Source organism: Leptodactylus fuscus, chromosome 2 (genome assembly GCF_031893055.1).
Source record: "Leptodactylus fuscus isolate aLepFus1 chromosome 2, aLepFus1.hap2, whole genome shotgun sequence".
Taxonomy (NCBI): Eukaryota; Metazoa; Chordata; class Amphibia; order Anura; family Leptodactylidae; genus Leptodactylus; species Leptodactylus fuscus.
The window spans coordinates 116,317,104-116,389,192 of record NC_134266.1 but is presented as its reverse complement, the minus strand read 5'-3'; the positions used below and the strand labels follow the sequence as shown (position 1 = coordinate 116,389,192).

General features: G+C 42.2%; 1 protein-coding gene across 1 annotated transcript; it reads right to left on the bottom strand.

Annotated features, from left to right (window-relative positions):
* Window positions 1-37,044: 37,044 nt before the first annotated feature.
* NKAIN1 (sodium/potassium transporting ATPase interacting 1) lies at window positions 37,045-70,794 on the bottom strand. Its single transcript, XM_075264582.1, has 7 exons — window positions 70,413-70,794; window positions 44,533-44,670; window positions 43,938-44,018; window positions 43,515-43,712; window positions 41,404-41,464; window positions 40,890-40,971; window positions 37,045-37,859 (listed from the first exon to the last, which is right to left on the bottom strand). The coding sequence occupies exons 1-7, from the start codon at window positions 70,464-70,466 to the stop codon at window positions 37,850-37,852; spliced, it is 624 nt and encodes a 207-aa protein (XP_075120683.1). The 5' UTR covers window positions 70,467-70,794; the 3' UTR covers window positions 37,045-37,849.
* Between the last annotated feature and the right edge of the window lie 1,295 nt (window positions 70,795-72,089).

The window sequence follows — 72,089 nt, the reverse complement described above, 5'->3', positions numbered from 1 at the left end:
GGAAAGTTGATCACATTCTTTTTTAGGGTATTATTTTAAAACTGGGGGGTAGTTTCATATAACTTTAGTGGTGCTTCAATAGCCTTTTTAAAGGCTATTCATGCATATGTGGGGCTCTATCAGCATGATTTTGCTGATAGAGCCCCTTTAATCCTTTGTGAATGTGTTACAGTAATTTTAGATCTAAATGAATGTGTTAGTGAAAAAAAATGAAATGTCTAAATTTCACCTCGATATTATTTTTATTCTTATGAAGTGCTTAAAGGGTTAACAAACATCCCAAACGCTGTTTTGAATGATTTGAGGGGTGCAGTTTTGAAAATGGGGAGATTTATGGCGGTTTCTATTATATAGGCCTTTATAATTCCTTCCAGAACTAAAGTGGTCCCTAAAATATTTGTTTGGGAAATTTTCTTGTAAATCTGGAAAATCGCCTTCACACGATTCTGAATGAGTTTTATTGATTTCTATGGGTGCCGGCATACGCGCGTATCACATTGAAAGCAATAGGTAAAAAAGCCTCCCATTGATTTCAATGGGTAGCGGGCGTATGCTGGCACCCATAGAAATCAATGGGATCTGGTTTTTACGCGCTCATTCTGAGCAAGTTTTACGTTCAGTATGAGCGGAGCGTAACTCCGTGTGAAGGCTTCCTCACACTTGTAAGCCTTGTAACGTCCAAAATAAATTAAAAGACAATCAAAAAATTATGCCAATATAAAGCAGAGATATGGGGGATAATATTTAGTCATGGATGGTATGACTATCTGCCTGAATAGCAGAGAATTTCTCATTTTGAAAATTGCAGTTTTTTTCCAAATTTCCATCAAATTTCCTATTTTTTTTTTATAAATAAATACTAAAATATTGATTCATGTTTACCACTAAGGATTAGTTCACACGGAGTTAACGCGTACGCATTCTGACACGTGTCAGAATGCGTGCGTGTTTACTCCGTGTGAACTAAGCCTCGCATGAAGTATAATGTGTTACGAAAAAACAATCTCAAAATCACTTGTGTAAGTTAAAGCGTCTCAAAGTTATTGCCATTTAAAGTGACATGTGTCAGCTTTGAAAAAAGAGGCCTGGTACTTAACGCACTTTTGGGCTGTGTCCTTAAGGGTTTAAAGCACCCACCACTGAAAAGTATCACAATACGTAACGCTCAGTGTTTCTCTATTTCTTTATCTTGAGCGTACAAACCAACAGGAGGTCATCCATGTATCGACCATACCATATTATATGGTGAAATCATTGAGCACTGTATACACAGCTATGAGCACTGCCATGATACGGCTCCTCGCTGACCTTAGTGGTCATGTGATCTACCAGGTTTTAAGTCTGTTAGAGCTGCTGACTCCAACAGGACCCAGATCAGCTCTTTATTAATGTGTAGGAGGCTGTATTCCTCCTGCAACTGGGGCAAATTGTACCAGTCTGTGGGGCAACACGGTGGCTCAGTGGTTAGCACTAGTTTGTATGTTCTCTCCATGTTGGCGTGGATTTACAAAGACATACTGATAGGGGAAAAAGGTATATTGTGATCCCTATATGGGGCTCACAATCTACATTAAGGCTGCATTCACACTACGTAACGCCAGCGTGTATCACAGCCGTACACGCCGGCGTTACAGCAGGGCTGCCGTACACTTCACATTCATTTCTATGGGAGCCGGCATGCGAGTGCTCCCCATAGAAATGAATGGGCTGCTTCTTTCACTGCGAGCAGTCCCATTGAAGTGAATGGGAAGTGCCCGCGTGTACGGCAAGCTCTGCTCATGCCGTGCCGTACACGCCAGCACTTCCCATTCACTTCAATGGGACTGCTCGCAGTGAAAGAAGCAGCCCATTCATTTCTATGGGGAGCGCTCGTATGCCGGCTCCCATAGAAATGAATGGAGCTGCTTTATACGCCGCTTATTCTGAACGTGTTTTACGTTCAGAATAAGCTTCAGGAAACGTAAAAAAAGTACCAGCCCCAGGGAAAATCAGCCTCCCTAACCAAAAAAAAAAAAAGTTATCAGATGTCCCCAAAAGTCTATTATGACCTTATGAGGACATAATGTAAAAAAGATAAATAAATAAAGTTAATAGAAAAGTTAAAAAAAATTAAAAATACATAAAGTAATATGTCAATAAATCACCCTTATTACAGGTTCTAGCCCCGCTCTCAACAACACTATAAAAAATATAAATTACCATAACGGAAAGGAAAAACTATTTTAAAATTTTTTTAGTCTATCTTTAAAAAAAAAAAAGTGAAAAGCAGACACGTTTTCCCTCCTCTTTTGTTTATATTGTCCTGGATATTAAAAAAAAAAAATTTTTTTTTTACATATATGCAAAAATAAAAACAATATAAAAATAAAAACACAGAAATTAGTTGGGTAACGCAAATGATAAAAATGTTATAGCCTTCAAAACCACACATACAAAAACCCCAAAAAGTGTTTGGTACTGGACCAGAAATTGGCTTGATACATAAGTGATTAAAGTTGCTCTCAGATGCACTGACTGCTGCAACTGATTCCTCTGGTTGCAAATGTGGGATTCTGAAAAAAAAAAAAAAAGGTTGGTGCTCATTCTAGCCGTAGATTGAGTATTCCAGGGGGACTTGCACCTGAGATTCCTCTCATTTGGCGGCCCTGAGCTTTCTGCATTGCCTTTTACTCACTGATTAGCCTTAGATCAGGGCTCGTTCACATTTGCGCCCGGTTTCCGTTCTGCAGGTTTCCATTTCCTGCACAAAACAGAGGCAGGAGATGGAAACCTGCAGGGCTCTTTCAAACCCATTCATTTGAATGGGTTTGAAAGATGTTCGGCAGTGAGCGGAGGTGAGCGTTTTATGCTCTTCGCCGCAAAACCGTTTTTTTTCGCATCGGACACAGAGTCGGACATGCAGTACTCTGTGTCCGGTTTAAAAAAAACGGGGTTTCGCGTTGGAGAGCATAAAACGCTCACCGCCGCTCACGGCCGGATCCGCAGAAGACGGAAACCACAGAACGGACTGCCGAACGCTAGTGTCAACCTAGCAGCAATGGGACTTTTTGTAAATTTTCTGGGACTGAGAGTTCTGTGGCTAAATTCACACCAAAAAGCTTCTGCTTTTTTCAGTTTCTTGCAACAGTTACTGTCTCACATTACAAATAATTAGAAACCTACCTGTTTATCCTACCTCCCAACACCTTGGTAAAAAGACCTCTAGACTCTCCCTGTATCTTTGTACAGCTGCTAAAACAGTTGTGGCCCTCATCTGTTAGGGAGCATTCACACTACTGTCGGTGTCCGACAGCTTGTGTCCACTGCTAATGTCCGTGCAAAATCTTGTGCGGACATTAGCAGTGGACACTAGCTGTGTCTGTAACATTTTGCATTAATTTAAATGGACATCGGGTGTGTCCTTAATGGAGTTGAGCGATTGTGTTCGGAAAAGATTGGATTCTGATCGGCGATCGAGAAAATTTTGATCTTTTCCCACAATGCTTTGCTTAGCCTTCACACTGAGTATACACTGTATACTCAGTGTGAAGGCTCCACTGCAGCTCCATAGGAATGAATGGAAGCAGCCGACACACAGCCTTAACCCCCTGCATGCCGGCTGCCTCCATTCATTCTAATGGGAGACTAAACTAAACATCTGTAATAGCTACTTACCTCCAGAGATGGCTGGTCCAGTGCCCGGTGTGTTCTCCTTCTGCCTCTTGCTGCCGCTCCACGCTGGTCTTCTCGCTGCCCCGCCTCCTTAGTGTTTAAAGAGCTAGGAAGGCGGGGCTTGTGGCTTAGGAGAGTGTGGGCGGGTATGGGGCGGAGAGATGTGACGTCTCCCCTCCCAGTACCCGCCCACACTCTCCTAACCCGCCCACACTCTCCTAACCTGGCAGGGAGGGGGCAGCGAAGCGAGAAGAACACCGTGGAGCAGCAGCGAGGTGAAGAAGAACACCGGAGCAGCCATCTCTGCAGGTAAGTGGACACCAGGGGAGACTAAGTAGCCAGAGGATTAAATAAAAAATCCTCTGGCTACTTTAGTGATTCACTACACAGCGTGGATTCTAACAATTGTTAAATTCCATGCTGTATAGTGAATAGGATTGCTTTTAAAATCCGATCTCCGATTAATAAAAAAATCCCATTGACTTGCATTGGGATCGGAATTGGGATCGAGATCGGATTCAAATGAAAAATGATCGGAAATCGGATTTTAAAATCGATCCTGAAAAGTCAAGATCGGCTCAACCCTAGTCCTTAACTGTCCAAAGATGTCCGACTTTTCAAGCGGACAGAAAAAACCTACATGTCGGGTTTTGCTGTCTGCTTGAAAAGTTGGACATCTTTGGGAACGGACAGTTAAGGACAGGCACGGACAGTAAAAGAGCGCACCCGATGTCCATTTAAATCAATGCAAAATGTCACGGACACAGCTAGTGTCCGATGCTAATGTCCACACAAGATTTTGCACGGACATTAGCAGTGGACACTAGCTGTCGGACACCGGCGGTAGTGTGAACGCTCCCTTAGAGTGTACATCCTCCTACTGGCCCTGCCCTTGTGGCACAAGTCAAGGACGTGCACAGTCTTGAGTATCTTACTGCTACGCTCAACATCACAACTGATGTTTTCCAGTCCATTTGGCCTCTGTGGGATACTTATTACATACTTGATGGTCTCTGATTCCCCACCACCACCACCTCCTTCTTTAATTCCCTCCTTGTCTCCCCATCCTGTATATGTCACGTCCTGGGTTCTGTTTGTCCCCATTTGGATTGTTCTTCTTTGTTTTGGTTGCATATTTTATGAGTTGTTTATACTCCAAACTATTGTGTTTGGTTTGCAAAGCCTTTCTGTTTGTACTTTTAAATTGATGTACAATTCAATAAAAATTACAGTTTAAAAAAATAAATAATTGGAGGATGATTAATGACGCAATTTGGAGCTGATCTGACTGAATCCATAAGGAGGTGCAAGACTCAAGCTGACTAACCCCATTATGTCGGGCTACTCAGTGAGCAAATCCACAGCATGAACTTTATGACTTAAAGAGGACCTTTCATGTCCTCCTGCTGTTAGTTTCGGTACAGATCTATGCCCACCTCCTGAGTGTACTCATCCAAAGATGGGGGAAATGTTCCTCACACCTAAGCGTCATCACTGGGTGGTAAGGAACACCACCTCTGACAGTACAAGGCTACGGACAAGTACTGTCAGGAGGGGCGTTCCTCACAGCTCAGCTAGACTGTCAGGAACGTCCTTCCAACGGTGGGCAGAGATCGCTGCCAAAACAAACGGCACCAATATCTCTAGCCCCAGGGCACATAACGGAAAAGCCAATTGTGCGCTAAATTCAGCACACTGTTGGTTTTCTAGCATATAAAACTGCATGTGTAGGAGGTCGTGAAAGGTCCTCTTTAAGGGATAGAATATAGGGACATTGGTTACAAGTATAAATTATGTCTCCTTCCCTGTCATGGTGAATTTTACTTTGGCCTTGTGTTAAATAAAGCTATTGAGAAGGCCTCTGAGAGAAAAAAAGGTTTTCCTACTTTTCCACAGGAGAAATCTTTTCAGTGAAAGGACTTTAATAAGTCTACCAAGAGATTTTCTGGCTCCTTCAGGTGCACGGCTAGCAAGGATACAAGGGACGACTCTGCCAGAAAAAAAAAGAGAGGTTAAGTCATACTGGGGGGCCTTCTTGCCAGTTTATATATGCAATCGTAGAATTGCTTTTCTATTCTTATTACTGGCCTGAACCTGCCTTCAATTCACTGAAATTTTAAGATGAAATTCAACAACTGAAATTTTCAGTCGTTGTTTACTGGGAAAAATTTAGAGTTTTTGCCATCAAACATCTTGTCATGAATAGAATAGGGTTTTTAAATTGCTTAGTAGAGCAAAACTGTATATTTATCAGTATTACAGGGTGGCTGCCCCTGGTGCATTTTCTGATTATGTGGTGACATTCTGTTTCCCTGTTTACAGAAACAAAACGTCATCGATACTAGTCTCCCATGCCTGCACAATAGACATGGATTGCTGGCCACAACACAATGCCAAAATTCCGACTCTATTGCACACATGTGCTGGCAGACATAAAAGAAGAGGAGACGAAGAGAGCTGTCCCTACAAAAGGAAGTCCTCTCCGGTGCCCAGAAGATCTGGACAGGAATATGATGGGGTGGGAGGGTGGCCTGAGTTAGTTAGTTGGTAAGAGCTAGTAGTGGGCGGGATAGCTAGGGAGACAGGGAGGATGTGTGGGAGTGAGAAAGGGAGGGGGAGGGAGTAAGAGAGAGACAGTGTGAGTCAGCTCATGCAATGCATCATGGTAGTAGTAGGATAAAAGCACAGGAAGGTATGCCATGTAAATAAATGCAGAAGATACCAGAGGCTCCCAGAAAATTCAGAAATCAATCAAAACACTGCTAAAGGTATTTTGGTGCATTAATTAACCCATTAATAGCACTAACATACCTTTTTTTTTTTTTTTTACAAAAACTGAGATGGTTCAGTTCGCTGCCAGAACTGCCACCCTTTCCAACGCAACCACAAGAATGCTATGGCTCAAAATGTAGACAACTGGGAGTCATGGCTTGATGCCAAATGGGATGACCGCAGCTTGAGAGAGTTCTGTGGCCTCACCTAGCAAATGTGGCTCTCAGCGGCACTCTGCATCACATACCTCCGGCACCCTGCTCCACGAGGTCCCTGCCATAACTTGGACGGCAGGAAGATGGCGAAGAGGGGAAAAAAAGGCCCCCTGAAACAGCTAAAAGATTATTTTCATGTCGCCAGCCGCTTCCTAAGATGGTGCCATCATCTCTCCTCTCCTGCTCCAGCATGCTGTGGATAACTCACATAGGGAGCTTTCCATGTGCTTCAGGTGAGCTGTCAAGGTGGTCCACTTCTCCACCAATGGGCACATCTGGGAATGGTAATGACTCCTAGTGGAGTCAAAGGAATAGTACTGAAGGCCAGCAGCAGGCTTATGAAAGAGGACTTCAACCCCCCTTAGCAGCTATCTTGGATGCTAGCTGACAACCTGTTATTTCTCCTGCCTCAGCAACATCTCAAAAAAGTAACAGTACTCCTACACAAAGCCCAGTTAAGCAGAGGATGAGATGGGACACTACTTTCTGTTTTGAGTCCAGCCCGTATTCTTTCTAAAATGACCAATGCAAAAGTATTCCACTCACAGCATGTTCCTGATGAATTTAGCAAATTCTATCAGGACCTTTATAATATGTAGGACGACCTGGACACCACGCAACCTCCTAATCCAGATATTAATCACTTCCTAAATTCTCTGCAACTGCTTTCTGTTATCCAAAGATAGCTCCAGTCTGGAAATGCTTCTATATCCACTCAGAAGGTGGCTAAGGGGATTGATGGATTGAAGCTTAACAAATCCCCTGGCCCAGATGGGTTTTCTGGGGAATATCACTTATCCTTACTCATCTTACAGAGGTGTTTAATTTAGCTCTGTCAATAGGTAACTTTCTCCTAGAAATGTTATTGTCAATAGTGACGATACCTAAACCAGGGAAAGATCCTTCTCTCCCTTCTAACTACCGATCCATATCATTATTGAAGGCTAATGTCAAGTTGTTTGCCAAGGTACTTGCAAATAGACTCATTGACATTATGTCTACACTGATAAGCCGTGACCTGTTGGGATTCACCAAAGGGAGACAGGCCCCAGACAGTACAAGATGTGTGATCGCACTGGTCACGGCGGCCCAGGTCTGGTGGGTGCTTTCCCTGCTCCTATCCTTAGATGCAGAGAAGGCATTTGCTAGAGTACACTGGGGATACCTTTTTGAGATCGTACACAAATTTAGCTTCCTGGGCCCCATAGCCATTGTAATTTCTGCCCTCTATTCTAGTCCATTTGCACGAGTGCTAATGAATTGGGTACTATCCTGTACCTTCTCAATCACAAATGGTACGAGACAGTGGTGTACACTATCCCCTCTTAATATTTTCCCTAGTGATGGAGCCCTTAGCTGAAAAACTCAGGTCACACCCTGGTTTAACCAGTGTCATGCTGGGGCAAACGGGCCATAGAATTAATTTGTTTGCAGATAATGTGATACTGTTCCTCTACCCTACCTGGTAATTCAGCTGACCTCGAATCCAAAAGAATTAGTCAAGGCCAACTTTCCAGGTTTGCTGACTTCCCTTTAGAAAGAGCTTGATGCTTAACTACCATAAATTTGAGCATAGCTAGATGGGGAGAATAGTGCTATACAAAATGTTGATTATTCCTAGAATACGTTACTATTTTAGGACACTAATGATCCTGATACTCAAGTCTGTTTTCTGGGACTACCAAAAGCAGATGTTGGCTTTTGTATGGAATGGCTGTAAACCTAGAGTGGCCTTACACATACTTTTCAAAGCAAGGGACAATGGAGGTATGGGAGTACTGAATTTGTATCACTACCATTTAGCCATAGCCTTAGGTCAGCGTAAATTCTGGTTTACATCGAATCATGATAAACTATGGACAGCTATGGAGGATCAAATGGCCCAGATTAAGGGCTGGGAGGGTTTCCTGTTAGCACTCGGACCCTCCGTACATTTGCTCCCCTCTGCACCACCGGCTATACAGATTACTGACAGGGCCTGACGCGCCTTCTGCACTGTTTCAGATAGTGCTATTCCTAGGGTCTCCATGAACCTGCCTCTTACACGTGGTCCCACTTAAGTCCCTAGATGTGTGGAGCCGCTGTGTACTTAGGTATATCTCTGACGAATACAGTGGCGGTAGCATTGCAATCTTCTCCACATTGGAGGAGAAGTATAACCTACCTACAAATGAGAAGTTTACTTATACCAGGTTAGTTATATATCCGTCTGAGTCTCCCTTGGCTCAAATACGTGCCACAACCAGCTGCTGCCCTTTTGGACCCACTAACTTCTCCAGCACCATATCATACTAAAACTCTGTATCATACTTTAAATTTAGATTGTACTTTTCAGAAAACCAAGCACATGTGTCTATAGTAAGGCGACCTAGGCAGCAGATTTGAGGCTGTTGACAGGAGGCGATTAGGTTGGCAAAGAAGTCCACGTTGTGTGTCTCACCCTGGGAGCAATATAGTAAGTTGTTTCTACGCTGGTACTACTTCCTCACTCCTTCGTTTAGCTAAGTTCTTTCCTATGTGTCCCTCTAGCTGTTGGAGAGGTTGCGAATGAGTTGACTCGCTATTTCATATTTTTTGTCACTGCCCAATCATTCAACATTTTTGGGTATCTGATTTTTCCTTCCTTAATAAACTGTGTGGTCATGGGGTTGGCCCTACACCTGAGATGGTGCTGCTCCTGCTGGGCAGCCACACAACACCAAGTAGGTATAGAACTGTCATATGCCAGGTACTTGTGGCTGCCCGCCTACTTATTGCGAACAGATGGAAATCTACCTCCTGTCCGGCATTGACAGAATTGGTATGTATGGTCTCATTGAGTTGCCAGTTTGAACATATTTATGCCTGTAGTGATGGCAATCCGCACAAGTTCAGGAACAACTGGGAGACATCATTCCCTCCCCCCTCTAAATGCATATTGACAGACTCATATCTTAACATACCTTGACCTTTTGATACATATTCCTTTCATCACGTATGAGGTTTATTTTGAAATATAGGTTGTCGATAAATAGTAGTGGGTGGGTCTGCACACATGCCCATATGGCAGACCCCTCAATCCTACTAGTTGTTATAGAGTGACCCAACTTTCCTCTGTTTGTTAGGACTGTTCATTTGTTTTTCTTTCCCCGCTTGTTGCGAACTTTCCCCTCACCCTCATGGCTACAACTTGAGGAATGCACGTTCACATTACTTTGCTATGTTTAGCTATTTTTATGTATCTCTGGATTTAAATGTCATTGGAGTGCATGTCAATATGTACTCATCTATATACTTTGTTCATCTCGAATATTTTGTACTTTGTATTTGTGCAGATTGTGATACCATAAACATATCCTGTGTTTCTTGTTTTGACCTTCTGTATTGCATTCATGCAAAGATTTTATACAAAACTATTGACATAAAAAAATGTGGCCAAGTGATCCAGGCTCAAAAGATAAGATTTAGAATATCCCCTTTACATTAGGATTTCTTTTTCGACCTGTCTTTTACAACGTGCTAGAAAGGATTTAAGATAAAAAGAAAACTTTTTTCTGAAGAGAAAAACAAGAAAACCTCTCCCTTTTTGCAAAAGTCTCAAGGTTTCCTCTTCCCCCAGTTACAGGGATCAGGGGTTAACATGGCTGTAGAACTGATAAAAAGGAGAAAAAAGTTAGAGATTTTTGCTGAATCCCAACGACCCTGGATCTTCAGACAAACAATTACACCAACTGTATAGGGTGAAGACTAGCAGCTTTTCATACTCAATGGTTGCAAATCAAGGGGACATTACTCAAGATTTTTCCTGGTCTAAAAACAACATGGTACGTTCAGTTGATCAAATCCTTGATCCCTCTTATAAGGCAAGAAGCAGTCGTGTTCTGTAGGCCTCAAGGACAATACAATTATGTGCAATCCACCTGTCCTACCAAAAATATTTGAGGTTGGTAGCTAAGATAAACTCGGTCATCCATCACTACCAGTTCTGCTGCCATTTTCCTATGGGGTTTCCTTGGCTCCCAGAGTCTTTACCAAAGTGGTGGTAGAGATTATGGTGTTTCTCAGAAGACAAAACTTCCTGATAGTCCCCTATCTCATCAACTTTCTCCTTATTGCCATCTCTCGGGAGAAGTTATTGGAACAGAGAGAACAAGTCTTAGGTCTGATAAGAAATGTAGGCTGGATTATAAGTATGGCAAAATCACATCTTCGCTCCTCAATCCAGATAATCTTTCTGGGAGTCCTATTGAATTCCATCCTCGCAGGGGGAACAAATACATCTAAGAGAACATATTCAACCTATACAGGAGAAAATATTATTCAATAAGGGATGTCATGTGGATGGTGGGACATCATGGCCTCTTGTATACAGTCAGTTCCCTAGTCATAGTTCCATTCAAGACCACTATAGAAACATCCTCTAGCAAGCTAGAACAGCAATAAAAGTTCCCTAGACATGAAATTTCAAATTCCCTACTGGGTGAAACTATTTCTTATTTGATGGCTCAATTGGAAGAATTTGAGCAAAGGAGTACCATGGATCCTGTCTCCTCAAATTTAATCAAAACAGGTGCAATCAGTCTAGGTTGAAGTGCGATGATAGGAGACAAATGTTTTCAAAGTCTCTGTCCTCCTCAGATTTAAGGACTGTCTTCAAACTACAAAGAGCTACAGTGTTGGCCAAAAGCATTGGCACCCCTGCAATTCTGTCAGATAATACTCATTTTCTTCCAGAAAATGATTGCAATCACAAATTCCTTGGTATTATTATCTTCATTTAATTTGTATTCAATGGAAAACCACAAAAAGAATTGTCAAAAAGCCAAATTGGATATAATTCCACACCAAACATAAAAAACGGGGTGGACAAAAGTATTGGCACTGTTTGAAAAATCATGTGATGCTTCTCTAATTTGTGTAATTAACGGCACCTGTTACTTACCTGAGGCACCTAACAGGTGGTGGCAATAACTAAATCACACTTGCAGCTAGTTGAAATGGATTAAAGTTGACTCAACCTCTGTCCTGTGTCCTTGTGTGTACCACATTGAGCATGAAGAAAAGAAAGAAGATCAAAGAACTGTCTAAGTACTTGAGAAGCAAAATTGTGATGAAGCTTGAGCAATCTCAAGGCTACAAGTCCATCTCTAAAGACCTGAATGTTCCTGTGTCTACCGTGCGCAGTGTCATCAAGAAGTTTAAAGCCCATGGCACTGTGGCTAACCTCCCTAGATGTGGACAGAAAAGAAAAATTGACGAGAGATTTCAATGCAAGATTGTGCGGATGGTGGATAAAGAACCTCGACTAACTTCCAAACAAGTTCAAGCTGCCCTGCAGTCCGAGGGTACAACAGTCTCACCCCGTACTGTCCGTCAGGGTCTGAATGAGAAGGGACTGTATGGTAGGAGACCCAGGAAGACCCCACTTCTTACCCAGAGACATAAAAAAGCCAGGCTGGAGTTTGCCAAAACTTACCTGAGAAAGCCAAAATTGTTTTGGAAGAATATTCTCTGGTCAGATGAGACAAAAGTAGAGCTTTTGGGGAAAAGGCATCAACATAGAGTTTACAGGAAAAAAAAGAGGCCTTCAAAGAAAGGCACACGGTCCCTACAGTCAAACATGGCGGAGGTTCCCTGATGTTTTGGGGTTGCTTTGCTGCCTTTGGCACTGGACTGCTTGACCGTGTGCAGGGCATTATGAAGTCTGAAGGCTACCAACAAATTTTGCAGCATAATGTAGGGCCCAGTGTGAGAAAGCTGAGTCTCCCTCATGGTCATGAGTCATGGGTTTTCCAGCAGGACAATGACCCAAAACACACTTCAAAAAGCACTAGAAAATGGTTTGAGAGAAAGCACTGGAGACTTCTAAAGTGGCCAGCAATGAGTCCAGACCTGAATCCCATAGAATACCTGTGGAGAGATCTCAAAATGGCAGTTTGGAGAAGGCACCCTTCAAATCTCAGGGACCTGGGAATGGTCTAAAATTCCAGCAGAGCATTGTAAGAAACTCATTGATGGTTACCGGAAGCGGTTGTTCGCAGTTATTTTGTCTAAAGGTTGTGCTACCAAGTATTAGGCTGAGGGTGCCAATACTTTTGTTCGGCCTATTTTTGGAGTTTTGTGTAAAATGATCAATTAGTTGAATTTTTTTTCATTCTCATTTGTGTTTTTTTCATTGCAAGCAAAATAAATGAAGATATTAATACTAGAGATGAGCGAACAGTGTTCTATCGAACACATGTTCGATCGGATATCAGGCTGTTCGATGTGTTCGATTCGAATCGAACATCACGTGGCAAACTCCAAAAAAATTTGATTCCCCTCCCACCTTCCCTGGCGTTTATTTTGCACCAATAACAGCACAGGGGAGGTGGGAAAGGAACTACGACACCGGAGGCATCGAAAAAAATCGGAAAAAGTCATTGGCTGCCGAAATCAGGTGACCTCCATTTTAGACGAATAGTGGATTTCAAATCCGGGTCATATGAGAATGTGAACTTTGTGACTAAGAGACAGGGGTAGCTGTACAGGCAGGGATAGCTAGGGATAACCTTTATTTAGGTAGGAATGTTATTAAAAATAACTTTTTGGGGCTCTATCGGGTGTGTAATTGTGATTTTTGTGACATAAACTTTTTCCAATAGGAATGCATTGGACAGCGCTGATTGGCCAGAGTATGGAACTCGACCAATCAGCGCTGGCTCTGCTGGAGGAGGCGGAGTCTAAGATCACTCCACACCAGTCTCCATTCAGGTCCGACCTTAGACTCCGCCTCCTCCGGCAGAGCCAGCGCTGATTGGCCGAAGGCTGGCCAATGCATTCCTATGCGAATGCAGAGACTTAGCAGTGCTGAGCCAGTTCTGCTCATCTGCTATATCAGATGGGCTGACCGGCACACGGTGTAGTTGAGCAGAACTGGCTCAGCACTGCTAAGTCTCTGCAGTAGCAGGCTCTGCTACGTCAGATGTAGCAGAGCCGAGTGTGCACACTCGGCTCTGCTGCATCAGATGTAGCAGAGCCGAGTGTGCACACTGCTACATCTGATGCACACATGATGCTACATCTGATGCACACAGAACATCTGATGAGCAGAACTGGCTCAGCACTGCTAAGTCTCTGCAGTAGCAGGCTCTGCTACATCTGATGTAGCAGAGCCGAGTGTGCACACTCGGCTTGGCTGCATCTGATGTAGCAGAGCCGAGTGTGCACACTCGGCTCGGCTGCATCAGATGTAGCAGAGCCGAGTGTGCATCAGATGTAGCATCATGTGTGCATCAGATGTAGCAGTGTGCACACTCGGCTCTGCTACATCTGATGTAGCAGAGCCGAGTGTGCACACTCGGCTCTGCTGCATCAGATGTAGCAGAGCCGAGTGTGCACACTCGGCTCTGCTATATCAGATGGGCTGACCGGCACACGGTGTAGTTGAGCAGAACTGGCTCAGCAATGCTAAGTCTCTGCATTCGCATAGGAATGCATTGGCCAGCCTTCGGCCAATCAGCGCTGGCTCTGCCGGAGGAGGCGGAGTCTAAGGTCGGACCTGAATGGAGACTGGTGTGGAGCGATCTTAGACTCCGCCTCCTCCAGCAGAGCCAGCGATGATTGGTCGAATTCCGTACTCTGGCCAATCAGCGCTGTCCAATGCATTCCTATGGGGAAAAGTTAGCTTGCGAAAATCGCAAGCTGACAGGGATTTCCATGAAATAAAGTGACTTTTATGCCCCCAGGCATGCTTCCCCTGCTGTCCCAGTGTCATTCCAGAGTGTTGGTATCATTTCCTGGGGTGTCATAGTGGACTTGGTGACCCTCCAGACACGGATTTGGGTTTCCCCCTTAACGAGTATATGTTCCCCATAGACTATAATGGGGTTCGAAACCCGTTCGAACACTCGAACAGTGAGCGGCTGTTCGAATCGAATTTCGAACCTCGAACATTTTAGTGTTCGCTCATCTCTAATTAATACCAAAGAGTTTGTGCTTGCAATCATTTTCTGGAAGAAACTGAGTATTATCTGACAGAATTGCAACACTGTAAGAGCAATTTGGGAACTTTGAATAAGTCAGCTTTGCTCCTATAGGGATACCATTTAAAATGAATGTCCGACAACATCGCCGAGTCTCCTTCTTGCAACATCAAGGAGGAACAAAATACAGTCATCTCCAGTTTCTAGCCTCCAAAATAGCCAGTTTCTTCCCTTTCATTGGTAAAGTGCACTGAGAATCTAACAGCCAATTTTCTTAGCCGCAGGAAAGTAGACCCAGGGGTTTGGTGCTTGAAGAAAGAGTTCTTTTCTTCAGTTAATAGAAAAGTGGAGCTTTCAGTTGCAATTTGCATATGCCTTTCCACCAATTAAGCTAATTCCATTAGTGTTTAAAAAAAAAACTAATGATGGAAAAGACAAAACTAATATTATTTGTCCCATCCTGGCCCAAGAGGAGCTGGTTTCCAGTATTTATACGAAAAGCCCTGAAAGATCTGGTCCCTCTTCCTCTCAGACCAGACCTGCTATCCCATGGTCATCCAGATCTACAGAAGTCCATCCTAAGGAGCAAGTAAGGAGGTGTAAAGTAACCTCTGCTATTTATAACAAAATATGGAACAGCTTTTGTTTTTGGCACAGCTCAGAGGTTCCTGATACCTTTTCACCTAATATAGAAAAATATTTGACTTTCTGCAGGTTGGCTTTAACAAAGGGCTTGAGGTACCTTAAGGTACAAGTTTCTGCTCTAAGTTGTTTCTATGATGTCTGGTTAGCAGAACATAGGAGAAAAAGATTTACACAAGCTACCTCCAGATGGAGTTGATCCTAGATGACAAGATAGTACTAAAATTAGATCCCTCCTTTATTCCGAAGGCATCTTCTGCATTTCATAGGACTCAAGAGATTATTTTACCATCATTCTGCCCATATCCTAAAAATTCCCCAAAATCAGAATTTATTTGCTCTCTTTGCAGGTACAAATAAGGGTAAGAAAAATCTACAAAATGCATGCTGACTAGATGGATAAATAAAAAAAGAGAAAAACTTTTCGGCTCACCCTATTGAGTAGATCATCAACACATTACAAACAACGAGGTGCACGGAAGAAACTCCCAGGTCTCAGCGGAGTACACCAAACAAATTCCAAAGAAAGTTAAAAATTTCATCCAGCACTCCTTCGATAATTCTTTATTTAAAAAGTAACTATTAATCAAGCATTAAAATCCAAAGAGTAACAAACAAAAGAAAAAAGAAAAGAAAGAAAACCCCATATTGAAAGGTAAATAATAGCTTATGCATTTCGGGGCTTACATGCACCTTCTTCATAGCATACAAAAGCATGGATGTTCCAATAATTACAAGAAAAACACCCCTTCACATCGCATGATGATAAAAAAAAGGTCACTCCTAACATACAACATTGAAGCACATAGACAAAAAAAGCAAACCAACAAAATAAAAAATGAAAAAAACATTATCTAAGCTTAAAATACTCTTCACATCAAAATAATACATCCTACTAATATTATAAATGTGTGTGTTTGTGTTTTTGTATGTTTGTATGTTTGTTTGTTCCTCAATCACGCAAAAACCGCTCAACCGATTTGGCTCAAATTTTCAACAAACATAGTTCCTAGGCAGGATTGAACGATAGGCTACTTTTCATCACAATCGCAGACATACGTTTTTGCCAGGACCCCGACAAAACCACAACTCATATCACCAGCTCTGCAATCCCACACACTTTTTAGCATAGCAAGCCACAAACTCCCTATTGCCCTCTCGGGCCTATCTCCTAGCCCCAGGCAGGGGAGGAGGCTGAGGCCAGGGTTGCGGGGGTGGGTGCACAGGGGTCGGGGGGGAGGGGGGTTGGAAAGGGGACGTAATGACACCTAGACGGGCGAACGGATTTGGCTTAACTTGCGCACATACATACCTTGGGTCCCGGATTGAACGATAGGCTACATGGAATTCCCGTACACTGGGGGGGAAAGGGGTCACTGGGTAGGTAAGACAGGGAAGGGGGCATGGGGTGGTGGGAAAAAGGGGGCATGGGGTAGGTAGCACGGGGAAGGGGCATGGGGTTGGGGGGGGGGACATGGGGCTAGGGCGGAAAAGGGGCACGGGGTAGGAGAAAGAAGCGAGCACATGAGGGAGTGGGTAGAAAAAAAGGGGGTTGGCGGGCGCCAGGGGGGAGATGAGGAAAAGTGAGCCGCTGTGGACACAACGCAAAGGAAGAAGCCTGCACGGCGCTACAGGTGGGTGGCGCAGGGGGTCAGGGTTCCGCGGACGAAGTCGCGGGTACTGCTAGTGAATGATAAATTAAAGGGGTATTCCCATGTACATAACTATTTTTAAATTTGTAGGTAATTAAAAGTTAAACATTTTTTCAAGTATAAGTAATTAAACATTTTGCATAGTTTAAGATTTTCTTTAAATATCTTTTGGTCACAGTCTTGTCGTTTTGATCGGTTGCCAATGGATACAACCATGAATGCAGGAACTTTTAAAATTACATTATTGGGCAAAATGACAACTTTAAATAGAAAAAACAAATTTAAATAAGTTTCTTCCAGAGCCTCGAATCCCCTGCACATTGCAAAATATACTACCTTTCGGACTGCCTTGGTTGCTACCTGGCAGCAACCACTGTATATATTCTTGATCAGAATCATTCTGCACTCCAAGGACTGGGTTGGCCTGGAGAGGTGTCTAAGCCTGCTTCCTCTCACTGCTTTACCTTGTCTCCATAAGTGCCATTGGTCAGATAGCGCATTTTAATCTCTCCCCTGTTACATTACAAATGCTCGGGGCCTGCTGCCTCTATAGTTCTGCTAGGCATTTAATAAACAATGATGGTCCTCTGATTCCTATCTCAGGCAACCCAGACTTCCCCCTGCATGCGCTCTACTTTCGTCTCCCACACGCCAGATTTGCTGCCACTCTGCTTCCATCTAGACTTGCTGCCACTCTGCAGGTAATCTCGACCTCCTCTCTCCAACCCTCTCAAAGCTGATCCCTTTAGAACACTAACCCCTCTTATTGGCAGAACACTCAAGTGAGCCACTTCTACACCTCCATCAAGAAATTACACAACCTACATTGGATGTTGTTACCCTTTGAACGTCTTTGCCGCTCCACAGTAGCCTCATCTCTTGCGATCTTGCTTGTCTATAGTATGTTACTAGAGTACTCTGCTGATCAATTGCCAGCTTTTACAGGGAGTTGGGAGCTGGAGTTGGGGGTTTATTACCCTCCAGATGCGTGGTTCTCTGCCTTCCAGCCATGCCACAAGTTTTATATTTCTTGTAAGGCGCAGGAAACCAATTACAAAGTTCTTTTGCGCTGGTACAGAGTCCCCTCTGTCCTTCACGAAATCTAACCCCTTCACCTCGGATCAATGCTGGAGATGCAACACTGATCTGGTTATGATTGTGTACATATGGTGGGGATGTTCACACCTTTACCCTTTTTGGATGACTCCTTATTCAGACAGTCACCAGTATCACTCTGGAGGATAACCCTGCTCCTCTCCTCCTTTTCATATTCCCCAGGAAGTTTAAAGAACACACTGACAATTTACTCAGATTCATCTTAGTAGCGACTCGAACTGTCATTACCAGACCATGTAAGTCCCAGTCACCCCCTTCCTGCCCTGGCTACAGAACTCCTTCTACTCCTACTCCTTCTTCTCCTATTTGGCTTCTCTCTATCCCTTCTCCTGAAACTTCCATCCCTGTTTTTCCCTCTGATTTCTCTCTGCCCCTCTCCTCCTTGAATTCCCCTCCCAGTGTTCCTTTGCAACCCTTCAACCTCTCCCCTTCTTCCATCTTCAGAACCTGGAACCTGAGTAATTGCTGCTGTGAATGTACCAACTTCCCTCTGTTTTTTCTACTTGGTGTGTGTTCCCCTTTTAGGCTTGATAACCTGTTTGTTTCCCAGGTCTTTAAAAGGCCACTCCTCTTTGAAGCTAGTTGCTGGCTATTCAGTTTTTGTCCTATTAGTTTGGATTTTGTCTTTGCACCTTGCTCGTGTTTTTGACCCCTAGCTTCATTGTCAGGGGCGGATCCAGGGCTGGGCGAGCCGGGCAACCGCCCGGGGCCCCGCGCCTAGCGGGGCCCCGCAGCAGGGCCCGTACCTAACAAAACTCGGGTCGGTCGGCAGGGCAATTGCCGAGGGCCCCAGCACTTGCAGGGGCCCCCTGTCGGTCCTCTATCAGTAGCTGCAGCTCCCTGCACACAGTGTGCTTCAGACATATACTTTCCCTATTAGGAAGTATATGTCGGAAGCACACTGTGTACTTCCAGTATGGGCTGATAGACAGCAGCCAGCCAGGGAGCTGCAGCTATGGATAGAGGACGATCCCACCTCACCCCCCTTCTCTGGCTGCCCTCTGTCAACCAATGAGAGGGTGAGGAGAGCCGAGGAGGCGGAGCTTATCGCTCTACAGAAGATCCCTGCCCTCCTGCATCTTATACATGAGAGGGAGAAGTTCAGCAAAGTGAAAGTAAAGACAGAACACGCAGGTACAGGCTGGAGGGGGGAGGGGGGTTACTCTGCCTAGTAATGTCAGGCATTTGGAGTTATTCATTTAGTTTTGGTAACTCCATGTGCCTCATATTAATAGCAACTAACGCCATGATGTCCCTCACATTAACCCCCTGTGTACTTCACCATAAGGGTTACTGATGTGTGAGATATATGGGGTACTAATCATGAAGATACTTCATTATTACCTCCATGTCTCTCACATATCAGTAACTCTTATGTGAGGCACACAGGGGGTTAATGTGAAGGACATGATAGGGTTAATTGCTATTAATATGAGGCACATGGAGTATCTTAGGGGGCGTTCACACTACCGTCAGTGTCCGCTGCTAATGTCGTTCAAAATCTTGCAAGGACATGAGCAGCGGACACTAGCTGTGTCCGTGACATTCTGCATTCATTTAAAGGGGCTCTATCAGCAAAATTATGCTGATAGAGCCCCACATATACGTGAATAGCCTTTAAAAAGGCTATTCAAGCACCGTAAATGTTATATTAACCCCCGGTTCCATTTTTAAATAAAAGCATTAAAACATATATGCTAATCGTACCTGAACGTGCACCATGGGCGGGGATGCACGATGCTATGTCATCTTCGGGCACGCCTGCCTCTTCTGTCTTCTTGTAGTTACGCCCTCTGGTTCCGTGTCTTCTTCCGTCTTCTTGTCTTCAAATCCCGCGCCTGCGTAGTAGCGCTTCCCTCCAGAGCACTACTGCGCAGGCTCACTTGCCAGTCCCTGTAGAACTGCACGCTCGCGAACTGCCATTAAGTAAAATGGCGAGTGAGCCTGCGCAGTAGCGATCCAGAGTGAAGCACTACTACGCAGGCGCGAGATTTGAAGACCTCAAGCCGGAAAAAGACCAATAGGAAGCCAGCAGAAGAGACGGGACCAGAGGGCGTCGCTCCAAGAAGACAGAAGAGGCAGGCGTGCCCGAAGATGAACCGGCATCGTGCATCACCGCCCCCAGTGCATGTTCAGTAAGACTTGCATATATGTTTTTATGCTTTTATTTAAAAACGGGACTGGGGGTTAATATAACATTTACGGTGCCTGCATAGCCTTTTTAAAGGCTATTCACGCATATGTGGGGCTGTATTAGCATAATTTTGCTGATAGAACCCCTTTAAATGGACATCGGGTGCATTGTTTTACACTCCGTGCCTGTCCTAAAGATGTCCGACTTTTCAAGCGGACAGAAAAAAACTACATGTCGGGTTTTTGTAAGTAGGGCCCCGCCACAGTCAATTGCCCAGGGCCCCGCAAAGCCTGGATCCGCCACTGTTCATTGTTTGACCTCACTCCTGTCTATTGATTTGGCTCCCATGTACCTTTTTAGTTTCCACCTTTATTTTGCTCCCAAACCTGCTTCTGCCTCATGCTCGGTACCTCACTGCCATCTTGCTGCAGATCAGGTAGATGACTACTCTACTGCTACTCTCATTTGTATTTCTCTGTCATCTCTAATACCAACCAGATAGACGAACATCCTACTTCATTACTGCTCCGAGCCCTACTGCTCTCAAGGTTACTCTGCTGCAACAGAGCTTTCTTTGTCTGCTATGAAAACTCTGGACATCTGAACAGATGGACACTTCGATTCTCTGCCGGGTCCTACGCTCTAAGATTTTGGGCCTGCTGATACCTGTGGTGTGCCAACATACAGTACACTACTCGGTTGTTGCTAACTCTGGCGGAAGGAACCTGAAAATTCCAACTCCACCACTAGGAGCTCTGTTGAAGACGTCCAGAGGTTGGTTTTGTGTCAACTTAGGTGTGCAGTATCTCTGGTAGCAGCTTTTGCCAGAGTAGTTGGTAGTCCTTGTTTTGTGACCTCTTCCTGTAAATTAAGTTGACGGCCGGCGGTATTCAACTGGTTAATAAATGTCAAACACCTGTGATTTACAACTGCTCCTTTAGAAATGATAAGTGTCGGCATCTCCAGACTGAAGTTATTGTCCTGGAGTTAAACTGTGATAAATAAACAATAAATAATGATAACTGTCAAAAGGGAAGCTTTTAGGGCTTTTATTAGCACTTTTATCAACAAAATGTAGTGCTCACAGTGAAGTGACCAGGGTCGTACTAGCCCTCCGGTGAACCAGTGAATCCCCCGGTGGGCCCCAAGCCCTGACTGAAAGTTTTCATTTTACCAATGCAAATGCATTGGTTGGGGCCCGATCGGGCACCTAACCAATGCATTTGCCTCAGCACACAGGGGCCCCCATTAGCTGATGCTGAAGCTGTACATATCGTAGGACACCATGTGCAGCTTCTGCATCAGCTAATAGCCGCTTCTTTCATTTTCCTATGAAGTCTTGTCTCTGCTGCCTGGACTTCCTCCCTCCCCCTCCCCCTCATCCTCACAGTGAGTCGTCTCTCACATCGTAGCATGTGGGGAAGACAGGGAGCACTCTGCTGCAATGCTTTTACTGCTGGAATATGTGAGTATATTCTTTTCGTAGAAAAGGTCCCAGAACTGAGTAGAGGGGGAGATAGAAAAAAGAGTTTATTCAAAAAAGAGGCTTTATGGATCATGCGGTTTGGGTGCAGGCAACTGCATGGTATGAATATAATAACTGATTTGTCGTTAATTTATTAAGCAGAGTTATCAAAATATGTGACATCAAATAACAGTCTGGTTTTACATCTATTGAATTACTTACCTTTTGATTATGTAGAGTAAGTGGTGATGTAAGATGTGGCAGGCGATGAGTTGTCACTGTGCCGTCCAGTGTAGAATAGATCTATGTTTTCATTGGTTGACATTTCACACGCGATCAGTGCAGCGTAGATGAAATGCGGTTGTTGAAGTCAATGCACTTACCTTTAGTGAATTTTCATTGAATATTTGGAAGCAGGTGACCAGTTTTGACTGGGTAACAGAGGTCACATGATCGGGTTATAAGTATAATATGGTCCCTTCATTCAGAAAACATATTGTGGGCAATGGTGCTTATTAATATAGGGTTTATCGTTGATCTCATAAGTTCCAGGGGATAATGTACCTTATATAGATTAGGTGAATACGGGTCATGTGACCGCTTAATAAGTTACAGGAGAGATTTTCTCCGTCTTGGCACATTATAATGATACGGCTGAAGAAGGTGCTAGTGAATAAGATATATTTTGGTTGGAATAAAAGTAAATTAACAATGATGGATTAAGTCAATGAAGCTTTCTCGAGAGTAGTACAAATATAGATTTAGTTGCATGTACATTATCATGTGGTGAACATTGTAAAGTTTTGAAGGAGGAGGTTATATGAGTAAGTTTAATTCAGTAAAAAGAGCAGTTCAACAAACAAAATTTTATTAAAAGGTAACAATATCAAACAAAAGGAGTTTACTTGAAATTAAAACAAATTGTAAACATCTGTTAAGATTGAATGTTAAACACTTATACAGTCCTATGAAAAAGTTTGGGCACCCCTATTAATCTTAATCATTTTTAGTTCTAAATATTTTGGTGTTTGCAGCAGCCATTTCAGTTTGATATATCTAATAACTGATGGACACAGTAATATTTCAGGATTGAAATGAGGTTTATTGTACTAACAGAAAATGCGCAATATGCATTAAACCAAAATTTGACCGGTGCAAAAATATGGGCACCTCAACAGAAAAGTGACATTAATATTTAGTACATCCTCCTTTTGCAAAGATAACAGCCTCTAGTCGCTTCCTGTAGCTTTTAATCAGTTCCTGGATCCTGGATGAAGGTATTTTGGACCATTTCTTTCTACAAAACAATTCAAGTTCAGTTAAGTTTGATGGTCGCCGAACATGGACAGCCCGCTCTCAAATGATCTGAAAACAAAGATTGTTCAACATAGTTGTTCAGGGGAAGGATACAAAACGTTGTCTCAGAGATTTAACCTGTCAGTTTCCACTGTGAGGAACATAGTAAGGAAATGGAAGAGCACAGGGACAGTTCTTGTTAAGCCCAGAAGTGGCAGGCCAAGAAAAATATCAGAAAGGCAGAGAAGAATGGTGAGAACAGTCAAGGACAATCCACAGACCACCTCCAAAGAGCTGCAGCATCATCTTGCTGCAGATGGTGTCACTGTGCATCGGTCAACTATACAGCGCACTTTGCACAAATAGAAGCTGTATGGGAGAGTGATGAGAAAGAAGCCGTTTCTGCACGTACGCCACAAATAGAGTTGCCTGAGGTATGAAAAAGCACATTTGGACAAGGCAGCTTCATTTTGGAAACAAAAATTGAGTTGTTTGGTTATAAAAAAAGGCGTTATGCATGGCGTCCAAAAAGAAACAGCATTCCAAGAAAAACACATGCTACCCACTGTAAAATTTGGTGGAGGTTCCATCATGCTTTGGGGCTGTGTGGCCAATGCCGGCATCGGGAATCTTGTTAAAGTTGAGAGTCGCATGGATTCCACTCAGTATCAGCAGATTCTTGAGAATAATGTTCAAGAATCAGTGACGAAGTTGAAGTTACGCCGGGGATGGATATTTCAGCAAGACAATGATCCAAAACACCGCTCCAAATCCTCAGGCATTCATGCAGAGGAACAATTACAATGTTCTGGAATGGCCATCCCAGTCCCCAGACCTGAATATCATTGAACATCTGTGGGATGATTTGAAGCGGGCTGTCCATGCTCGGCGACCATCTAACTTAACTGAACTTGAATTGTTTGTCCAAAATACCTTTATCCAGGATCCAGGAACTGATTAAAAGCTACAGGAAGCGACTAGAGGCTGTTATCTTTGCATAAGGAGGATGTACTAAATATTAATGTCACTTTTCTGTTGAGGTGCCCATACTTTTGCACCGGTCAAATTTTGGTTTAATGCATATTGCACATTTTCTGTTAGTACAATAAACCTCATTTCAATCCTGAAATATTACTGTGTCCATCAGTTATTAGATATATCAAACTGAAATGGCTGTTGCAAACACCAAAATATTTAGAACTAAAAATGATTAAGATTAATAGGGGTGCCCAAACTTTTTCATAGGACTGTATAGGAATAGAAGTCTCAGTATGTTACTGAATACCATCTGCGCTATGAGTAAGAGATGCTGCAATCCCGAAATGCGTCAGTGATAGTGTTTTTTAATCACGTTTTTTTTGTTGATGTTTTTTTCCGACTTTTCTCTATGTATGTCTTTTGCTTCTTTTTTTTTAAATTAATGGATTAAAAGTTAAATTTTAAGAATGTTCAAGTGCTGCGGACCTTCTCTTTTGAAAATTGGATGTCTACATTTGTGTTGGTCTATCTGTTAAAATCTCAATAAAATACATTTACGTCTGTGGATGTAAGGCGACAATACGTGAAAAAGTTCAAGGGGTATGAATACTTTTGCAAGCCACTTGTATGAGGTGCTATACTCCCAATATGGGTGGTAATGAAAGGTCATTGTGTGTCCCATTTCGTCCATCAACAGCCATACCAGGACTGTAGTACTGCATATCTATGTATGATTTGCATATGTTGATCTTTACATGATCTTTACACTTTAAGAAACAGTGTTAAGGATAATAAGAAATATTACAGGAAGATTTAGTTGAAAAATACAGACAAAATGATTTTGGTGATATGGAGCAATTGCGCCGTTTCAAAGTATAGTTTTGCATCCTAATTTTGCTCTTCAGTGACATCTAGTGTTTGTTTTAAAATACGCACAACTCATCAATTCTGATTTACTCTAAACTTTTAGTCAAAATAATGATTATATTCTATCCCTACCTTTATTTAGGTTTTATCCAATGCTGTTTTAGAAATATAGACTTCATTCTTATATGCTAATTCTGTGCACAGAGCACAGGGGGCATTCACTCTGCTCCGAGCACAGTATCTTCTTATTCTTCGCTGCTTTAGCAGAAGCACTTTTCACTATAGCACATGCAAAACATGCGCATGCGCTGTAGTGAGAAGTGCTGCTTCCTACGCAGCGAAGAATAAGAAAAGAAGGATTTCTACACATGAAGGGGCGTCTAGTGGCCAGAGAAGGAGGGATACATGTCGTAAAACAAGTACTCTACTGTGGTCAGAACTCCGAATTTGCGGGTCATCCGTGTACCCATAAAACCTAGGAAATAATCTTCCATCGTTTTTGATGCCCTTTTATTCCAAGGACATACAAGAACTTGTCAAGCCATCCAGAAAAATAGTCTGTCAACATCTTATTGCCACTTGCCTGTTCCTGACTCTCTTTGGCAAAACGTAGCCATAGACTTTTATCATAAATCTTCCTCCCTCTGCCAATTGCACTGTAATCTGAGTGATCTTGAACCATTTTTGTAAAATGGCACAATTTGTCCAATTTTCAATTTGTTTCGCACTTGGCCTTCCTCTTTGTCATCTTAATAAGGATTTTCTAACTTTACAAGATAAACTACTGTAAGTTATGTTTCAACTGTAAATTAAAAAACTTCCTTTAAAAAGCAACTCAAAAACTACTGTTTTACGCCCTTTGGGAAAAAATTATTTGGTAGAGTTGTTCAGAGGAAATTTTTTTAAGGGTTTCCAAGGCTGAAAAGATTGTGAAACACTGAGGTAGAAGACTTAAAGGGGTTGTCCCATCTCAAGGATCCTATCTATATTGCTAGCTTATGTGGATTTGACTTTTCCTAAACACATTGCTTCAGCAAAACTGCTTTGTTTTGTTTGCTATCTGAGATTATTCACTTCATTGTTTACACAGCGTCTCCATAACCATGGACCTGGGGATGATCTTATCTCTCCGCCCAGGACAAGTGATGTAGCTCCATGCTCTCAGGAGGGAGGAAGGGGGAGCTGAGTTCTTGGAGCCAGCTTGTATTTCTGAGCTGTTTATCTCCCTGCTCTTCCAGTTATCAGCTCTGCTAATTGAATTTTGCTGATGAGGGAGCACGCAGGCATGCAAGGCCAGCAGCATAGAAGTGACTCGCTGCTGGCTTTACATGTGAGACAGCAAGTGAAAACGCCCACCAATTAATGGAGAAAACCAGGAAGAGAACAGAGTGTACAGCCTGCAAATTGGTGACCGTGCGACTTGGGAATACCCCTTTAAGAAAATAACCTTGTTTATTATTAAATAGACACCGAGGTGACATCTAGAACCAGAGGCAGGCAGTCAAGAATCTTCCTTCCCAGGTCTCACTTTGTCAACATTACTGCAAGGGCCCCAAACAAAAATGATCTTATCGCTGCTTGAGACCTTTTACTGTGTGAGCAGATGTTCCTCACAGTACTAAGAGGGCCCTAGTTTAAGGAAAGAGACAATCCGCAAGTTATTATTGAAATTAAATCTGTGTCGGCACAGTTCTAGGTGTCAGGTATTATTTGCATGTACAGAAGGCATCCAGAATGAATTTTACTGGTGGACTCTAGGCATCCCGCCAGACACTGCCCCAAGATTATCATATTTTCCACTTACAATGGAATTTCTTAGGTCATTGTGATTTACGTCACCTTATAATGCCACAGACAGGACAGGCCTGCAGAGAATGTGATTAGTTGGAAGGTCAAACCCAGCAGCATTCACATTTCAATGATAAAGTGTTTGTTTGGCCGCAGTAAATGGTCTGCACATCACATAGGTGGTGAGTAGAGCCAATGTGTACTGTAATACTAAAGCGTATAGCCTGATGGCTGTCTAGTATCATCTATTTGTAGTAAAGTGCAGTCCAAAATGTAAGATATTAAAGAGGTTTTCCAGGCAAAAAAAATATTTTTAAAAATAGTCTGTTTGTGCTATCATTGAGTTAATAAGTGCACCCAAATACCTTTAGCAGTGATTTCAGTAATTTCTGGCTTTCCGTGGGAGCTCCTGGTTTAAATGGGTAGCTTCCTGCTGTCTTAGCCTACAACTACCATGATGCATTGCAGTTCACTCAGATCCCCTCTCTCACTTCCTCCCTCACAACTCACCCCCCATTTCTCTAGCTAACCCATGGACGACTAGCCCTACTACCCACCTAGCTATCTAATTCAGTCCCTCAAACCCCCCCCCCCCCCATCATACATACCTGTCCTCTTATCCTGGAGATAACTTTGAGGCGCCGGCGTCCAGTGGTGAACCTAGCCTTTCTGCTACCTGAGGCGGATGACAGAAAGCCCCCCCCCCGGACTGAATACCGGGAGGGGGGGGATCTGCTAGTGGTAACATTACAGTGAATGCAGTAGTGCAGTGCGTAACATTTTGTGGTGACTTACCGTAGCCGTCCCTGACTAATCGCTCACATTTCCCATTTCTTCCCACTGGACCGCCATGACCACTTCTTCCAACTGTGATTTTTTCTCTGTAAGGTTTGCAACACAGACATCTTTGACTCCTCACTTCTCCAGGCACCTGACCCATATTGTCCTCACCGACACAAAGCCCCTTTAAGAGGACCTTTCATAGGTTGGGGCACTTGCGGTTTTATATACCGCTGGAAAGCTGACAGTGCACTGAATTCAGCGCACTGTCGGCTTTCACGATCTGTGCCCCGTGTATAGAGCTATTGGTACCAGTACCGTAGCTCTTCACCATCAGACGGGCGTTCCTGACAGTTTGTCAGGAACATCCTTCCTCACAGCAGCACCTATAGCGCTGTACTGTGTGAGTGGGGAGGAACGTCCCCCCAGTACTCGTCTATGGACGAGTACTATCAGGAGGGGAGGGAACTGTTTCTCCCTGCTCTCATTTTTAAAGGAAGTATATTAGAAGTTAGGTGGGGGGAGGGTGTTTAGCTTAGGGGTAAAGTTTTCATTTATTCGGACAACAGCTTTAACCAAGTGCACAAAGATATCATAGGGCCCCATGGCAAAATGTAGTAAGGGACCCCTGTGATGTTTTTAGAAAGAATTTTCACCAAAAAATAAAATTCACATTTTTTCTTGTTTTATTAATATGATGTTCATTGTGCACACTATGGGGCTGATTTATTAAGAATCACGTGTAATACACCAGTCCTACTGGATGTGTAAGGACCGGAGTCAGGGTCAGGCAGTGCAAAGTGACACAGCTGGGAAAGCAACACTGTGCAACTAATGACAAAAGGAGTCGTAGGCCCTGCGGCTATAACTATGCTGTAGATCTGAGATGAGACAGACCAATGCACTTCTTAATTGAAGTGCGCCTGCCACGACTCCTACGCTACTGTCCAGGCGGCTAGGGTCAGGGAAGAGGAGGCCCTGAAAGTGCTAGGGGCTGGAGTAACGTGGGTGACACCTAAGCAGAAAGCACAGTGTAAAATGCAATGCAAAACCAAAGACAAAATAGCATAGAACAAGGGAGGACCACAAGTCCCAGCAAAAACACAGTAGAGAAAGCGAGGTCGGACAAGCAAGAGGTCAAGCCAGGAGATAAGAGTAAAGTACCGAATCAGAAGACAAGGAATAGTCAAATACAAGCCAAGTATACAGTAACCAAAACACAGGCTGAAAGACTCTCAGACAGGATAACTGACAGAGCAGGAGACCAGGAAAACACTAAGTGAATGGCTGGCCAGGATCCATGCCTGGGTGGGGTTTAAATAGCAGCAGAGAAAACCACCCACAACACCTGTGATGATTAATGGCATGGAGAACTGAGAGCAAGGAAAATATTAACCCTTAATCACCTAAGCACAACCAATAGAACTCTTAACATGTCTCCCGGGGAGTCGCCGCACAGCAAGGAGACCGCGGCGACTCCGTATCCTGACAGGATGGCCATGTTGGAGTGACATGCACCAAATTATTAAGAGGCGCACTCCTGCTACAGAAATTGAAATTGACACCAGCTAGGATCTGGCAAAATTATAGCGAAATTATATGCACCAGTAAATTGTAAATCTGTTACAAAAGTAGCAAGCACGGCACAAACAGGGAAAAAGTCACAATTTTATGACCAAAATTTGCTCGGTAAATGCTCGGTATTGGGCTGGATTTTTAGGAATGGCAGGTAGGGTGGTATTGGGACCTGTCATTCCACCCTCCTCCAGTCCACACTTTGGGGATGTTCCGGCAGCGACTCAGCTGCACAGAATCTGCTCATCAAGGGAGCTTAAGAAGCCAGCTCCAGCAGCAGACTTTGGGGCAGAGCTTGGCTGGAGAGCCAACACAGAGGTCATATTTTTTTGGAGCTGTGTCCTGAAGGATTCCACTGGCTTTTGATTTCTGTTATTCTAGGTGAGGTAACCTATTCTATGTTTAGTTAGAGCCTAGTCAGGCAGGTATTTATTTTTGTATTGTTTCCTTTTGTTGCTGCACTACCTTTTTGAGTGAAAATAAAACTCTACCTTTGTTTTTGGCCCATAATCATGTGCTTGGGGGACACATAGGTGCTGAGTAAACACAGGAGAGGGTTCTCCAAAGATTTTATTGGCCAGGCGTGTACAGGGAAGTGAAGGACTACTGTGCCTCCTCTCCTACGTGTCAGGTACATGCCCCAGCCCCACATTTCCGTAGTCCCTTAGTTCCCCTGCTCATAATTGAAGTACCTTTTGAAAGGATTGCTATGGATTTGGTCAGTCCAATAGTCAAGTCAGCTAGAGGTCACCAATATATTCTGGTTGTCTTAGATTACGCTACTCGCTATCCTGAGGCGGTTCCCTTGCGTAATATGACATGAAAGAGTATTGCCCGTGAGTTTTTCTATATGTTTTCAAGGACAGGCATACCTAAAGAGATACTGACTGACCAAGGCACATCGTTCATGTTAAAGATGATGAAAGAGCTATGCAAGCTGTTTAAAATTACCCATATACAGACCTCTGTGTATCACCCCCAGACAGATGGGTTAGTGGAGCGCTTTAATAAGACCCTCAAGCATATGCTTAAAAAGGTGGTAGAAAAAGATGGTCATGACTGGGATTGCCTGTTGCCATACCTGATGTTCTCTATTAGAGAGGTTCCACAAGTGTCTACTGGTTTTTCCCCTTTTGAATTAGTCTATGGTAGACACCCCAGGGGCTTACTTGATATAGCCAAAGAAACCTGGGAAATGGAGGCTTCCCCATACTGTAATGTCATAGAGTATGTAGCTCAAATGCAGGATCGCATTTCAACAGTCATGCCAATTGTAAAAGAACATGTGCAAAAAGCATAAGAAGCCCAAAGCAGAACTTACAATCGTTTTGCCAGAGTCCGAGAGTTTAACCCAGGGGACAGCGTCCTTATTTTGTTGCCTACTGTGGAGAGCAAGTTCTTAGTGAAATGGCAAGGCCCATATGAAATTGTGGAAAAAATAGGGCCAGTCAACTATAAGGTTCACCAACCAGGGAAAAGGAAGCCTTTTCAAATCTACCATGTGAATTTGATTAAGCCCTGGAACCAGAGGGAATCCTTGGTGGCCTCAAATACAGAGGTGGGTGATTCATTGCCACCAATCCCTCCAGTCCGTGTGAATGAGACCCTCTCAGTGCCCCAACAACAGGAGGCAAGAGAGTTCCTGCAGAAGAATAGACACAAGTTCTCTGATCTACTAGGGCGTACACACCTGATAGAGCACCATGTAGAGACAGAACCTGGGAGGAAAGTAAACCTCAAACCCTACAGAATACCAGAGGCATGTAGGGAGGTAGTGTCAGCTGAGGTTAAACACATGCTGGAGTTGGGAGTGATTGAGGAGTCCAAAAGTGAGTGGTCTAAAACAATTGTATTGATACCAAAGCCCAATGGTACTTGGAGGTTTTGCATTGATTATAGAAAATTGAATGAGATTTCAAAGTTTGATGCTTATCCGATGCCCAGGGTTGATGAGCTGATTGAGAAGTTGGGTAATGCCAGGTACATAACCACACTGAACCTTACAAAAGGTTACTGGCAAAAACCTTTGTCTAAAGAAGCCAAGGAGAAAACAGCCTTTGTTGTTCCAGAAGGGCTGTTCCAGTACAGGGTTATGCCATTTGGACTGCATGGAGCTCCTGCTACATTTAGAGGTTGATGGAACAGATCTTGCGGCCACATCGTGACTACGCAGCGGCTTACCTGGATGATGTGGTCATTTGTAGCCCAGACGGGGGAAGTCATCTCTGTAAGATGCAGGCAATACTGGACTCCGTAAGCAAGGCAGGCTGTCACGTTCGTGTCAAAGTCCAGACACAGATTCCTGGCTGCAGATTGCACCGCTAAGGAAACAGGGGAAGGAGACTATCCCTGGCACTACGGTGGCTAGCTAGGCCCTGCCTACGGGTGGTGGTCAGCTGTCCCCAAGCTAGCCTTGGCCCCGACAACTTCTGGCGCTCTAGCACGAAGACCTAACAGACAGATAGGACAAGAGCTGCAAGAGAGCTAGGAACTGGAGATACTATGGTGGTGACCCCTGCAGAAATAAAGGTGCAGCTGCAGACAAACAAACAGGACGGGAGGTGCAGGACAACGGACACGCAGCACAACACAATACAAAACAAGAGAAATGAGGAGAGGGACAGTGGAGAGGTGAGGAAAGGGTAAACACAAGACTGGGGCAAAATAAGCTGGAACCCACCTCAAACAACCAGATAGTGCCAAGCAAACCGAAGTGAAGGACAGGGCAGAGTAGAAGTGAGGTGGGGAGAACCAAACTCACACACAAACAATCACTCAAACTCCTTCCTAGACAGTAGCAGCACAAACAGAACACTCCTCCTCCCTGGGCCACGAATTTTAGGTTGGGACCACAAAAAACGGCAACTATTGGAGCTGCCCTCTTCCTGATAAAGGCCCCAGAATCCTCCCATAGGTTGATGGCAATCCTTAACACCTGGGGTTCGATTCCAGGAACCTCAAGTATGCTCAGAGGATTGACACCCAATACCAAAACCAATGGTCCAGTGGCAAAGAAACCCCCAGCAGAACACAGGAGCCCGGATCAAATCCCCAGCTGGCACCTACACCAACATATACAAAAATAAGGTCATGACACAGGTCTTACTATCAACCCTGAGAAATGTGCTTTAGGGCTGGAGGAAGCCAAGTATCTGGGCTATGTCATTGGCAAAGGGGTAATAAAGCACCAAATCAATAAGGTGGAGGCAATACAAAACTGGCCAAGACCACTGACCAAGAAGTAAGTCAGGGCATTTCTTGGCATTGCTGGCTACTACCGGAGGTTTGTGCCAAACTTTGCCTCTATTGCAGCTCTTCTCACTGACCTGACAAAAGGTGGAAAGTCAGTGATGATCCACTGGACACCAGAGGAGGCGTTCCAGAGGTTAAACTCTATGCCAGCAGCCAGTGCTGATAGCCCCTGACTTTAGGAAGGAGTTCCTGGTGTAGACAGATGCCTCAAAAGCAGGTCTAGGAGCAGTGCTGTCACAGGTGGTAAATGGTGAGGAGCATCCAGTAATGTACCTGAGCAGGAAGCTGTCCCCTGCAGAGAAAAACTACGCCATTGTGAAAAGGGAATGCTTGGCCATTAAGTGGGCAATGGATGCCCTGAGGTATTACCTCCTGTGCAGAAAATATAAGTTAATAACTGACCATGCTCCTCTTACATGGATGAAAATGAATAAGGACAGAAATGCTAGGGTTACCAGATGGTTCCTATCCTTGCAACATTTTTCTTTCAGTGTAGAGCATAGACCCGGGAAATTATTGGGAAATGCTGATGCCTAGCCGGGCAGGTATTTATTTTTGTATTGTTTCCTTTTGTTGCTGCACTACCTTTTTGAGTGAAAATAAAATTCTACCTTTGTTTTGGACTAAAGAAACTGGACTTGTGTGTCTGTGCCACCCCACCTAGCAACCCCAGACCCTGACACTTTATACAGCTCAGTTTTACAGTTTGGTAAAACTTGTTCTCTGCAGCCACCACTGGGGGAGCTCAGTGCATAATAATGAATACAGCTACTATTGAACTCAATGGAAGCTGTGGAAATCTTCTTACACTGTCTTCCCCTTATTGGTGGCTGCAGGAAATTGCACAGAATTAGTGACAGGAAGCAGAAGATGATAAGGGCTGGACTCCCTCCCCCAAAAGGCCCCATAGGAACTGTTTAGTCTGTCTAAATTGTAAGTACACTACTGGTACCAGGGTCCCATCTACCATGAGGCAAGATGAGCATTTTCCCTCATGCAGCAGATGCAGATGTCAGAGTCCCTGATGGGGTGGTGCCTGCCAGTGGTTTGGTCGCAGTACTTTGTGCCAAGCTGCACCACTGTCTGCTCCAAAGTCACAAGTTCCCCCCTTCCCTCCACAGTGGTATCTTCGTGCACCCATTACCTATCCCCGTGCTCTAATCTAATTATATTATGCTTACAGATCACTAATGCAGCACCTAGGATCTGTTCAGGCAAGCAGGATGTGTGCATCTTCTATTCTGCTCTCAGGTCCCAGTTGCACCATGGCGCTAATAACATTAGTTATGAGAAGGTGGCACTATTACAATAATAGTGCTCTCCCACAGATAATAGCATTACTTGTATGGGGGTACTATTAGGGCACTATTATTGTAATAGTTCCCCCCCACAGTTATTAATGTTACTTATGTGTGGTGGGTTGGGGCACTATTAGGGCACTTTTACAATAATAGTGCACCCCAGAGGTAATAGCAATAGTTATTTGGGTTGGACTCTACCCGTGTGTGCGTGAGGTGCTATTAGGTGCTATTAGAGTGGATGGATGGGCGTGAGGTGCTATTAGAGTGGATGGATGGGTGGGAGGTTGAGTGGTTTGTGGTACAATTGTCCTCAGGGTCTCGTCATTCTCCTCGTTTGGCGGCAGGTGGGCAGTGGACACATGGTGGGTATGGGTGGGTGGATGGATGAATGGGTGGGTGATTTGGGGTATAATAGTCCTTGGGGTCTCATCTTCCCTTCAATTGGTGGCAGGTGGACATGTATTGGGTGGAAATCTCCATGGTGTACTCCTCTTCTCCCAGTAGGATGTAGAGTTTCCTCTTCTCATCTGCAGATTTGAAATCTGGTATGTGGGCTGAGAGCCTTTGGATTGTCTCATGACAGTAGAGAGACTAATCAGCATATTAGGTATCAAAACTGACTTCACTAAATGCTTAGAAACGGGGGAGGCTAGACAGGGGCATAGTTATAGTGGGTGCAGTGGTAGTAACTTCTGTTGAGCCCTGGAAAGTTCTCTCTGCCCCTTAAAATATGCCACTATTCTAAATGATACAAGGTAGTTAGGAGATCCATTACAAATTTTGTATCGGGCTCCCAAGCTAGATAATAAAATCCAATAGCAGTGGAATAAGTGGAGTTATACCTATTAAAGGATGTAAAATTTAATTTGGTGGGCGTAGGGAAAAGTCCTCTTTAAGGACCTCTGAACCAATTACTGGTTCTCAAGGAAGATCTCACAATCATATTCTCACAATGCTTTTCTAGTTCCAATAGTCATCTCAAAAATTATTTATATTGGAAGAATTCTACTTGTACAGTCTATAATTGAATTCTTCTGAAAAAAACTAAAAAGAAAAATAAACTGTTAAAGATCCATAAAATAATAATAATAATAATAATAATAATATAATGTGAACCTACTATGTATTTAGCATACATATGAAAAAATACATTAAGAATACAAGGAGAGAAAGAATCAAAACACTGTTTAATTCAAATATACAAAAATGGACATAATCTGAGGTACATTATAAAAGAAATCCCATACATACATTAAATTAGACCAGGGTGCATCTCCCTCATTCCTGGGAATCAGAAGGACCTGTAAGCATTTTATAAGGTAACATTGCTGTGATCTCTTTCAGATGATAAATTCTACAGTACGTACCATGGTCTATGGTATTATAGCACATCATCAAACTCTACACTCATAATGTATATGGTGTGTGAGAGTGTTCAGACTTCACATATACTAATATGAACACAAACATCTCCTTCATACTTGTACACATAACATGCATACAGGAGCATTGTACTGATATCGGCATCACTAGATGTCCATATGGTGCTTATGTATGCATGTTATAATATTCCCTACAATGGCACAATTCTCTGGCCACTACATACTATTGCAATCCTATTGCATTCACAGTGCAGGTGCAACACCAGTGCCAATAGTCCCCATCATAAATATTAAGGAAGCTCAACCATTGTGCTCTGCTATTTGCCCATTTCAACATTACTCTACAGTCCAGCATAATTGATTATTGTTGCTTTCTTGCCATCGCTTATTTCTACCCCTGTTTCATCGACAGTGCACACACTATTACGTTATGAAATCATGGCTACAGTGTGCGCCATGCTAAATTTCTCTTCATACAATGGTAGAAAATTCATGTCTAAACAATAATAATACATGGGTAGAAATGAAAACACTGAATTTGTAAACTGAATATGTGCTATTGCTCTCTTGAAGATATCTATAGAAACTGCTCATAGCTAACATTAAAATTGTTACTTTCCTGAAATGTTCCAGCTGTGACGATGGAGTCACATACAGGCTATTATGTACCATTAAGGCTAAAAATGACATTTTTGATTCAAATTGTACAGTAGTAGGTTTGCACATTATATATCAAACAAATAAAAAGACAGGAAGTACATAAAATATTCCCACTAATTCCTCCCAGTGTGGGACAAAGTGCCCTCCAAGGGTATTGCCAACTTTAGTTTCGTTGTCTGTTTCCTCCCCATCACCTGAGTTTGCAGAATTTAACCATTTACAACTCCATGTAAATCATGTAAGGGATCAATGATTTCATTTCCTCTACCCCCTTTAAGATATCTTATTTCCTTGTAAGAATCATCTGTTTAAAATAGTTTAGATTTTCTCCTTGGCAAGTTAAGTGCATCATTATATTCATTTTCTATGCAGGGATATTCAGATCTTCACTAGAGCTGTCCAAAACATTTTATGCCAATGTTAATGATGGCTTAAAAGGATGTTCTACCTTTCACCAAGGATTATTTGTTCCTTTTAGCTTTAGAAATGTATAGTAGAAAAATGAGACAGTACTGAGCACCTATGTACTAAAACTTTGTAGAGATGGTCTTGGAGCTGCGTCTTATCTCTTCAGATCCCTAAAGTAAAATGGATTGTTCTTTCAAAAGTGCCCATATTGTAGATATTCTGAGCCATGATCTAAATACAGCAATTAGTATGTGTCTCTAGTATATGTCACCTTGTAGAAAGACAAACTACAAGACTTATATACAAGTTTCATATCTGACTATTTACAGCTATTTATTACAGCCATGACTTTTGGGACAACTAGTAAATGTTTGTAATATTTAAAGAGTAAAATCTTATAATTTTGTATCTTTACAGACTCCTTCCACATCTATGTGTTTCCATGATTACAGACTACTATCCTGTTTGTATTTTGCTGTTACAGTCAGGTATTACTCGCCTCCATCTGCTACTTTCTAACCTATAAACAGTGAAAAGGAGACATATGCATCACATCTGTGAAGGATCTGAATACTCAAAAACTGGAATTTGTCTTTAAATCAAGGCTATTAAAATGTTGCTTCGATTCATTTTTTTTAGATGCATCTACGCAATGGCAAAAAATGACTTTAAAAGTACACATATGTTTTAAAGCAGGGGTAGGGAACCTTTGCTCTCCAGCTGCTGTGAAACTACAACTCCCAACATGCTCCATTCACTTCCATGGGAGTTCCAAGAACAGCAGAGAAAGTATGCATGCTGGGAGTTGTAGTTTTGCAACAGCTGGGGAGCCAAGGTTCGCTACCACTGTTTTAAAGGGAGTCTGTCAACCAACATATCAGCTCCTTAGACAGACTAGGGTCACCTGAATTAAATGGTGTTTTCACCTTGTGAATTGGTGTCTTCTTAGGTAAGCTGTCACTGTTTTTGTCAATAAGGAAATGAGCTGTGTGGAGCAACCAGGGCATTGCAGCTACACCTCTCCTACATTACCTCATTGCTCCATAGAATTCATTTGCATATTGACTAAAACAATGATATCTCAACAACAAAGGCACCAATATACAAGGAGAAAAAACACTGTTTGATTCAGGTCTGCCTAACATATCTATCTGCAGGACTGGGTTGATATGCTGGTTCGGGTGGCAGACCCCCTTTAAGTAACTTGGTGTGTCAGATATAATGGTACAAATTAGACTGGACACATACAATAAACACAATAGGTGCTAAGCCAGTTTTGTGAAGAAATTAATACCCAAATAGTCAGCCACTATATTCATTACTGGGGCTTCGGCAACAATTCAGAGTTAAAACGTCTCACTTGCTTCTCAGATAAGTGCTATGACCATATAGATTTCCATCTATAGCCCTGTTTCAGACAATACTATACATTTTCTGAAGTGACACTTGACTTATTTCGACGATTTCAGTATGTTGATAGGTGATAACTCAATTCATATTCTCTTGTTTGGGGAGGTCTGTAGTTCCACTGGTATGGAAAAAAATGCCAAAAACTCAAAAACATCAAATCCCATTTTAATACTAATCTAAAAGTGGTCTATTTGATGTGGATTCTTACTAAGAAATAACCTTGTATTTCTAGCTAACCTTTGGGACAGCCATTACTACCACTACTTTCATATGATCAGTGTTTGACACATACCAGTGATGACGGAACCAGCCAAGGCATACACCACTGTTCTGGCAGTTGATGCCATCCAGAATGAAAAAAAAAAACAACTTAGTTGCAATGCTAAACGCGTGCAACCAGTCCAGATATATCTGAACATTACTACTGCTGTGTTATGGTGTTTTAAGGCATTTCGACCACTGATCAGGAATATAAGTGGGGAACCTAAATGAGATGTGAAGAGATACAGGAAGGGCTTCAACTGGATAAGATGTGTATTGAATGAAGAGTCATAAAGGTAGTCTAGCCAGGCCTGCAGAAGAAACACATAAAAAGGTAGTGAAAATCAAGTATTTATCAAAGCCACAACTTAAATGAGTACAACTTTTTAATATAACATGTGAGCAAGAAACAAATAAGGCCATTGAGCACTGTCCTAGAGCTCATGTATATGGCTGTATTCCAGCTCTATTTTGTACTGAGCCATAATAGTCTTGCCATAGTGTTTTGGGAGGCCTCTACTGTGTACATTACACAACACTGGCACATGCACTTGCTGGCGCACTACCTTTCCCAGCCTGGCAACTTGTGCAATAGCGCTCTTGTTTCTTTAAAGAGGACCTTTCACAACCTCTACCAAATCTATCTCTTTGCATTATTTAATAGGTGCTGCTCCATTAATTCCAACCCAATTGAAATGTTATTCTCTAACCCCTACTGTTCCTAATGTTGGTTCCTCATCTGTGATTTAGGCTTACTGTCAGGCATGTAGTGTCAAGCATGAGCAAGCAAGGGGTGATCCTGAGCTCTGACACAGTTCATTACAGTAGATGCTTTTCAAGCACCAAAACTAACTGCATTAATTCCTCTGGAACAGTGCGGGCTAGAGAAAAAAATCCAACTGCTCTGGAATCAGTGGAGCAGTGTTTATTAACGGATGCAAAGAACTGGAGTTGTAGGTGGTGAAAGGTCCTCTTTAAGGTTATATGTACTTATCTGTTAAGTTTCCTTCTGCCAATCCTTCTCTTCATGTGTGTATAAAAGTCTGCTTCTCTAGCCATACCCTGGTTTTGGAATTTGCCAGTTACTTGTTTATGATCTGTTTGGATGCATGCATGCTATCCTCTTGTCAGTTATGTTTCTGTCTGATGGGAGAGTCAGGTCTGTAAGTCTGTGGATGCTTGTTCTTCTGTCTGAACTATGTCCTAGTCTCTGCCTGCCTGTTTGGACAGGTCATCAACATGAAAAGCCCAAGAAACTCCTTTAATGCACAGATGCCATACTTCAACTATTGCTGTCTATGGCCGTGACTATGCTATGAAGTATATAATTAATGCTGTTATCAGAGCAGAGGAGAAGCTCAGACAAGATGGCAGCACCTTCCATAATCATGTGTAGGAAATAGAATTTTAAAAAAAATCTACAATCAGAAAACAGTTTAGGAAAATGTGATGTATTTCTGATTATAATACATAAATTTAAAAATGGCAACACTTTCCCTTTAAGCAAATGTTCTCTAGAATTAAATTGAGTTGACAGAACACAGCTAGACTTGTTCGTAGCCAGTCATGCCTGTGTCTCCACTACAGTATGTTATATAATACTAAGGGTCAGGTCTACTTTAACCATAGCCCAAATGGTGCATGTATTTTGCATGTACTCATGGCTTGCATCATGTACAGTTCAGTGAGACTGTTCCTGACATTCACCTCTATTCAGTGCACATTAAGCTAGTCCTTCATGGCAGATGCAGATGATATACAAACTACATATCCCAGCATGCAAGCAAAAGCATGAATTGTTATAATAATGTACAGCACATGCACTTGCTTTTTTGGTTGTGACTCAACATTGTGTAAATGAAGTCTTGTTTAAACCAAGGTTGCGGTCTAGTATTGTAGCTGCCACTGGTGGATGATACTCTGACCACACGTGGTAGCCAATTATTGCAGGTATAGGTAAAACAAAAATTAGGGTACATGTCATAACTAGAGATGAGCGAGTACTGTTCAGATCAGCCGAACAGTACGCTCGCATAGAAATGAATGGACGTAGCCAGCACGCGGTTGGTTAAGCGGCCGGCCGCCGTCAAAGCGGAAGTACCAGGTGCATCCATTCATTTCTATGGAGCGTGCTGTTCGGATCGGCTGATCCGAACAGTACTCGCTCATCTCTAGTCATGACCAAACTCATCCTTCCTCACAAGCAACCACCAGTGGTCACTAGATTAAAAAAGACTTTCGGCCACATGCAGCTGCTGAATGCACACTAAGGGTTAGTTCACACGGGACTAGGGACTGCATATTTTGGTCCTGATTTTGACACGGGAAGCCGCATCAGAATAGGACCAAAATGTGCCTGCCACGACTGTCGTGGCTTCCCGCTCCGAAGTAGGCCCAAATGAATGGGCCTGGTCCGGAGGGTGCTGTCGCAAGGCGGACGCCGCGGCTGAATCAGCTGCGGAATCCGCTTTAAGAAAGAGCACCTTGCTACTTTTTTCCGTGAGTGGGAACAAACCACTCACTGAAAAAAGGCCACTAGCAGTCTACATATTGTGAAGGGGCGGATTTTGAGGTGGATTCGGCGTTAAAATCCGCCCCCTCTTGCCCTGTGTGAACGAGCCCTTATGCACATAACTATCACTAATGGTAAATCATATATTTTTATTGACTGTTAGATGTCATTAAAAGCAGTGACCCTAACCAAACCATCATACAAATTGATGGCATATTCTGCCCCTGTATATTCCATCTATATCGGGCATTCTTAAAGGGACATCATACTCTGTGAGTGAACTAAGGAGGCATTAAGTGGTGCTGGGGGCAGTAATGAAGCATTATACTGTGTGGGGCTAGTAAAAAGGCCTTATACTGTGTGGGGAAGAGGGCAATATACTTGTAGTGGACACTAATGGGACACCATACTGCAGCATTATTCTGTGTGAGGACACAGCGGCACTAGGTGAGATCAAAAGAGACATGGTGAAGATAAGGACATGGCTTAACACAAAAAGAAAACTTATGCCAGGTTTGTCTCTTTGGGCCTTCTAAAGGTTTGGGGGGTGTGTGTGAAGGAAGGGGGTCCATTTAAGTAAAACAGCCCTGCCAAGGGTAATACCATGGTCCGTACTAGTCACACACTTGTCTAGACCAACATGGTCACCATCTAAATTACAGAAGTCCTTCTGGTACATAATTGCTGGTCTGTGGCTGACAATTGTTTTTTGGAGAACATAGGTTCGATCCCCAGTTCCCGGAGCAGGGCTTATGGATAATAATCTTACATTTATAAGGGCAATCAGTGGGTTTACATAAAGCGACAAAGCGATAAGTGACAGACGTACTTGTACAGTGGTTGCAGCTGCAGATGTGATGTCTTCATGGGTGCCTGATATCCGTAGGAATCATAGGAGCCAATGAAATCAACTACATAGAATTAGAAAAGATATATTAATTCAGCCATCCTGGTGGAACATTCAACCCCCTATCATGTTTGCATGTATAATATGTGAATAAGATCCTGTATATCATTATTAATACAGTGCATGTATTTTCATTTTATTTGGACCCTGCATTGAAATATAATTGAAGAGAGGCATAATAATGTATGCACTATATTGCAGCTGAGTGACATAATATACATAATACTGTATATAGGAGCATCGAGTATACAATTATGGCAGTATCAATTAATTAACTGTAGGATGGCATCACATTTTTGAAGAACCCATCTCCTCCTTGATAAACTCTACTCAGCCGTTCTGTGTATAAAATTACACGTTGCTTAGATTTCCTGTTGTTCTAGTTTGAAATATTCACATAACTTCTGTATTACTTATATTGTTAAATATTACTCACAGCTGTCTTCTTCATCCATAAAAACTTTGCTGACGTAACAGGCGTAAACAAAGCCAAAGAGCTGTGAATAGCCAGAAAAGGTGAAATAAAATAATAGAATATTAATAAAAGGCACACAAATTTTCACATGTAGAATTTTCACTAAATATTCAGTTGGTACACTGAATTGTATCACTTCATAAATTGCTATAAAGACCTACAAGTACAATAAGGCAGCAAATTAAGATTTGCATATTTTTGAGATCTGCATTGGTGATTCCCAACATTAAGCCGTGAATGGCCTCAGCCTGCCAGATTCATTAGAACTCATACCAGTTTTCTGGCTTGAGTTAGGCTAAGGCCCCACACAGCGAATTGCTGCAAAAAACATGGCGGAAAAGACATTGACGGAAACACATCACAGTTTATTCGCAGCGTTTTGACAGAAAGTCCTTAGAGTTTTCTTCTGTGAACTTTCTGCCTCTATTGTACCTGTATAGAAAATGCTAATGTCTCTGTAGGTATAATTGAAACACTGCGATTTTCAATAATGCAAGCATTTTTTTAAATCATAGCATTTCTGCTGAAGATTTTTTTCTGCAATGTGTGGTTGGGATTAGCCAAAATCCTATCCACTTTACACGTACTGTAAAATGCAGTGTTTTCATTACATGGGGCCCAGCCTCCTAATGGAAATCTATGCCAGTTCCTGGTGTAAATTTTCATTCTGGCATCTGATTTATGCAGAGCTTTTTCATAAATCTCTCCTTCCCTGCACCACTTGGAGCCTTTATTAAGAATGGTGTACAATGTGTCTATTAAGCCCATTGATTTTATTGGCTTTTTTTTACCATCAGTTTTCCTCTTGTTTACCTGCTTTCTTTCAGATAATGTTTTTTTTTTTTTTCAAAAACACTTTTTCTGTCCAAAAAATAATAACCTGATGAAAAGGATCAATTTTCTTTTTTAATACTGAATTCAACAAAGATTTATACAAATGAAAACAAAAATAGTGTGAACACACCCTAGTTTTATAACATTTTGGCAAGGAAGCTGTTACCATCCACCAATCAGATATTTATTTCCTAAGTACAGGACATGAAAAATCCTGGACAACCTCTTCAAGTGGGTACAGTAATTCAATAAGTATATAATCGGAATGGTAAGTAACAGATTCACTTTAACAAGGAACAATAAGCAATTTGTGTTATTATTTCAGATTCTATGTCGGATATGTTGATAACTGTACACAGGCAAAAATTTAATAGACCCTGAAAACCAATGGCATACAAGTAGTTGCAAATAATCATCTCACTGTGTGCTATTGACATCTCATACACTTTGGCTTGTTAAAGATCCAGCCCTGTGGAAATGCATTCCATCGCACTTATAGCCCTACAATCCAACTTCCCTGACCAGGCTCCACCTTGTTTTTATACTTTTCTTTCTTCTAGTGGTAGTATTCAGTAGTCATATATATATATATATATATATATATATATATATATATATATATATATACTGTAGTTACATTATTTCCTAAGGTTTATTTTATTTTATTTACATTTCATGCTTACTTGTATTGTATAGCGCCATCATATTCAGTAGCGCTTTACAGACATCGACAGTCACTGTCCCATATAGGGCTCACAATCTACAGTGCCTATCAGTATCAGAGAGAACATACAAATTCCTTGCAGATGTTGTCCTTGGCAGAATTTTTTTGTACCTATTTTATTTAGTACTTATTTTATTTGGTTCTTGCATTTGATATATTGATCTCATGTGCAGTCAGCTTTTCTCTTCATCACAGATAACTATTTTATGGTTTTACTAAAATGAACTGAATTCTTAGTTATCCTTTAAGGCTTTGGTTAGATACACAATTATGACCCTCATCCCTTCAAAATGTGATGTATGCAAAAGCAGTGAAAAGCTTCATGCTGACAGTCTTTGTCTTTGCCTCTGCTTCTTAAAGTGATATAGGAAACACACAAGGACACCACAGAAGTATATATAATAATATATATATTATGGGGGTTGGGAAATCAGCAGCAATTCCAGTCCATCCCATAATTAATAATGTCAACCTTTAAAGCTAAGACAAGTCTCAAGTTTTCATTCAAGCTTACCGCTAAAAAGATCTGTAGTGCACTGCTCAGAGCTTCAATGTAAGGATAGTCGAGAAGACAGCCAGTAACTGTGACCATGTGATGATCAGCCAGTGACAGTGGTGGTGTGCGAACAGGTGTCACCAGGCACCCTGGTCCATTCTCCATCCACCATGATCGATGCAGGGAAGTGTTAAAATTCATTATCAAGTCCCTGTGCTAGAAACATGAATAACAAGGATTACTATGAATCAGAAATGATTATATTTCTGTTAAGGAGCCATATATTAAAGGAATGAAATCCGAATTAGGAAAGGAAGGCTGTTAGATAGCTTTTATAAAAAGTGGGATGGAATGGTAGTAAACCCAGTGACATCAAATATAGCAATAAGCTATGTGGTAGTGACAGAATGTACAGACCTGATGGTGTCCTGAAAATCTTACCTGTGATAAATGCCCCACTTCCAGGTAGAAACAGATTATAAAGGCATTCCATGCTACCCATAATGCCAGCCACACAGAATACTGCAGAAAAATAAAATAGAATAGAAATGGAAAAGTGATCAGAACGGTTTAAAGCTGGCCAATAGTTAAGCATAAAGTAAAGGATCTATGTAACTTTACAAGATATTAATGACTTATACTTAAGTTATTTGTCCCCACCCCATATCTGGCTGTGTGAAGAATGAATGGGGTAACTGGATTTGGGCTCATATATATCACACAGTGTGAATCAGTAGGTCTGTTTGCCGATCATGTGACATGGCCAAGGCGTGGACTGGAGTATAAAAAGCGAAATAAATTGTGGAAGGGGACAAAAAAAACTTTTAAAATAAATAACATGGAATAATTTTAAAAACCTCACCAAAAATGTATTTTTACGATAAAACTTGATTGAAAAAATAAATATTTTTTTCTGGAAACACAATACTTTTAAGTTTAATATTTATTACACTTATGGTATATGTATCTACCATATCCACTACAATTGTGTTGGTGCTTTAGCCGTAATCTTCCCATAAGTAAACATATTACTTACCAAGATCAAGTATCTAGATCTGTAATGTAAAGTGCCAAATATCCCCAGGATGACAGCCATAATGTGCAGGAAATTGGCTAATATGGGAGCCCACTGGTAGCCGAGGAAGTCAAATATTTGTCTCTGTAGAGCAGCTGCCTGTTATGATTTAATAGAAAAATCTATGAGGTAAATGGTCAGTCTCTCAAGGTCGTAAAGTGGTCAAACATTATGATCTGATGGACTGAAGGGAACAAAGTGACCAAATGATGATTCACAGCTTAGCATTCCATTCAATATTTATGGGGCATTTCTACTGGCTTTAAAACTGCTATTGAATGTTTACACCACTTGCACACACTGTAGAGCTTAAAAATTATAGAGCAAAAGGTATGGGAAATGAGAGGGTTAAAAAAAACTATTAAAAGTATTGAAGAAACAAAAATTGAGTTGAAAAGTTTTTAACCTCAAAAGTCTACGGTTTTAATTGGATCATTGACCGGAAAATATTCAAGCACCAAAATGCACTCACATATATTTGGACGCAAGCTCAAATAGACCATCTTACGCTAGGTTCACATTAGCATTCGGATCTCCTTCGTTCGGGTCAAGTGTGCTTAAAAAGTGGTTACCCGCAGACACCTGTGGACACCCTAGACTATAATGGAGTCTGTCTGGTTTTCACCCAGTTGTATACTGAAACTGGCAGACAGAAAAGTTCTCCTTAGACGGACTCAACAGTGAAATCTCCTACTGAGACGCCAACACAGATGTGAACCTAGCCTTAAAAATATATAACAGTAATCTTTCTGATTGTGGAATGATTAATATGAAATTGTTTCAAAATGGCCTCATTACCCTTCTGTAACATCTCTGCCTGTTCGGGCCTCTGCGCCACCCTCTGCTCGCATGCTGCGGCGCCGGAGGCGTGTGCAGTTTGACAATCTGCTTAAGGTTTTTAGTTGCACTGTGTGAACACGGCTCTAGTCCTTAATTGGATTTGCACCACACCCGTCTTCTGCCAAGGTTGCCTCTGTTCTTTAAGTGGTTAATCTGTCTTGCCTGTGATTGACAGCTTTTCTTCCTGTCAGGTTCTGGGCGGGTTCTTCCTTCCCTATTTAGTCTTGGCTCACAGTCACACTGGTGCCGGTTATTGCCCTTGCTTTCTGGTATCACTTGCTGTTATTTACTTGTATGCTTATCCTTGACCTCTGGCTTTCCTACTGACTATTCTCTTGACTCCGATTTGGCACTGCATCGCTCTCTTGTTACCGAACCCTGGCTACCTGACCTCCCTTTGTTGTTGTACGTCTTGTCTGCGTTTTGTGTTTCACGTATTCAGGGAGGGATTGTCCTCGTGGTTGTCGCCTATCACCTAGGATAGGGTCTGGCAATAGGAAGGGAAAGCGGGGGGCTTCAGTTTAGGGCTCACTGTCCCTTGTGCCCCTCCCTCCAGGGTTCACCAGCGGTTTCTGGGGAATTATCATCTGGCTATTCCCTAACACCTTCCCAGATTGATGGACAGCAACAATTGCTTAAGATCATTGCTGATGCCTTTCCTTCTTGGCAATGTGTTAACACCAGAATGCTCTAGACCAGCAAACTACCAAAACTTCTGCAAGTGATGCAAAACCTCAAGAAGTAACGACTCTTGCTGATGATCAATTATTCAAGTGTGTATAATTAATGAGGTAGTCCAGCATATAAGACGCACCTAGGTTTTAGAGGAGGAAAATAGGGGAAAAAAAATTTGAAGCAAAAACTGGTAAAATATTTAATATATGGGAGTTGTAGTTTTGCAACAGCTGCAAGGCCACATTGACAGGTGACCCTGCAGCTGTACGGGGACGCATAGAGTGGTTTTTTTTTTTTTTGCGGGGCCAGAAGTACTTTTTAGTTATACCATTTTGGGGAATATCTATTTCTTAGATCACCTTGTATTGAAAAAAAAACCGGTGGTTTATGATATATGATTTTCTACTTTTATATATATATTCTAGGGACAGGAGGTGATTTAGAACTTTTATTTATTTCATATTTTTATTATATATTTTTAAAGCTTTTTTTATTTGATTTACTATTTTATTCCCCCCCCGGGGGCTTGAACCTGCGGTCACTTGATTGCAAGTCCCATAGGAGGCGACCCCGTGTTAGCCTCATTAGGCTCCCGGCTGTCACCCGAACAGGTCGGCTCCTGTGATATCGCCGCGCAGGAGCCGGCCTGCAACTTCACAGGTACGGGGCCGGTGGGGACCGGCCCCGGAGGAGAAGGGGCCACCGATACTGACCCGGCATCCGCTGTACTAGAGAGGCGGAAGTCGGCAAGTGATAGACGCCGGCACAGGTGCCGGGGCCTGAGACATCGCTACTCTCCTCTGCCCTGCAGGAAGCCAGCGGCGGGGGGACGGAGGAGCGGAATAGCATCGCCCCTGCCGCTGCTGGCTTCATGCAGGGCAGAGGAGCGCAGCGATGTCTCAGGCCCCGGCACCTTTGCCGGCATCTATCACTTGCCGGCTTCCGCCTCTCTATTACAGCTGGTGCCAGGCGCCACATTCAGACTATAAGACGCACCCTTCTTTTCCCCCCAAATTTGGGGGGGAAAAAGTGCGTCTTATAGTCCGAAAAATACGGTATATATTTTTTAGATTAGACTGGAGGACGTGAAAAAAAGACAAAAAATAACTCACCTGTCCCCAGTACTCCAGTGCCTACCAGCACATTCCGCTCCTTTTGTTCCGATATTTTCTTGCGGGGGAATTCCTCTCCGGCTGTGAAATGTCGAGTCCCTTTCCTTAGGTCACAGATTGGCCAATCAGCAGCCTCAGCGGCTTAAAGAAAGGACCTGAGGACATCACAGGCAGTGATTGGCCACAGCAGTCACCTCTGGCAGGGACTTCACCTCCACCAGCCTAATTTAAAAAAAAAAGTATCCTGGACAGCCCCTTTAATATCATCTGGCTGCAATATACCCTCCTAATTCCTATGAAAGCCAGAAAGATGTACTTAATTTTTTCAGAATGGGTACTATGTCTCCTTAGTAAGACTGCTTTTGCAGGCCACTTTATGGTGTGTATTGACTATGTATGGAGAACTAGGAATTATTGAAAAGAATAATCAAGTAAGTTTTGCTTGATGGAAAAAAAAATTAATGTTGCACTAACTTTTAGAGGGTAGTTTATTATAGATCGATACTTGCTTTAATTTGAAACCCATGTCTTTTCCTTTTGAAAGAGATGTCAGACAATGTCTCTAGGTTTCAAAGAAAGCCAGGCATTGATCTGTAGGGGGTTACCTTCCAAAAGGTGGCGCTACAGTGAATCTTCCTTTTTCTATCAAACTTACTTAACTATTCCTTAACGCTTCTGCATTTTGGCCTAATTTTTGTTGAATAAACAATGACATGGTTTAATTTATCAAGCTTCGTTGTTCATCTGAGATTGTAATTAACCGGTTTAAAGACTTTCTAAAGACTAAAAGTGGTTGTCCAGATGGCAATTCTGAAATTCATGTGAATATTCCAAAGTTTTTAATTCCACAAAACAGATTTATTGTAGGCATATCTAAAAGTGGACAGCAGTAATTGATGCACATGCTTCATGAACTTCAGAAGCAAAAATTTCTGTATGTGAAAAAATATCCTAAAAGTGGCCATAATCATTAGATTTTAGACTTTAGATGGCCAAAATAGGTGGTTTTGGCTACCTTAGCTGATTATCGCAAAAAAAAAAAATACTTGCCAATAAAATTTCCATTTCTTCACCCCACTGTGGAAGCGCGATTCTTAATCTTCCCATCTCCAAAGAAAAGATCGGAATTGGTCCTTGACTGCATTGTTTGTACACCTTCAGGTGTTGAAGAATCAGCTGCACGACACACAGAGAGGAACCCTCTGTCAAATTGGTTCCAACGCATGCAAAGGTGTTGGGTCCTTCCACAGCCCCATAAAGTGAGAGTTTTATTTCCACCTTTCTTCATCTTCTAATTGAATTACGCAATGGGGCACTCGGTGCCCTTTCCTCTTTTGTCTTTAAAAATGGACAACGTTGTGCATTTTTTGTACAAATGGCCATGCACCAAACCTGTGCCACTTTAGCACCGCAAAACTGACGTGATTTGTTTGATAAATTTCTCCCATCATGTGACATTTCATAGCCTTGGAGCAAATTATGCTAACAAATACCTCGTAGGGTAAATACCCCCAAGTGTGTCTACTGTAAAATTTGTTGGAGAAAGAATAAAGGTATGGGCTGTCCTTCAGGGTTTGGGCTAGGCCCCTTATTTCCAGTAAAGGATAATGAATATTTTGTGGAAGAAGGAAAATGGGGCTAATTCCAGTGAAGGGTCATATCAATGCCACAGCACGCAAAGATATTATAGACAAGATTGTGGTAAGAGTTTTAGAAAACTCTTTTACTATCTCAGCATGATTGTGCCCCGGTGCACAAAGAAAGCTCCATAATGATATGGTTTGACATGTTCTGTTCTGAAGGAACAATTCAGTTGTCAGTCAGACCTTGCAAATGCTTTTTTAGCTAAATAGGCAAAAATTCCCACAGACACACTCCAAAATGTTGCAGATAACCCTCTTAGAAGTGTGGAGGTTGTTTTAACTCAGAATAGGGCCCTATTCCATGTCAACGTCTATGCTTCTGGAATGGGATGCTCAACAATCTCGTGCAGGTGTGATGGTCATGTGGTTTTTTAATGAGAACTTTTGGATTCAATTAGAAAATAAGGCAACATTGAAAACATTATCATTGGTGCTACCATACTTTTAAAGGGTACCTGATTTTTAATGAAAAGTTGAAATACGTGCAGGGTCTGCTGGGCAATCTGTCCTTTGACTGTATACACCTTCATACATGGTGTTCTATCAGTTTTTATGCCTCTAATATCCCCATTTTGGCTGAAGGACATTTTGCACTTTAGTTTGGGGTTGTGTGCATGTACACCAAGGAGCGTTCTGTCCCTGCCCCCTTTCCAATATAACTAGTTTGGTTTGTTTATATGCAATTTTGCCAGGAGTAACTGTACAATAGCAAACAAATAGATGAGAAAAGCTCAAGTGGCCATCACATAAGAGATCCAGAAACACTGAACTGCAAATATAGTGCAGATATATGCATCAATTCTAGCATCTACCATGCAAGCATGACACAGGAAAAGGGCAATCTATGAGCACACTCAGCAAAGCTACTACTGTCTGTGAATAGTATCCCATCTATAACTACACAAGCAGCGGTAAGTACATACAAGTATAAAGAAGGCTTTTTCCTTCTGCTAGGTTCACACTAGCATTCAGGTTTCCGTTCTTCCGGTCTGCTTGGGGATGTGAAAAATGGAGACCCTATCTGCTTAAAAAGCGGTTACCCGTGAAAATAAGGTTTCTGCCCAAAATCAGCGGAGAGAAAGGTCCTGCTTGATGGGCTTTTCTCTCAGCATATTTTATGTGGAATGGAGTATGTAGTCTCCAAATGTTCACACAACTCTAATATGAATGTAGCCTAACATTATGTATAATCAGATTTTATTAAGGGTTTTTGTATAACAAGGAGGGGGAACAACAAAAAAAAAAAAGAAGAAAAGAATAGTAATCAACAACAGTCGAGGCTCACAGGCCCCAGAAAAATGGAGAGGAATCAAGGCAGCATCCCCGATTCGCAAAATACTGTATGATACAAACTTTGCTACAGTCAAAATTATGAAAATTGAAAATGGTAGGCCATGGGAAGTGGCCGGCAAACGGGGAAAAAAACAACAAAAGACAGGAGAATAAGGAGAACAAGGAAACAAAAAAGGACATAGACGAACACGGGGGAAGTTAAAGACAAGACAATAAACAGAGACAGAAACAGCAGAACAAAGAAGGAGGGGGGGGGAAGGGAAAACCAGTGAAGAAGGATAGGGCACGATCAAAGACCAGGAAAGGGGGGGGGGGGTGAAGAGAAGGCACCCTCAGACCCCACTCAAGAAAATGAAGAGGAAAATTCAGAGGAATCTTGAACCAAAACCCACGGCCACCAGAGGCGTTCAAACCTGGAGAGATGTAGCCTAACATTATAAGCTGTGAGATACTGCAGAATCTTCAGTCCTTGTACAGTAGTTTTGCAGACATGTCTAAGGTTGTGAGTAGAATCAGTCCCTCCAATCTGCATTTACTGCAAACCCCCTCCCTGTCCTGTTAGTCCAGAATCACATGCTCTATAAAATGAGACTAAGTTACAGCGGAATCTGCCACAGATGTTGAGGTGGACTCCACCCCAAAATCAGCAACATATTCCACCCTGATTCTGTCCCCCATTGTAGTAATAGGAGGCTGTGATTACAACAGTATGCCTGAGCTTGCTGCAGAACCCATGGCTGATTCCGTGACTCAAGAAACACCAATGAAGCATAATTCACATGGCGCACGGGTTTCTGTTAGGGAGGTCCGTATGGGGCTGCCCGAACAGAAAACTAATCCGCATAAAAAAGCGTTTGCCTTAGGAAACGCAACGACCCCATAGAGTATCTTGGGTTCCACATGGTTTCCGTTCAGTTTCCGCCCAAAAGGGGCAAAAAATGCGGAGAGAAAAGCACTGCTTGCAGATGAAGATGAATCTGAGGCAGAAGTATAATTCAGTAGAGCACTGGTTTGAAACATCTTGTCATGTCTTTGCAGGTATTCTACTTATTACAGTATAGGAAATGGCAAGTCATGTAAGACTCCCAGAATGGGAAAAGTTTTAGTTAACAAAAGTACGAGGTACATCAGCTATAATATTCACACTCCACGATCTGCATTGTCTCAGTTAGCAGAAAGGCAGATGCAATTTACTCTTGAGGGTTCTACAATCTTACTGCTGACCCTTTCTGCACCCTCTAATCTCTCTGCTCTTCTCTTTGCTGCAAATTGGAGACAAGTAGTATTTGAGATTGAAAAGAGTGCAGATGAACAAACTCACTGGACTGAAAAATGAAGGAAGCTGAGAAAGAAGTCAGACATGGGGAAGAGTGAGAAATTCAGAGAGGGTGTTGGCAGAGCTAAATTCCTAAATGTCAGAAAGAAATATGGTTCTATAGTCATAACATTGTATAGAAGTAAAATACTGAAAATATTGTTAAAAAAAACATATAATAACACAGCAAGATTTTGGATAGCTGTAAAACCTGGCATCTAGTTAAAGGAGTATTCCCAGCTCAAGGATCCAATCTATACTGGTAGTTTATGTAAATTGAAGAGTTTTCCTAAATACATTGATTTAGCAATACTGCTTTGTTTTCCTGCTATGTGAAATTATTCCTCCCATTGTTTACACATTGTTTCCATGGCACTGAACCTTTGTGATAGGACAGGACAAATGACATCACTCACTGTTCTCTGGGTGGGAGCTGAGCTCTCAATGTTATCTAAACCTCTACTGGCAGGAAAACCAGGTCAGCTGGGGTGGTGGTGGCTTTGACTGTTTGATAAGAAATACAGGAAGTGAGACGAAGAGACAGCAGGCAAAGAACAGCTGCTAAAACAGAAGGATAGGAAAACTCCTTTAAGTCTCATGGAGACATGCAAATGATTACGTGTGGTCTTCTTACACAATGTGTCATGCCTTAATAATGAGTAAAGGTGCTTCTGCTACCCTATAAAAAGGCCCTCAAAGGTTACTTTTGGGTAGTGTACCTCTTTGTAAGAGTTGGTTCACTGCACTCAAACACATTTTGCCCAGTTATAAGATTTTGAGATGGGATGCATCATTGGACTGACTGATGGTGGTTTACATCAATTGCCAAGCTGACCTAGCTGCTAGGAGGTGCTGGAAGCAGTGGTTACGTGAGCGCACACACTCCTGGCCCAGACAGACTACCAGTAGTGTGGATTGTTTGTTCCACTGACAAGCCCAAGCAGCTGCCACAGTTTCCCTGACACGTGTGATTCCTTCATTGCACATGCTTGTCTCTTTCTGAACCATTTCCAGGTGCTTAGTAGAAGGAAGTTTGGTGTCCAAGCAACTCACTATGTGTCCTGTCATTGCCAGCCACTGTCACTTTCATTTGCAGTCGTGTCATGAATAAGAAACTGGAACCAAATCATCATTAGGTTTATGGAGGCTTTGTGGTGATCACTTCAATCATACCTTTGCTGTGTAGCAACACACTGCCCTGAGTGCTAGTGTGATGATCTAGGGAGCCATGACATACTGCAGTCGGTCACCTCTGGTATAGATACAAGGAACACTAAGCTGGAAATGTGCTGGACATCCACATGCGTTGTCTCTCATGACAGGGTATCCAATTGGCATTTTTAACAGGCATTTGCTTGCCCATAGACAGCACGGGGTTCCCAGGAATGTTTTGCCAAATTACAACATTTCCTTGACCTATCCAGTCACTGGATTTATTACCAATTTACAGAACTAGCTAGGACACCAGCTTTGGCAACCTACTAGTACACAGGCCCAGCTGCAGCATCTGTGGGCAAATGTATCACCGGATACCATACAGAACCTGTATACCTCCATGCCCAACCATATCTTACCTTGCTAGAAACTTCCTTTAATTGTGCAGTTTCCCTCAATAAACCTATCCTTCACTCTAATATCATACATACATATCATCTTTACTTTCACATATAAAGTTTTGATCAATTCCAACAACTCTTTCTTGGTGCATTATTTTTTTTGGCAATAAGTGTAAATGAATTCACTATAGCTTCATAAGTGTACTGAGATATTTTTGGCTCAGTATATGTGTGTAATTATTTCTTTTGGTAATTCTATTATAACATGCACTAACGTCCTGTGGAAAATGTGTTGAGCTTGTGCATATGCACAGCTGCCACTCTGAGCACAGAGGAGTTGGAAGTTGAGCTTCAACTGTACAACATACTGAATACACAGTGTACGGAGCCGTATGTTTTGGTTCCTGTAAATTCTGTACACTGTGCAAAAACAGCCGATAGGGGGTGCCAGCTCGCAGACCCCACCGATCTGATACCAATTACCTATTGAATGGGTTATGTAAGCGTAGGCCATTTACTCTGACTTGAAAAACCTTGTTATGCCCGGTTCACATTAGCGTTCGTCCTCCGTCCGCAAGGAGTCCGCATGAAGACCCCCCGAACGGAATACCAACTCTAATGCAAGCGCTGTGCAGTTAAGCACACGGAGCCCATAGACTATAATGGGCTCCATGTGCTTACCGTGCACTGCCCGCACAATTCATTCGTGCGGGCAGTGCGAGGCAAGCACACGGAGCCCATTATAGTCTATGGGCTCCATGTGCTTTGCAAGCACATCGCTTGCAATTGCGATTGCATTCCGGGGGGTCTCCATGTGGACTCCTTGCGGACAGAATACAAGCGCTAGTGTGAACCAACCCTTAGGCTGGGTCCCTATGTGGCACGTTGCACTCCATCTCCGGATCGTCTGATTTGTAACGTTACAGCATTCAGAGGTCACATGATGACAGAAAGTCATGAGGGTGGAGCACTAGATATGCACCCCGGGCCTCGCAAGAGGTGTCAGCTACTCCTGTGATATTGGTGCTTGGACCCAGCAGCCTATGCAGTTTCTGTCCCCTTGTGGTCATGTGACAACAGGGCAGAGGCTGCATAATGGTGGCTCCCATAGGTCTATACACATTGCTTCTGTGATTTAAATAAAGCTGTAGCCATTTTGACACCCAAAAGAAAGTTTTTTGTGCATTTATTCCAGAGTCTATGTCCCAGATTTACTAATAGTTAGACAATGTAAACCGAAACGCTATCTGAAAATACATTGACCATAGTGGCTGATGCTGGAAGTTATATCTGGTGTATCTTAAGACTGGTTATACCAACATTTTAGTTGGATTACCTTGAGCCAGAATTGTAATAGTAAAATTTGCATTTTTACGAGAAGAATGTGTAGGAAGCTAAAAAAATTTAACTCAGACGAGATGCACCAAGTTTTGCCAATGATGCGCCAAAGATCTGCACTGCAGAAACACAGCTTTTTTTGTTGCAAATTTTGCTGCATTTTTTGAGCTAAAGCCAAGAGTGGCTACAAAAGGAATGGGAAATATCTGGGAAGCTTCTTATACCTCTACCTTCTTCTCAATCAACTCCTGGCAATATCTGGATAACGAATGAGGCTGTGGAAGCATGATTGGTGCACGGGCAGCACACGGATGACATTCATGGCTGGCGCTAAGCACATGGTTGTGTGCAACAAGGCTAAGGGTGGATTCCATACCCAAAAGTCACAATAATAATAATAATAATAATAATTAATAAAAAAATTATTTATATAGCACCAACATATTCCGCAGCGCTGTACAATTTGCAGGGTTCAAATACAGACAGAAAGATATATTACAAAGAAGTCATTTCACACACTGGGACTGAGGGCCCTGCTCGCAAGAGCTTACAATCTATGAGGTAGAGGGGGTGACACAAAAGGTAGCAGAGGCGGCATTGCTTATACAGAGGTCAGACAATGTTGTAATAGAGGTGACTGTCATTAAACAAACATAAAACTTTATGAGCCGTCACTAGTCGTGTCCTTTAACATGTGGATGGAGCTTGGACCTATAAAGCTGGCCTGAAATAGCATCATATCATGTGGGGTAATGTGGGAGTGGGGACAGAGGAGGGTTAAATTTTGGGGATTCTAATTATAGTATGGAAGGGTTTACATTAGAAATTGTGATAGACCTGTCTGAAAAGATGCGTCTTTAGTTTGCATTTGAAACTGTAGAAATTGGGAGTTAATCTGATTGTCCGGGGTACAGCAACTCGGGAGAAGTCTTGTATACGAGCGTGGGAGGTTCTGATAATAGAGGATGTAAGTTTTAGGTCATTGAGTGAACGGAGAGCACGGGTTGGGTGGTAGGAGGACATGTATAGAGGTGCAGCATTATGGAGAGCCTTGTGGATGAGGGTGATAATTTTATATTTTATTCTATATTGAATAGACAGCCAATGTAGCGACTGACAAAGACCGGAGGCATCGCTGAAGCGTCTAGACTGATAGATGAGCCTGGCCGCTGCATTCAGAATAGATTGTAGAGGGGAGAGTTTAGTGAGGGGAAGACCGATTAGTAAGGAGTTACAGTAGTCAAGGCGAGAATGAATCAGAGAGACAATAAGTGTCTTTAATGTATCTCTGGTAAGGAAAGGAAAGGAATCTGGAGATGTTTTTGAGGTGGAGGGAGATGAGCGTGCGAGTGATTCAGTATGAGGGGTGAAGGAAAGGTCTTAGTCAAACATGACCCCGAGGCAGCGGGCCTGCTGCCTAGGAGTTATAGTAAGGTCTGAGACTACAATGGATATATCAGGGATAGATCTATAAACAATGCAAACACATGTCAGTTATGCCACACATTTCCTCCTAATGAACTCTATGCACACGAGCACTGCAAAGATTATATTTTATATACCATCTCATTCCCCACCAAAACAGGGTTTTCTTGGCATTTCCTTTGCTCACCCCTAATGGCATTATATTTCTGCCTCTTCTAGCCATATAAGCAATATAGAACAAAGATTAAAACTTGGTGTTTGTTTCTACCTTAGACGTTGACTGGATACAGTGTCTATGTCAGCAAATTACAAAGAGCTGTTTGCACCTCCCAAGACAGCAGAGGACAAGTAGCAGTTAAAACGCTGATATCAGTGAATGAGCACTAATTTGTACAATAGTAGAAGAATAGCTCAGTACAAACTGCAGGCATGTGGATGGCAAATAGATGTTTTACTGGAATTGTATATGATGTCGTAGTGAATTTTCCTACAAACAAAGGGACATTAACCTGAAATACCTGATTTAAAATAAGACCAAGGAGAATGCAATCTTTGTAAATCTCCTGTGCAATACTCAACTTACTGTGCAATGCAATAAACCCCTTTGTGATGACTTAGACCTTTCGATAAATGGATGTGTGAGTTTTTTTCAGCAATACATAAACCCATTTTCCTTACATCATACAGCAGCATAATATGGGGTATTTTTGCCCCTGTGTGTAGGACAGGCAGAATTTTTAATTAGCTTAATTAATTGCAGGACAACACCCTTAAAAGAGGGCAAAAGAGACCTCCTCCCCTTTTGTTGTTTTCTGTCCTGTGTGGTGGGACAAGTGGAGGGAGGTTCTTTTGTCCACCCATTTTTTCCTAAAAGGATTTTGAGGGTTAACTACTTTCTAGTAGCTTTCTCGTCTTCAGCTGTTCATCTCTTTTCCTTGGTAGATTTTACTCCTGAGGGTTCCTTGCTTCTCTCTGCCGCGCTCTGTGGCACTGGCCATCCCAGGCTGGATGTGCCTGCCCTTGTCAGATCGCAGCTGCTGTGCAGCTTTTGGCCATGCTGAGAGCTTCAACGGAGCTTATGCTTTAGAGCCAAAGGAAGTGATGTTTTTAGTGATGTTCAGGCTCCGGAACCTTTTTTGCAGGTCCTATTTCCCTGGGGACCCTTTTTTCTTTTACGCTTTTGTGGCCTTTTTCCTGTACCGCTGGATTGCGCCACCAGCCTAGTTTTAAAGCCATTCTCTATACTACTGTTGCGGTACTAAAGATCCCATTGTTAAGGGTCTCTAACAGAGTTTGTGTATTTTGGTTTTATGGGGCTGGATGTAGTAAGGTGCCTTCAAATTTATCTTCTGGATCTTTTGGTAGATATCTGTATGGTAGAGACAAAGGTCTCAAGCCTTCCAAAGTCTCTTTATCAAGATGAATTAAGGAAGCAGCTGAAACTTCTTTTTAGCTCAGGTTAGCACTACCTGAGTTCTTCAGAGCCCATTCAACCAGAGCTGTGTCGGCCTCCTGGGCTGAGAGTCCATCTTGCCTCTTGAGCAGATTTGTGCAGCCACTTTTGGGTCATTCCAACTAACCTTTGTTAAACACTATTGGTTAGATGTCCATAGTTCAGCCTTTGGACATTCATACTGTAGTGTGAGAGAACTCTCCCTAGGGGATCTGCTTGCTACATCCCTATACTGTGCTGATGTAAGGGAATCGTTGACTATGATGTTAATCTGTTTTTCCTTAGTCCTAACAGCAGCACAAGCTTCCCCCTCTCAGGTAATATTATTTTTCTTTATAATTGACACAAGGGGAGGAGGTCTCTTTTGCCCTCTTATTGGGGTTTTGTCCTGCAACTAATTATGCTAATTAAAAATTCCACCTGTCCTACCAGCACACAGGGGCAGAAATACCCCATATTGTGCTGCTGTTAGGACTAAGGGAAAACAAATTGAGGAAGCCTTCACACGGAGTATACGCTCCGCTCATTCTGTACGTAAAACTCGTTAAGAATGAGCGCGTAAAAAACAGCTCCCATTGATTTCTATGGGTGCCGGCATACGTGCACTCCCCATTGAAATGGGAGCTGGTTATTACGCACTCATTTTGAACGAGTTTTACGTTCAGAATGAGCGGAGCGTATACTCCGTGTGAAGGCTCCCTAACATCATAATCAATGAATGGTTACTGCTCCATGATGGAATTGGGAATTCCCTGCAAAGCCTAGGGAAGACCTCATTACACATAAATGAAGGGAAATGTTTATGTAGGAATAATGGGTGATTAAAAATGAGAGCTAATATTGGGATTAAGGCTTCATTGCCATAAGAAAGAGAAATTAACATATATTGAGGACTATTTTTTATTTCCAGGGTCAGAAATGAAAAGGATAAGTAATTTAGGAGAGTGCAAAGGCTAAAGATCAGACACAGACAGGGGATGTCAGTATTACATGGTATACCAATTCCCCAAACGACTGAACCAGCCTTACACAATGAATATTTCATATTCATTCAGCCAAAACACTTGAAATAATTGTCATATACTCATTGTCAGAATTCAGTGAAGCATATTCACTACATGCTGAAGAGTGAGCCCATTGTAAGTAAATAGCTAATAAGCGTGATTATAATGTATTGCAGCACTATTTTTTTTTTTTTTGTTATAAATTGCGCCTTTTTGGTCTTTTTCTGCCCTGCGATTTATTTATAAAGCATTTGTGCCTTTTTTTTTTCATATGCTATGCTGTCCTCTCCCCTTATGCCATTTGGTCGGAAATAGGAGCCTGACTTAAATGGACATTCTTTCCACGCTGTATTTATGACTTGCGCCTTTCTAAAAATGAGCAAAAAAGGGGCAAATGCACTCTTTAGAAAAAGTGCCGCAAGTACCGTATATACTCGAGTATAAGCCGAATTTTTCAGCCCAGTTTTTGTGCTGAAAAAGCCCCCCTCGGCTTATACTCGAGTCAGCAAAAAAAAAAAAAAAAAATTTTTTTTTTTAGGAGGGTGAGGGGGGTTTATGACCAGCCACAATGTCAATGTATAGAATCTCCCATAAAATAGTGCAAAAATGTAAAAAAAAATAAAAATAAATAAAAGTTCTTAATCCCTCCTTTCCCTAGAATACATACAAAAGTAGAAAATGACTGTGAAACACATACACATTAGGTATCCCTGTGTCTGACAGTGCCCTGTCTACTGAATATAGATTATCTGCAGTGCTCCTGTTCCATCAGGAAGGGGTTAATAGGAGCACTGCAGATACCCTATATTCAGCCAGACTGAATTCCAAGTGGGGGAAAAAAAAACAGTCCTCAGGCTCAGGGAAGGGGCAGACAGACAGACAACCAAAACACCCCCTCCCCTTCCCCAGCATCTACTGCACCCAAAAACTACGACCATTTTAATTTTTGAAATTTTCCAGTAGCTGCTGCATTTCTCCCCCTAGGCTTATACTTGAGTCAATAAGTTTTCCCAGTTTTTTGTGGTAAAATTAGGGGGGTCGGCTTATATTCGGGTCGGCTTATACTCGAGTATATACGGTACATTTTTTTTAACATAAAAGGAGCAAGTGCACAAAGCCTATAAAGACACATCTAAATACATGTGTACAACAAATAACAATGAGGCGCGCCTATATGTTGGAATTTTTTCACTAGACTCCACCATTCCCAAGCAACAAGCTTTGTAATGTCAAAAGGGCCATGTCTGGCAGAGGGGCTTGATTCAGAACTCGAATCAGAGGCGGCCAATGTCAGGGTCAGTCCACACGGAGGTTTTTGGCGAGGATTTTGACGCGGAATCCGTGTCAGAATCCGCCTCCCAAAAATGTCTAACCACAGAGTTCTATGTATTCCGCTAGCTTTTTTTTTTCACTAGTGGATTTCTTCCGCTAGTGGAAAAAAAAGCGACATGACCTTTCTTTAGACGGATTCCACCTGAAAAAAAACAACGGGAGTCAATGGGAGGTGGAAAAACCGTTAGCAGTTTTTGACATTTTTTTTGCAAAAACTGCTAGCCATTTTTTCAAGGTCTATACAGTGTGCTGGAGGAAAAAAAACCAAAAACTAAAAAAGCTTCAAAAAACGCTCTAAGGGTGAATTCACACTGAGTAAACGCTAGCTTATTCTGAACGTAAAACACGTTCAGAATAAGCGGCGTCTAAAGCAGCTCCATTCATTTCTATGGGAGCGGGGATACGAGCGCTCCCCATAGAAATGAATGGGTTGCTTCTTTCACTCCGTGCAGTCCCATTGAAGTGAATGGGGAGTGCCGGCGTATACGGCAAGCTCTGCTCATGCCGGAGCGTACAAGCCGGCACTCCCCATTCACTTCAATGGGACTGCACAGAGTGAAAGAAGCAGCCCATTCATTTCTATGGGGAGCGCTCGTATCCCCGCTCCCATAGAAATGAATGGAGCTGCTTTAGACGCCGCTTATTCTGAACGTGTTTTACGTTCAGAATAAGCTAGCGTTTACTCAGTGTGAATGCACCCTTAGGCCCTGTTCCCATAGAGTTACGCACCGCTCATTCTGACACGTAAACACGTGTGAGAGTGAGCGCTTCAAAACAGAATCCCATTGAATTCAATGGGTGCTGTCTTATGCGCGCTACACATTGAAATAAATGGGTTAAAAAGCCTCCCATTGATTTCAATGTGTAGCGCGTGTAAGATGGCACCCATTGAAGTCAATGGGATTCTGTTTTGAAGCTCTCACTCTGACACGTGTTTACGTGTCAGAATGAGCGGCTCGTTACTCCGTGGGAACAGGGACTAAAAACCACTTAAAAAAAAACATTTCCTAATTCCCAAAGCGGATTTTTTCCTCGCCAAAAAAACTCCATGTGAATGAACCCTCAGAGCTCAAAATCACACACATTAGATTCTGATAGTACAAAGGCTAAATAGCACCAAACTTAACAGCATTGATTCCAATTGGTCCAGAATCAGCAGAGCCGTACCTATTAATTGACGTACAGAGCTAAACTTGTTGAAGTTGGTGAAAGGTCCTCTTAAACGGTAAGTTCAGACATAGTTTTTTAGTCTGGATTTTGATGTGGAATCCGCGTCAAAATCTGGCTCAAAAAAACGCCTCCCATTGAAATCAATGAGAGATGGTCAAAAGAAGTGACATGTCCTTTCTGATTCAGCCATGGACGTCCACCTCGTGACACTCCTTTCTCGACTAGGCCCATTCATTTGGGCCTAATCTAGAGCGGAATTCCACGACTGGATGCCGGTGCAGTGTGTGCACTGTACCGGCATCCAGTTGCGGCTAGGCGATTTTTGGACCGAATTCTGAGGCGGCCTCTGCCTCAAAATCTGGTCCAAATAACTGTCTGAGCTTACCCTAAAGGGAGTCTATCTCTACCCCCAGCTACTTTAAACCACTCTATTACTAAGTACTGCTGCCTCATATGAGTTAATCTTACCAATGTCCAGGAGCTGAATTTAGGATAGGTGTGTTTAGGGTAAGTTCACATGGGGGTTTTTTGACCAGATTTTGATGTGGAATCCGCCTCAGAATCCAGCTCCAAAAAACACCTCCCATTCACTTCAATAGGAGCCATTCACTTCTTTTTTCCACTTGCGGTTTCTTCCCGCTTGCGGGAAAAAGAAGCGAGCTGCCCTATCTTGCCACAGATTCCGCAGCTAAATCAGCAGCTACAGCACTAGGGGGTGGTTTAAAGTAGCTGGAGCAGTAATAGACTCCCTTTAACTACTGTAGTTCAAACTTTGCTTTATCTGAGTCCTCCTTCTGGCAGAAGAGAAACTATATGCAGAGGTAGCAGTCTCTTTTGTTAGCTTTTCCCCCCAGATGTGTAGCACAGTCAGGCCTTATTCACATGTCCGCATATCACATACGTGTGGCATATGCATTTTTTTCGCAGATGCTATATAAAGACATTGATTTCTATGTGTTTATTCAGACTTCAAATAAAAAACAGCTGAAGCACGTCAAGAAAGTCTATAGGTCTGTGAAAAGAAAGGATGACATCTGTGTAACATCAGATTTTTACAAACCCAGAGACACACAAAATGTAGATCAACTTATATAGACACTCTATATAAAATGAGGACCATATATGTGATAAGATCCAGAGAATACACTTCAGTCCAGGAGCCACTAAGGTCAAAAAGCCAGCAAATAATGATGGCTTTGTACAAAAGAGATATACGCATTGTAATTAATTGTTCATTGTAGGTATATGTATGTATTGGGCAAGGTCTACACATTGCTTCTTTACTTAATAACTGCATACAGTTTATTATTACAGTAATATATAATATATTGTAATTGCATTAATATATATTACTACACATTTCACCTGTATGCTAACTGCCATTAACCCCTTAATCATGGGGATTTATGGAGAGTGCTCAGGAGCTGAGCTCACTCCATACATGGCGTACAGCCGACACTGATCACAGAAGTTCACTTTAGATGCTGCAGTTAAAGGGTCCATTCACATGGAGTTTTTTGGCGAGGATTTTAATGCTGAATCTGTGTTAGAATCCACGTGGAAAAAACGCCTCCCCATAGAGTTCTATGGGTTCTGCTAGCTTTTTTTCTTCCACTAGCAGATTTGTTTCCACTAGTGGAAAAAAAGCTTCCTTCAGGTGGATTCCACCTGCAAAAATCAACGCAGTCAATGGGAGGCAGAAAATCCACGTGTACTGGCGAAAACCACGTGGAAAAACCGCTAGCGTTTTTTCCAAGGTCCATACACTGTGCTGGAGGAAAAAAACATTTCCTAATTCCCGAAGCGGATTTTTTTCCTTGCCAAAATCCTCACCAAAAAATTCTGTGTGAATAGACCCAAATGTGACTGCGGCATCTAAAGTGTGCCGGTGCCGTGAGTGCCACCATCTTTGTTGGATTGCCACCCTAGGATTGCCATGACAGTCGGAAGCCAATTGAAGGCTGAAAGGGTTGTCATTACATTAGTTCTATTGCATACTGCCATAGCCAGGGTCCAAAAATTGGCCCAGTCCTTAGGGGGATAAATGAAAATATGGGAATTGAAAGGATAGATGGTTGCATGTGGATTTCCGTGGCATGTTGCCACTAGTGAAAAAAGAAGTGAGCTGCCCTTTCTTCAGGCGGATTACGCGGCTCGTTCAGCCACGGCATCTGCTTTGCGGCAGCAACCTCTGGAGTCGGCCCATTCGTTTGAGCCTACTCTGGAGGGAGAAGCCACGACTGTCGGAAGCCAAGTCTCGGTGCCAAAATCTGCGATTCCGCTCCCTGTGTGAACTAACCCTAAAACAGTGCCGTGAAAAACCAGCTTTATTAGGTTGGGCAGGGGGTAAAAGTTTTACATTACTTTATGATGAAGGTCAAATGTCATTCCTCTCATACTCCTTTACAGCAGGCCGACCATAAACATGAGGACACTCCTCAATCACCTGTAAATATGCACACTTGGAAAGCCAAACCTGCATTTATATTCAATAGGAAAGAGGAATAAGCCACTGTCAGAAACCAATGGCACCATACAGTGAAATCTCTTATACGTTCCTTGCTCCCCATCTATTGTCACATGACAACTGTAAATGTCACCTTAATAGCATTTCATGGGTATTAATGTAAAAAAATCCCAAGTCTTCTGGAATTGATGGAATAGTCACATAGTAGTAATTCTTCATGATTTTCATCCATAGTTATATATTGTTTTATATTTATTTGTCAAAATGTTGGATTGTAGTTTTATCTAGTAAAATAAACTATATCATTCCTGTACTAATATAAAACCAGGCCATTTCCTTAACTTTTGATGATCAAGTCCTATAACTTTTTTATTTTTCTGTCAGTATTACTGACAGAGCACGTGTGTTTTTGCAGGACAGGTTATAGTCCTATTTTGGCACTATTTTGGGGTAGACATACCTAATTGATTAACTTTTATTAATTCTTTCTGGGAAGGAAAAGAAAAAATAGCAATTTTGCCATTGCCATATATGCTAGCAATATGGCACCTAAAAGGGGTTGTCCGGCATAATATGAAATTTATACAGTAATCTAAACACCCTCCCTCCGCTGACTTTCTAAATTACTTACGGTACTTTAACAAAAATGTATATCAACCCATATCCCTGGGAGGCACATTTTCTGGTGACGTTCCATTTCCAGAAATGGAACGTCACCAATACTCCCCCCACCCCATCATATTTACCCGTCTTCATGTGATCTTCTGGGCACAAATTTTCACTTCCTTCACTTCTGCCAGCGCCTGTTCAATAGAGCCGTCCTCAGGCTCATACCTTAGCCCATATCTATAGGGCTGATCTGGATCCTGTAGGACCCAGCAGCTCTTACAGCCTCTGATCTCGGCAGATCACGTGACCGTTCATTGAGTGCTGTGTCCACAGCGATTGGGCAGCCAGGGACAGTAAGAAACCTTTCATGCCTATAGTAGTTACAGCTGACTCCCCGTTTCTGCAGCTGTACGTCCTTGCAGAACAAGACAGTCACTCTCCGGACGTAAAAAACCAATAGGCAGTCCAGAAGTGGTTAAGGCTAAGGCCCCATGTTGTGAAAAAGCTGCTTTTTGTTGTTGCAGATTTCGCTGCATTTCTTTTTGCCCAATGTCAAGAGTGGCTTGAAAAGTAATAGGAAATATAAAAAAAAGCACTAATACTTTTCTTCCTGTTAAAACCCTGGCGCTGGCTCAAAACGTAGCAAAATCTGCAACAAAAAAAGCAGTGTATCCATATCATGGGGCCATATGTCACAGAAAAGCTGCAGCAAATAAAGCTGTATTTTACATTATCTGCAATCCCATCCACACATTGCAGATATGTCAATCACAGCATGTCAATTATATCTAAGAGAAAAGCTGGGTTTTCCGTATAGGTGTAATAGAGGCAGAAAGTCTGCAGAGGAAAACTCTGCAGACTTTCTGGGAATAATGCTGTGGACAAAACCAGATGTGTTTCTGCCATGGTTTTTTTTTGCAGTGATTCATTGCATGGGGCCTTAACCTTAAGGGCCTATCCAGTTTGTAACATTGATGGCCTGTACCATAGATTTAAATGGGACAGTGATGCAGTACACACATTTTCTGATACAGTTTGTACAGCGAACAGCGCAGCTCGCAGTAGGTAAACAATACTATGAGCTCTGCTGTCTCGGTACTGGTCTCCGACACCTGGGACCCAGACAGATCTAGTATAAATGGCCTATCCTAATAGATTTATTTACTGGCTCAATACAGTTAGGGAGCCTTCACACGGAGTAAACGCTCCGCTCATTCTGAACGCAAACTCATTCAGTGAGCGGCGTTAAAACAGATCCCATTGATTTCTATGGCACCCATAGAAATCAATGGGATCTGTTTTAACGCCGCTCACTCTGAAGAAGATTATGTTCAGAATGAGCGGAGCGTTTACTCTGTGTGAAGGCTCCCTTAAATTGTTGACAAATTTGTATAGTTTTATTAAGTGCTCCTAAAAAGGTGTAGCAACATATATACATACAAAATATATAAACAAACATAAAACAAAATCATATAGGGGTAGACAATGCTACAAATACCAACTTGTCAGCCATGGAATGTACACTGGATGGCAACACTAATATCATGGTACAAAGGGCTCAACCATAGCTAAAACTGAAAGTGTCCAATAATAAAGTGTTGTAAATGAAAACAACAAATAATCAGTGTAATAACCCACAGATAGCTATGAGACTGCCCACATAAGATGATCCAAGATTAGCCTCCATACATACCAACAGTAAAGGGACCCGACGCGCGTTTCACCTGTACTTCGTCCCCTGATGAAACCTGTCAAGTACAGGTGAAACGCGCGTCGGGTCCCTTTACTGTTGGTATGTATGGAGGCTAATCTTGGATCATCTTATGTGGGCAGTCTCATAGCTATCTGTGGGTTATTACACTGATTATTTGTTGTTTTCATTTACAACACTTTATTATTGGACACTTTCAGTTTTAGCTATGGTTGAGCCCTTTGTACTATGATATTAGTGTTGCCATCCAGTGTACATTCCATGGCTGACAAGTTGGTATTTGTAGCATTGTCTACCCCTATATGATTTTGTTTTATGTTTGTTTATATATTTTGTATGTATATATGTTGCTACACCTTTTTAGGAGCACTTAATAAAAGTTAATTTTTATTCATATATTTTGTGTGGCTGGTTCACTTTGTTGCTATGGTCATTTACCCACACATAATTTGTTATATTTGCCTCTATTGTTTACTAAATTTGTATAGTTGTTTCAGGTGTTAAATATTTTTTGAAAATAACGCTAAGTTCACATCTGCGTTCTGGTCTCCGTTCTGTGCTTTCCGTCTTCTGCATGCCAGAAGACGGAAAGCACAGACCGGGTCCGGCCGTGAGCGGCGGTGAGCGTTTTATGCTCTCCGCCGCGAAACCAGATTTTTTAATCCGGACACAGAGTACTGCATGTCCAACTCTGTGTCCGGATTAAAAAACCCGGTTTCGCGGCGGAGAACACAAAACGCTCACCACCGCTCACGGCCGGACAGCTTTCTCACCCATTCAAATGAAGGGGTGAGAAAGACTCCTGCAGGTTTCCGTCTCCTGCTCTGTTTTACGCAGGAAACGGAAACCTGCAGAACGGACACCTGGGCACAGATGTGAACGAGCCCTAAAAAACCTTTTTGTATTGCTTGGGTCCTTATTTTTTGAATATTTTTGGATGAGGTATTTTTGTGGTTATTTTTCAACTGTGTTTTTTTAAACCTTATTTAATTTTTTTAATTTGCAATTTTCTGATTGCTTTAATAATGCATAGCATTATCTTTGGAATGGTTTAAATGAGTTCTTCCACTGGACATACCTATGTGTATTGGGGGTAAGTGTCCAGCTGCTGGGACCCCAATTGATTCATAGAATGGGAACAGGGGCATAACGTGAGGGGGTGCAGACACCAGTATTGAGATTGCAGCTTCCGTCTGACCCATAAGCCAAGGAGACCTACAGGTTACCCTAACCACACCAAGGTTAATTAAACTTCTTAGCACCCGTAACATCACTATTGAGATTTCGCTGTCGGGATAAGGTAGAGGGCAAAAAGTTTTCACCGGGGCACACTTTAGTTACGCCACTGAATGGGAGACTACATGTTACTCCAAGTGCCCCAATAGATTGGTGCAATGGTGCACATGTGTAGTCACCGCTTCATGCAGTCCTATTGGACATCCAGTTAATACAATTTTTGAACTTCCCATGTAAGTGACTAGACTGGAGGCCACACATGCATTCAATGGGGCCCTAAGGGACACACTCTGACCCCTGTCATTGCGATCTCTGTGGATTCCAGTGGTGGCATATATCCCTTATACTATTGATGTACATATTCAGTACATATTCATTGATGCATTTGAGGGGCTGGCATATAGCCTGTGAAGTCTGTTGAGTTGCACAGTGGCCCAGAGGATTTCAGGGCTCATCTTGGCCTTAGGTGGTTTGTAACCAAGTATGCTGCCTCTTGCACTCACTGGTCACAATCTTCATGGGTCACTCACAGACTGCACACAATCACTACTTTATTGCCCTAGTCTAGTTAACCTTATTATTTCTCTAAACCAGCAGGGATGTTACCCCTTAACTAGCTTAGATTACCAGGGAAATAAAGATGATTCTCCCAATAATAGATAGGATTAATAATTCTAAATATGAGAAGACATAAGTTGTAGGTATGCTAGTTGAAGGGGACCCACAAATTGTTACAGGGGTTACAAAAGAGGTTTTCTGGGCTTAAAATATTGATGGCCAATTCTAAGGATGGGTTACCAGCATTAAATCGGTAAAGGTCTGATACCCAGCACCTCCATCGATCAGAATGAAACAGGAAGCAGGCCGCTTTGTTCTCGGGATAGTGGCCAGACCAGAAAATTGCAGATCAGTTCCCCTTTACTTGAATGGGAGCTAAGCTATAGTGACTCCGTTCAGTTACTACACCGAGAACAGCACTGCCTGCACTGGTGATGGCGGCCACTGATCTGATATTGATATTTTTAGCTCAGAAAACCCCTTTAAGTGTCTGTATTTGGCCTTAATGCATTCAGAACACTTCTGAAAGAATCTGAACTGTCAGCTAAGCTATGATAATAGAGATCAATGCACTAATATCTCATGTATGGGATAAGAATAAAGATTGTGATGAGTTTTTTCTCAGATTTCCATAAATGGACTGTATACTTTTTTATGGATCTATTGCTTTCCATTTGGAAAATCATGTTTAATTTTTGTCTTCACATAAATTTATGTACTGACAGTTTGCCTAGACAGCGGCCTCCATATTCCTGTATGGCCACACCTTGTTCTCCTATGGATTATTTGATTTCCACACTTTTTAATATGGTTTTATTTTGAAAAACCAAAGATTTTAAAATCTTTTAATGAAAATTCTTGATTTTTTTAACCTTCATATCAATGAATGCAGGAGACATGCTCAAATATTATCAATTCTCATGTAAAACCATTGTATGAAGGGCAGCTCTCGGTCTACCTTCATCATAAAGAGTTAGTTACTTTCAAGGCCCATTGAGTTAATATTATGTTTTTGGACTAAAACTACCCAACACATATCTTGGAGATTGCTGGGCCTTGACATTTCTCTGGAAGGTTTTGACACCACTTCAATTGTTCTTCCTTTCCCTTGCATTAAGTGATACTTGAGGTGTCTGCAAGTTGCTCCATCTGCCTTTTCCATAGGGAATGTTATATGTAACTTGGGAGAGAATCAACGCAGAATCATAAGACAAATATTCTAAGCTATCAACAGTTGGCGTAATATACGGTATATTGAGGAATATAATACTTAGGCCTGGACTTCACCATGATTTTTGCCACATATAATTATCCAGTACTGCATTAATCAATGTGGCTGCTTGATCCTGACCCAACAGCCATGTTTCTCCCTACATGGTCACATCTCCATGAATGTAGCTCAGTAACTCAAAGGGTAAGTTTCTCACGGGGTAATGGTCTGGAACCTGAGGCGGAGGGCGTCTCAGGTTCCGAACCAAAATACGGGTATCTGTGACTGAATGGGCCAAATGAATGGGCCTAGTCAGGAGGGAGTGTTTTAAGGTGGATGACGTGAGGCGAATCCACCTGAAGAATGAGCATGTCGCTTCTTTTTTTCGGGGATTCCGTTCCCCTCTCTGCATGAAAAATGTGGAGAGAAATGCGCTGCAAGCAGCGCTTTTCTCTCCGCATTTTTCGCCCTCTTCGGGTGGAAACCGAATGGAAACCATGCGGACCCAATTGTAGTCTATGGGGTACACAGGTTTCCTAAGGTAACGGCTTTTTTATGCGGATTAGTTTTCTGTTCGGGGCTCCCAAAACGGAGCCCCCCAAACGGAAACCTGAGCGCAGATGTGAACCTAGCCTTAAACCCTACATAATATATTTCTGTGAGAAGAATAGACCTGTAATCATAAAAAACATAATAATAAAATCCTAATTCTCATCTGCTTACAACCACCATTATCATCATGTTTGAGAGAACAAATGGGGAAGAACTTTTTGTAACTTTGCTCACATGTGAACAAAACATCCGAAATGAGATGTCCATTGGACTAAGGCTGTGGCACAGCAAAGAGGGATTTTTTGAGATATGTGTCCTGGGTTTCTGGAGGGATGCCATCAAAACAACAACAAACATGGTGAAGTAAAGCTTAGATACCCCTCTGGAACTTTGTATACCTTGATATTAGTAAACAAAGTAGGTTGACTGACATGGATAATAAAGTTACCTTTACACATCCCATTACAACTGGACTCTATAACCAAATTATCTGCCTTTAATATAGTTAAGCCCTGCCCTTGTCAATTTAGAAAACTGGAAATTGTTTAGGGTTTATATTTCTAACTTACACATGTATCTCTAAATAGGGTAATGATATCAGCTGTAATACAGTTATACACTCAATATTAGAGAAATGCATGCAGCCAAGTTAGTTAAGTACAGTAATACATTAATACATTAGTAAAATGAATACAAATACATTAAGTAAAGTGCAAAATCTGAAGGGGGTGGGGTTCTATTTCTGCCAAATGCCACTGCATAAAACAGTCTAAATAAATGGCGAGAAACTTACAATACATTACAGTATATAAAACCTCTGGAGTCATTATTGTGATGAAATCCATACATATGATAAATGATATAAATAATATCTGCTTTACTGATTAAATATGTAAATTGTATTGTGTGACATAAGTACAATTCACTGCCAAAGGTTTGCAGTAAGTGTGACTGCATGAATGGACACATTATATTTAGATTCACCAATATAATAAGCATACATGTAAATGCTACACATTCACAAGACAGATGGATTTTGGTATTTACAGATACATTGTGTTACACGTGACAATGGAATTCATGTTCATTCACAACCTAAGTATTCTTGAATATGTCTAAAATCATCTTAATATTAATAAGTGTCTAGGTATCCGTAATGCAAATGTGTATGATGATTTACAGGATTAATTCTAAGTGCTTGCAGTCTTACAATGGGGATATGGATGTAATAGGATGATGCGAAGTCCTAAGGATAGCATAATTAGAGTAAATTCAGGAATGATGTGCTAATCTTGTTAATGTTTCCCCGAATCCCATCAAACCGGTTATTGTTTTAACTCACCAGCTGCAGGCAGCAGATCCCAACCAAGGTACATCTTCCAGTGCATTTGCCCATAGTGGACAGCTTGTGATCCTACAAACAGCAGGCTTTGGTGTAGACAATCCTGAACTGGTAAGGTAATCCCGCAAATGTCAGCTCCTCAGCCTAGGATATTCTGCATTTTCCCTGTAAAGAAAAGGCCTGATGGCTTACAGGACCATGTTTAGCAATGCCACCCTACAAATCTACATGCTATCTAAGAGAGGAGGAGCAATCAACCTTATGTCCTCTTTGTGTTGGTCTATTGTGTGTTTTGTGTATAAGAGGGGGGAGGATAGGAGTGGCAGACAGAGAGGACAAGCCACAAACCCACCCACCCTATAAGGATTCACCCTCCCCTCCTCTTGGATAGTAGGGAGCATGCTATTCACTCCTTCCTGGCCAGTCCCTGGGTGTGGAGAGAGGAGGAGGTGTACGACAGCCAGAGAGGGGGTTGCAGACCAGAAAACACCATTTGCCACCCCCCTTTTAATACCCACCAGAGAACGAATGCCAGCTGCAAAAGCTCTTTTGTTATATTGCAGAAGAAAAGCAGATCCATTCAGTGTATTAAGTGCATCATTGTACAGAACACGAGTACTGGTCCTTCACCTCTCTCCTCTATCCCAAATCACATCAGCATCACATCAGATGGGGCTGATCTCTGGGCTGCATATGATGTATCCATGAATTGCTTTGTTCTGTACAATAGCAGTGGCTCTGTAACCCTTGACCTTTTTTTCCCAAGGCTTTTCTGTAATCTATTAAGGTCAGTTTAGTCTATTATTCTCCCTTCCTCTGTTTATATCAGAAAGAAGGGACAGCTATTTTCCAACAACGGACTGCGAGTGTTTCTTTCTCTTTTTCACCTTTTACCAGTTGTGTATTTGCTGCATCACTTAACCAGGTCTGTTGTGTGCAGAGTTACATGTCCTCTTTATATATGCCCCTCAGATGTTTTAAAAAAAATGTGATATTAAATATATGTAAACCAAAGAATAACTGATTATACTACTAGAGTTATGTTACTCTTTCATATTTATTATTCATATTTGGTTTTCCAGTTTGTAAAAATCAAGCCTGCGCCCACAAGCTTCACTCACCGGAGCTGTACACTTCTGCACGGTACTACAAATGCAGACATAAATGACCCATGTTTTTTTAATATCCATTATAAAACAGATCAAACTAGATATGTCATAGGTCCTGTACAACCAGAATTCTTGACCTTAACATAATGGACCCTCACAATAACCAGATAGTGTGAACATTCTGGCTTTACAGGACCTATCTATATCTAATTTGATCTATAAAAAAAAAAAAAAAAACTTGCAAGTCTTCAGTAGGTGATACCTTTTTTAATGGCTAACTGATAATGATTAGAGATGAGCGAACAGTGTTCTATCGAACACATGTTCGATCGGATATCAGGGTGTTCGCCATGTTCGAATCGAATCGAACACCACGTGGTAAAGTGCGCCAAAATTCGATTCCCCTCCCACCTTCCCTGGCGCCTTTTTTGCACCAATAACAGCGCAGGGGAGGTGGGACAGGAACTACGACACCGGGGGCATTGAAAAAAATTGGAAAAAGTCATTGGCTGCCGAAATCAGGTGACCTCCATTTTAGACGAATAGTGGATTTCAAATCCGGGTCATA

Bases quoted from the DNA above. Each gene is read 5' to 3' on its own strand.
- NKAIN1 (XM_075264582.1), bottom strand. From the start codon at position 70,466: ATGGGCAAATGCACTGGAAGATGTACCTTGGTTGGGATCTGCTGCCTG. The intron at 44,671-70,412 runs GTGAGTTAAAAC...AAATCATAACAG, and splicing joins GGATCTGCTGCCTGCAGCTG to GCAGCTGCTCTACAGAGACA. The intron at 41,465-43,514 runs GTAAGCTTGAAT...GGCTATTCACAG, and splicing joins CACTACAGATCTTTTTAGCG to CTCTTTGGCTTTGTTTACGC.